Source organism: Homalodisca vitripennis, chromosome 5, assembly GCF_021130785.1.
Source record: "Homalodisca vitripennis isolate AUS2020 chromosome 5, UT_GWSS_2.1, whole genome shotgun sequence".
Taxonomy (NCBI): Eukaryota; Metazoa; Arthropoda; class Insecta; order Hemiptera; family Cicadellidae; genus Homalodisca; species Homalodisca vitripennis.
In genome coordinates, this window is record NC_060211.1 from 19,105,525 (window position 1) to 19,177,613 (window position 72,089).

Consider the following 72,089-nt stretch of genomic DNA (forward strand, 5'->3'; position numbering starts at 1 on the left):
TAAGCACTCTGTATTTATTTAATATTAATTTATTACAACACACTGTTTTGTAGACTTTTTTGTTGTACTGTTTTATTGTAAATATTATTGACGTTTTAAAGGACATCTTTACGTACGCAGGCCTGAATAAATATAACTGTGCGAATACCAGTGAATGTTCGTTAGCAAAGTTTTCAGAAGTAGAGCCTAATCTTTATGAACGTGAGCAGGTTCATGATATCATTATCTTGCAAGTTTACAAACATGTGAGATGCGGCAGAACTTTGAATCACCAAACAGCTGCTTTAAAAAAATCTTGTAAATGTTAAGCTATATTTATATGATAATAAAAAATTCAAATCATATCATGATGTTTAATCCCTATATAGGGGGTTAATATAATGAAATTTATAAAGCGAAGCAGGTATTCAGCTCATTCACAAACTGTTGTAATATATTATGTACTATATATTAATTTTTATTCACAGTACGTCTTTTTGTTAACAAGAACGGATCTTTTATCATAGAACGGATTTTCTGTCTTTTATTTGTTCACGGTTTAACATAAGTAATTGCTGGTTGAAAACGTTTTAAATAAATTCTGTAGCTTTAAAAGTTAGAATTGTTATATTTTAAATTTGACGTTTTGCTTCAATGAGATTTATTCGTTATATTTAAATTTAAATCGTGATTATCAATTTATAAAAAACATTATACGTCTCTAAGAAAAGGAATCCCTTACCATTAATTTCCTATAATTTCACAATTCATTAAACGTTTCTCTACAACTCTTTCGCGGCCTCAATCCAGTAAGAGCTAAGGTTGTTTCTCGGTTGTATTATTACTAATCTCGGCATATTGTTTGTTTAGTTTCACCCAAAATAATTTATTCACATATTATATGTGACACAAAGCAGAAATGATACGCTGTTTTAGCAATATCCGTATTGTTAGTTTGTACATCATAAGGCAAGAGCTATGTTTTTTGGAGCAGTTTTCGCATATGAAGATACCAGGATAGCCTTTTATCTAAAATAAACTCAAAAGCAGATCTAACATCTGTATCAAACTCTGAAGAAGGCAACTTTGTGTGGGCTGGGTGTATCCGGAAGACATTTTATTATTACATGCGTCTCAAATTAGTGCAATGCTATTCAATAAACTCCCTGAAGATATCAGACGTGTCAATGATACCAAACAGTTTAGATCTTGACTAAAAATACCTCTTGTTGTCAAGGATATTTTTTATGTTGACGTGATCGACATGTTCTGGCATGACATTCAGTTAGAAAGTAAAAAAAAACTCTACTCCCCTTCTGTCATGCACATACAAAACAGTTGGAGTACCGATTTGGACGAAAAATATTATTTTGTTATACTTAGGTGTGATGGATTTGTGGGATGTATACATCTAGGATGTATAACTTTGTTATTATTAATTGCCATTATTGAAGTACAATTTTAACATTTTATATGAATAAAAAATATTAATTTGGTTTAATCGTGTTTATTAGTATCTTTTTGTTGAAACTTTAAGTGACGTATTCATGAAAGTAATGCATGAAAAAATGCATTCATGATTTTCTATCTCTCAGCTGAGCCTGCAATTATAAAATAATCGCTTACCAAAAGCTGTATGATATCTTTGGAAGATTGTACTCCACTGAGCTTAACTTTGTGGTCATATCTGTATTGATTAAAATAATTTTTGTGTTTATATGGGAGAAATATATTTAATAAATAACCGTCAGGGATCAAATAAAATATCTTTCTGAAAACAACCCGTCACAAGTATAGAAAAACTTTGTTAACACAGCGATAACTCTCGCTTAACCTGGATTAAGTGTTTTATTCCACAGTACGAGTTCCTCTGTTTCTCAAAGTAATTGTTTCTTTTTCCAAAAATCTCTGAATGGAACATGGGAAGTGCCAAATAATCCAAGTGTATTTTTTGTTTTATTACTGAAATATCAGTTATAACATTTTCATTAATTAAAAAAAATAATTACTGGCATGTTTTAAGTAAATAAAAATATTTTCTAAATCACGTTGCCACTAAAGTAATCAACGAGGGTAATAACTATTGTTTACGTTTATCAATCTATAAATATAGAATGTATCTCTGTTATGTTTATAAGCAACCTTCCCTTTCAATCTAGAAGGATCAGGTAAACGTATGTATAATGTATAAATATGCGTGGTTAGCCTTATGAGAAAATAGAATAGATTAAGTAATATATTAAATCTTTAATAAATTTACTGATTATCAAGGATCTGCACCACAAGAAGGTTCAATTATATCTGATTCAATTATATCCCTTTTGTTCGACCTATACAGGGTCCAGCAAAAAAAAACATGCCATTTCCATCTGGGCAATCCCATTCATATCCAGGAGCAGTAAATAACTAACCGTACACGTCGATATATCGGTGTAAAAGGGTCGGTCTACATGTCTAGACCAATGTGAAGGATGCCTGATGGAGAGGGTGGAGCTCCTTTAGTGTTAAAGACAGTTGGTAGCCTAAACATGAAGGAGTAGCTTCCCCTACCCGCCTTTTACTTGAAGAAGCTGGGACAGAACTATTGAAGGTGACATAGCTGATTTACTGTATTCTCTATCTCCTCTCATGGGGAACTCGGTAAGAGGCGATTCCTACTACGAGCCTTACACATCCTGAATATCCTATCATTCCAGAAATAAACACAAAATCATTTTTGGACTAATGAGGGTTTAACTCAGCTTCTAGTGCTAAGTGAACACAAAGTCAGGATCTACAGGCACTGTTTATTTCAGACACCGAATATGTGAGGGTAGGCTACAACGGATGAGTTAATAAAATATGCTAAACTTACCTAATTCAGGCTTACGGGATTAGAGTACGACTATTACCATTCTTATTTAGCACTAATCAGTTTTAATAAGTGCAATGTAACTAACTCCACACTGATGATTAGTGTGAGCACTGGAATGTATTGGAACATGCTTTAAAACCGTAACGCTACTCTTGGAACCACATTAGAAACTAACTACATTTTTATTTAACTCGCTAAAGGTGTCTTTAAAATTCTAGTTTTTCTGAAGGTATTACAATTAACCACGTATTTATAGTCTGATCCATTACACAATACATCAAGGCAAAACAGTCATCGGGAAATTGTCCCTGTTAAAAAAGTAACGCAAGAGGGAAGTTCAACTTTCCGTTTTCGGATAAAGATAGTATTTTTGTTCAGTAGAATGTTCAATGCCACTTTACAACCAAAAGTTTACTCTGCCGAGACAGCCCTTTTAAGTTTGTTTCTTGGCCAAAAATGGATGTGTCTTATTTTAGATATAAATGAGTGTTCTCTTATACAATATAACATTCTAAGTTACTAGGTAACAGTATTTATTTTATTTTAATTCAGATTTCATTATTAAATACTAGTTTATTTAAATACTAAATTTATAAGAGCAGTTTTAGAAACATTAAAGTAGTAAATACAGTAATATCGTACAGTTTAAAGTGATAGGTGGTACACTAGGTAAGATAGGACAATATATACTTTATATGACAATGCTTACATATTGTTAACTGGCAAATGAAATAGTGCAGTTTATTAAAATTTTTTGACACACTTGGTACAATTATCACTAAAAGACTTGCAATGTGAAAATAATAATCATAACAGAAATATCATCACTCTAAACATAAATGACAACTCGTCAGCTCATTATAGTTTTTTCAGAAACAAAATAAAACAAAAACAAAAATCATAACAGTTTATTAATGAAGAATAACGATCACGATTATTATTTATCGTAAGGAATATTTAGTAACAGTCAGGTCTTTCCTAGCTATACAATTGAAAGATTTCTTTTACATCGGCGTAGTTCTATGTCTTCTCACATTAAAACTGAGTCGTTATACAGAAGACTAATTTCTTAGCTCTATGAAAGTAAATTCAAATAATGGGATAAATTTTAATACTTTTAATTAAAATTTCATTCTAACCTCGTCTGTTAATAACTTTTAGTGTCATATAATACAATTACCTATTTTAAAGTGGCCAAAAGAGATATAGCCAAGTTAAACAAAAACGAACCGGAATGTGTTTTTTAATTCATGTGAGGATATGTTTGAGTGTTGTTCTTTCATACACACAAAATACATAAATGTCGTTAGAAGTAATTGATTACATTAGAAATGAAAACATCAAACTTCTCACTCATTAATATTCCATAAAAATTAGGTTCAGTTACCAAATAAAATAAAAAGTTCTATTCCAAATTATCTTCCAAGTTGATAAGACATCGCCTATACTGAAATAGACAAATAGGTAGACATAATTGAAATTTGGCAGCCCCTCAAGTGATAGACTTTACTTAACACTGGGCCAACCCTTATAAACAGTTATAACCTACTGCTAATATCAGCAATACGAATTAACTAATTAAGTGCTATAGTAGAAATGTTAATTTTCCATCGTTCTTGTTAACTGGAAAATTATGGTAGCGAAGTTGACACAAAGTAAGCGAAGGTTACAACAAGAAGTTTTGAAGGTGAATTGATGACGTCATTATCCCTGCCCTCATGTCACAACTTGCTGAACACTGATTAGGACCAAACGTGGGCCATAGCTGTTCAGAATGTTCATCTAACTTCAATTAGGTTTAATTAAATCCAGTAACGCTGACTTGGAGTCGGCGATAGAAAGTGGAAACGTCGCTAGTAGACCTTTGCGCCCTTTGCGGACAGGGCTCTGATTGGTCGAGAGGGGGGTCACGTGATCCAAGATGGCGGCTAAGCTCCGCCCCCCTGTGGGAGAAATTCCCACATGTGCGGGAGAAATTCCCTCATGCGCGGGAGAAATTCCCTCCTCACACTCTTATCCTAGTGTTTTGGGGTGATTTTTGGGTGTCAAAATTATTGATTTTTTTCGGTAAAATCGGTGATTTTGGGTGTCAAAATCGTGTGTTTTTCGGTAAAATCGGTGATTTGTTGGGTCCGGTGAGGGAGAAACGAGGGACGGAGGGAATTCCAACATGGCTGCGCCCATGTATCACGTGATCAAAAAAAAAAACCATTATGGCCGCGCCCACGTAAAACATAACCTCACTTTTCTCGGCGGGGATTTCAAATAAAACGACTCAGTAAAGATAAGCTATTTATTGCTACATAATCAGTGGTCACCGTGGTCAGCCTCCGGGTCCCTTGCGGTTACCTGTAAAAAAAAAACAGACATGTAACGACTGCAACCGCAAACTTCCTATTGGTCGGAATAAACGCGTCTCTGATTGGTCTAAAAATAGCCGCCAAGCACTCTGATTGGTCGGTGTTCTACACAGTCGGCAGAGATTTCCCTGTCTCGCCAGTCTGGAGGTGAACGTCAAAGAGGTAAGACCTATGTCGCTCTGTTCCTTGATATTGCACAACATTGTGTAAAATTATCAAGACAAGTAAACCTCGCTAATTACTAATATAAAATAAATAAGACAGTGCTTACCTACCTAGTTACCCAGATATTATTTTTTAATATATTACTGTTGCAATGGAATCTCAACCTATTGAAGTGGGTCCAGAGTCTCGTATGGAACTGGATCCTGTAAAAGTACTAGGAAAATACGAGACGTATGTAAAAAGATACAGAGTTTACGGTACCAAGACCACCCTTCAAATTTAATACAGTACCAGATAACGTAAGTGAAATAGACTGGATAAAAACCGGATTTTCCAAATTAGTCGATGAAATGAAATCAAACAGTTCAGATTCAGACTATCTGGGATTTACACTTCACAGTTTAAATTTGAAAAACCAAAGAGCCAGGTTATGTAGCGTTTCGGCCGGCTCATCAAGTCAAAAGTGATGTTTTATTCGAAATTTTTGGTGGGATAATTCAAAGTAATGCCGATTCCGTAAAGTCAGCTTGATACGTTTAGAGTAGAGTGTACTAGAATTAATCTTCCTGTAGGTAGTGCTAGAGTAAAGACCAGGTTTTTATAATAACTTTAAAGAAGAATGTAAAGCACGTAGAGGTATCGTAGTCATTAAGAATAGCGATAGTCTGTGTCTGCCCCGAGCTATAGTGGTAGCAAAGGCCAATGCTAAAAAAGATCCCGAGTATGAATCGATAAAAAAAGACAGATGTCAGAGACAAACAACAAAGGCGAAAAAATTGATGGCGAAAGCCCGAGTTCAAATACCGAAAAGAGGGGGGAGCGGGGGTCCCCGAACTTAATAAATTCCAAGACCACCTCAAAAAAATATAATATTACAGTTTATAACTACAACCGTAAAGGCCGAGAAGTGTATTTTAATGGTAATAATGAAAGTGCTTTGTACAAAATTAACTTGTTGTATCACGAAAACCATTATAATGTAATAAACTAGCCTAACTTGCAGCTTTTGCGTGCCGTTTCTATTGTGAAGCATGCCATGTCCCTTACGACCACAAAGGTGTACATAGGTGTTCAAATATCTGTCCTGCATTGTCAAATCCGTTTCTCCGCCTTGTAAAGAGGAGCATGGGGGAATTTTGTGCCCTGACTGTAACATGACCATGAAAAATCAGATTTTGTTTCGCGGCCCACAAGAGTGAACGTTGTAAGTCGGTAAAAAAATGCTTACAGTGCCAAAGACTTGTGTTTTTGAACAATCGTAAGTCAAAACATGTGTGCGGTGAAGTGTTTTGTAAAATCTGTAACGAGTTCATGGCCCCAAACCACCAGTGCTACATGCGGGTCGACACAGGAAAACCCAAAACCAAAGACTTTCTTTTCATTTTCTTTGATTTAGAGACCCGTCAAGATGAAATTTTAACGGAAGAATCTAGAGTTCATAAAGTTAACCTTTGTGTTTCTCAACAATTTTGTTGGAAATGCATTGGTGGGGAAAAATTGCCAAAATTGTACCTCCCGCACTCGTGTGTTTAGACAAAGACCCTGTAGTAAGATTCATGGATTACGTAATGGAGGAGAGAAAAAAATTCAAAAACGTATGTGTAATGGCTCATAACGGTCAGGGTTTCGACTTTCAATTTCTGTTAAAGTACGTTCTCGAACAATCAAAATTCACTCCAGAGCTAATTATGCGTGGCACTAAAGTCATTCTTATGGAATTAGATAACGTCAGATTTATCGATTCGCTAAATTATTTCCCCATGGCCCTCTCTGCACTACCCAAAGCCTTTGATCTCCCCCCGGAGAAGAAGAAGGGTTACTTCCCTCATCTTTTCAACACTTTGGCAAACCAAAATTATGTAGGCCCTATACCACCCAAGGAGTTACTATTGCCCTGAATCAATGTTTGAGAAGTCTTACAAAGATTTTGAAAATTGGCACAACGATCAACTTAAACAAAATGTAGTTTTTGACTTTCAAAAAGAGTTGGTCGAGTACTGTATCTCCGATGTGGAGATACTGGCGCAAGCGTGTATTAAGTTTAGAAACATGTTTTTGAAAGAATGTAACGTAGACCCGTTCATGGAAGCCGTCACCATAGCCAGCGCCTGTAATTTGGTTTTTAGACGGAATTTTCTCAAAGCCAACACTATTGGTCTAGTCCCAAAGAACGGATACCGTATGGTTGATAACCAATCGCCTATTTACTTTACAATGGCTTACTTGGGAGGGAAGACCAACGCGGTATTAGGATCCAACACGCAGGACGGGAAAGAGAAGTAAAAAATTGACGGTATGAAAGTAGACGGTTTTGACGGGGAGCGCGTATACGAATTTCAGGGCTGTTATTTCCATGGGTGCCCAAAATGTTTCAGATACGATAGGGAAGCATCCTTGCCCGATGATCCCTCAGACTCCCTGCACTTAAGGTTCGAGAGAACCAAATCCAAAATAGATAAACTCCAAAATTCCGGATACGAAGTTATTGAAATGTGTGGGAGTGTGAATTCAATAAAATAAAGAAAGAACAAAAATTGGATTATCTAAATTCTCTCCCCATTCTAAACACACTCCCACTCAATCCCAGAGATGCCTTCTTCGGGGGAAGGAACAGGTAATGCTAAAACCTTCCACAAGTGCGAGGACGGGGAAACAATTCAGTATGTAGACGTTTGCTCCTTGTACCCGTTTGTCAATAAGTTTTTGCCTTATGTTTTATCCCATCCAAAAATCTTTGTAGGTGACAAGGAGTGTAGAGAAAGAGGCATGGAGGCCGAAGGACTCCTAAAATGTAAAGTATCGCCTCCGCTAAATTTGTACCACCCACCCCCGTCCTCCCTACACGTATGAATGGTAAATTAATGTTTGTCTTATGCCGTACATGTGGTCTAGAAAATGCTAAACACAGAGACTGTAATCATAGCACCGGAGAAAGAGCATTGACAGGGACATGGACGATGCAGGAAATGAGAAAGGCTGTAGAGAAGGGGTATACCATCTTAGAAATGTACGAGCTTTGGGATTATAAAATCATTACTTACGAAGACGGTGGCCTTTTTACCGATTTTGTAAATAAGTTTCTAAAAATTAAACAGGAGGCATCGGGCTACCCCTCCTGGTGGCCTCACAGAAGAGGATAAAGCCGTGTATATTCAAAATTATTATAAACACGAAGGTGTCAGACTTGACCCTTCCAAAATTGAAAAAAACGGGGGTCTTCGCTCTCTCGCAAAATTGATGCTAAATTCTTTCTGGGGAAAATTTCGGACAGAGGGAGAAACCAAACTAAAACTTCCATCATTAGAGAACCCGACGAGTTTTTTAAATTACTAACAAGTCCCGGACACAAGTAAAACGCCATTCAAGAAATTAACGAAGAGGTCCTCCTTGTTAACTGGCAGAACATAGACGAAGTCGGTGAATCCCTGCGAACCGTAAACGTTGTGCTCGCGGCCTTCACCACCGCACACGCTAGACTTAAGCTGTACAGTTACTTAGATCGAATAGGCAAAACAAGTACTTTACTATGATACCGATAGTGTATTGTACATACGTAAGGAAGGTTCGTACAGTGTCCCCACAGGGGACTACTTGGGCGAAATGACCGACGAGTTGGCCGACTATGGTCCAGGGTCATACATAGTAGAATTTGTTTCCGGAGGCCCCAAGACTTATGCCTATCTTGTTTGGTCCACTAATAAAAAACGCACTAGTTGAAGTTTGTAAAATAAAAGGCCTTACTCTAAATTTAAAAACTAGTGAAAAAAACTAAATTTTTCAAAATTAAAAGAAATGGTACTTTCTGAAAGCAAGCAATCATTAGAGATCACTGAGAACCGCATTAGGCGTTACTAAAGACAGAAACATAATTTACCGTAGAAGAGACTAAAATGTTTAAAGTGACTGGACCAAAACGCAAACACGAAGGTAAGTATGAAACTCTACCATTCGGTTACAGTAAAAGGCTAAAAACTTACAAGTAACTACACTCTGATCCCATTAGTCGATTCGCTCGCATCTCCTCTGCTATTCTAAGTACACTCCTCCGATCCTCCGTAAGTTCACAGACCCGCCTTCCGCATATCAGTGAAACTTTTTCAAAGTCAAGGTAATAACTCTTTGTTCATCTGACATGTTGACACTAACTAACTAACTGACTGACTTATAAAGACGCACGAGCCTCATACTCCCCACTATCACCGTCACCAATCGCAAGCGTGAGTCCGTCCTGTTCCATATATTGATTTTTTAAAGACTTGCACATGACAAGGCTATGCCCCGGACAGCTTCAGGGGTTCTGGAAGCGCGAGTGAATGAGACCTCTAAGGCCGGCGTAAAACCTGTAAGCCCTGGGGTCACGAATGAAGGTCACTGGCGCGGGCCTAAACAGCCCGTAAACCTGAATGTTGTGTGTGAATGAGACCTCTAAGGCCGGCGTAAAAACCCGTAAGCCCTGGGGTCACGAATGAAGGTCTCTAAGGCAAGCCTAAACTCTGTAAGCCCTGGGACCTGAATGTTGTGCGTACGACAGAACCCCTGGAGGTACCCCACTGGCACGGCCTGACCTAGAGAGAGACTATCTTAAGGACTTACCTACAGCCTCCAAGTATTTCAAGAACATTGCATTGTCCTCCTCTTCGTCGGAGTACCACCCGACGTCGTAGTCTTCTATAGGTCCCTCGAAAGGGACACGAGACCCTGATGCTGAAAAAAAATCCGATACTCTGAGTATCTATCTGATTGAAAATCATTAGTAAACTTTTGAAACAAGTATTACGTACCTTTAGCGGTCGGCGATGGAGGCGGTGGCGGAGGAGGCGGTGGCGGTGGAGGCGGTGGCGGTGGAGGCGGTGGCGGAGGAGGCGGTGGCGGTGGAGGCGGTAGCTCCTTGGCGAGGTACTGCCACAATACCACCAGCACAGTTGCCAACATTGTAACTGACTGACTGCGTTACAGAACGCGAGAGCTTTATGGAAAGGGAGAGGTCACATGACCTCAAGTCAATGTCACCGGGGAGGTGCGAGTGTTTCATTCTAAACTCAAACCATGGCCGAGTCTAGAGCATTCCAGCCACACTCCCTGTTTGACCTCGCTAAAAAAAACCGTGGTCAAACAGTTCTCTAACAATGGGAGTGCCCTTATGAGTTTTAGAAGTACCGCTGACGGTCAGGGACGCTCTCATCGAAGAGCACATTGAAACCGACTGTTTTCAAGTGATGTGTACACTCTACGTACCACTCGGTTCACAAAACAATCTACTGTGGCATCCCGTGTTTGAGAAGTGATATGGATATAGAGCCCGAAGTTGAAATATATATTACATATGAAACCCCCCACTGTACCATCTTGTTTTTGAAAAGAGAGCCTGGAATAGAACCCGATATCTGGTACTGTGTGGAACGTGTTGTTTACCATGAGTTATCAAGAGAGAGGATTTCCTATATGTAAAAAGAACATTTCGTTGTATAGTCTGCGATAGGACCCTTGCCGGTGCTGGGTGGAGGGGCTTTTGTGGATGCTTCCGCTGTCCAGTGTGTCATAAGCAAATCTTAGACCTCCCGACACAGTTCTACAGGAGGTCTACAGAGGGTTTATTGTGAGTGCCTTCGTTAGGCCATCTAAGTACAAAGAGACGGGGCATTATTGGGGTCGTGGAGTGGACAACCAGTTCAGACTGGACAGACTCCTATACCCCAATAATGCTTAACCTGGGTACTGTGTTTCACACACAGTACGAGTGTTCCGCAACCACACTCAGCTTAGACGGCTATAAATACCGGTGATATACAGATTAAAAATGTTATAAAACTTGTATATAGTGTTGATATCACTGTAAAATTGTAAATACTCTTGTAAACACTTATATTTGTGCAAAGTGTGAGGTCTCAGTGGGGGAGTCGGTGGTGGTGGGAGAGTAATCGTGGAGGCAGTGGTGGTGGTAGTGGGAGAGCACTTCATTCTCAATCATGGCGTGGAACCCAAAGAGCCTCTATGATCTTTGTCTACGGCAAATTGCCCTACACCGTATTGACTTCTTACGACATATCCAGATCCCCGAATCCATCCGTCGGGAAATTAAATCTAAACATCGCGAATACTGCTTTGAATTGGTAGTCAGATACAAAGAAATTTACGACGGACGCAGACTACGCAGACTTTGTCATATGTGTGCTCGTGACCTTTCACCTGTTCTTTTGGCAAGAAGGATTGACGTCCACGTATTACTTCACGGAAGATACATTTTACACAATGCGTAGTTTATGGGAGTGCGCATTGTGTAAAACTCACCTCTTTTACTATACGACCAGGCGTTGCATGTGCGATCATTCCATTGTCTAAGCAACAAGGGATGGGACAGTATTTGATCACCGGGCGACAACCAGTTACTTCTGGACTGGTCCTCAAAATCAAATACTGTTTAACCTGGGCATCGAGCATGCTAGTGTTCGATGTGGGTGTTCCAAACCACACCACTTAGACGAATATAAATACCGGTATACAGATTATTTTTTCTTCATTTACAAAATGGACGCGATAGCGAAAGAACTGCACAAACCGGCTAGGCGTAACTACCCCAGACGCAGGGTTACGCTGAAAGGAATTAATGACCTGTATCAAGCCGACCTTGTAGAGATGATACCTTACTCGAGAGTAAAACAGAGGTTACAAGTATATACTGACGATGCTAAACTGTTTCTCAAAATTTGCGTTTGCCGTTCCTATAAAGAACAAGACCGGCGCTGAAGTCGCGCATGCACTAGAATCTATACTGTCTAAACACAAGATGAAAAACTTTCAAACGGACCACGGTAAAGAATGGTACAACAGTCACGTTAAAAAACTTTTAAACAAACACAGCATTAACCATTACTCTACCCAATCACATTTGAAAAGTTCTATTGTGGAACGTCTAAACAGAACCCTGAAAGAAAAAATGTACGAGAGATTTACGGCACACGGTAGCTACGAGTGGTTAAGTATTTTTACCAGACATAGTCAAAGGAGTACAACAGTAGTGTGCACAGGACAATCGGTATGAAACCAAAAGATGTTAGACGAAAAACACGTAAAACAGATTCTCGCCCGCATAAATAAACATAATAAAGTGGTTAAAACAAAAAATCCCAAATTCCGTGTAAACGATCAGGTTAGAATTAGCAAATACAAAGGTGTATTTAAAAAAAGGATATCTACCCAACTGGTCAAATGAAATATTTACAATATTTGCGATAAAACCTACAAAACCTGTAACGTATATATTACAAGACATAAGAGGTGATATTTTGCAAGGCGGTTTTTCTATGAACAGGAACTGATAAGAACCGCAAATAGGAAATGCCTATCTCGTTGATAAAGTACTCCGGCGGAAAGGCTCCAAGGTCTTGGTGCGGTGGCGCGGTTTTGACGATACTCACAATAGCTGGGTAAACTCCAAAGATATTATTAAACCTAAAAAAAGAAAGTAAATTATAAAACATGATGCAATACCGTGGAACCGTCATTACCAAAATGAAGCTCGTAAAGCAAGCCACGACGTTTTAACGTCCACAACATGGACGAGTATATAGGTAGCGGTTTAAAGTCGCAAAAACAAAAACGGTCCGCTTTTACCAGACTCGATAAGAGGTTTAATTGTAGGTCCTTCAAACTGTGGTAAAACAAACGTGTTATTCAATCTGATCACCGATCCGAACGGATTACGATTCGAGAATGTGTACGTATTTTCAAAGTCATTGTACCAACCAAAGTATCAATTACTGGCTAAAATGATACCGAAGGAAGTAGGGTATTTCGCGTACGACGATAGCTCCCTGGTCATTAAAACCGACGAGGCTAAGGAAAACTCTTTGATGATTTTTGACGATATAGCTTGCGAAAAGCACGGCAATATCCGCAGTTACTTTGCTATGGGGAGGCACAAAGAACGTAGATACATTCTATCTCGGTCCAAACCTACAGTCACGTACCGAAACAGCTGGTCAGAGACAATGCAAATTTCATAATACTCTTCAAACAGGATGATATGAATCTACACCACGCTTACAGTGATCACGTCAATACCGATATGAGATTTGAAAAATTCAAACAGTTGTGCAGTATGGCGTGGAAGGACAAACACGGTTTTTATCGTCATTAGCAAGGACGATGACATTGATAAAGGGAGGTACCGAGTAGGTATAGACAGTTTTGTTCAAGAATCTATAATGGTGAGGATCTACACTTATAACGACATCAGAGGGTTCTCGGACCAGAGACTTCACAAAGTCAACTCAAATCTGTGTACGTGGTACTACCCGGACAAGAAAAAATTTTGCGGTAATTACTGTAGCAGGACGACCACCACAACGGTTTCCTTTTCAATAGAAGGTGTTGGAGACACAAACGCCAAGGACAGTACAGTGCAACCATTCCTCCTGTAATTCTGTTAATGATTTCGTCCAGCGAACGGTTTTTATAACCGCGATATCTGGATAGAATTTTTGAAAAAGAGCCAAGAGAAAGGTGTACCGTTTGAACTCGTTGTATACCACGAAGACATGTTAAAGTGTACTGTTCGGGAATCGCAGAACCTCTTGTCCCGATTCAGGACCGTTTCCAGACCAATTCGGTAAGCTTGTACCGTTGAGAAACGCACACGCGGTATATACTTTGCCCAAGTCTGTATAAAGATGTTGGAGTACGCTTGTAAAGTCCCACACACCTCACGTTGCATCATTCTCACGGAGCGAACTATACCTATTAGGAAACCCGTTACAATCTACAGACAAGTATTGGCCCTCGAAATGCTACAGCGACATCAGCTATAACGTGGCGTACGGGGCCGGTCCCACGTGGACTACCGAGAGGCGAGAGAAACAAAGAGTTTGCGGCTGTAAATAATCTGTGCCAGAGCCTCTTTACTTCAGAATTTCTAAAGGTGGCCTTATCAACTGTCCCTATGTACTGTGAAATGTTCGGAATAAGTCTGATGGACGGAGTGTATAGTATTACAAACCGTGATCAGTTTGAGGCGTGGAGGAGATTTACAGGAGCCAATCCTTGTGAGTTCTGGCTACTCAACTCATACCTGATCCATATACACGGTAGGGTGAGGAACCCTATCGCTCGGTTAAAAGAGTACATGGATAAGACGGTAGAGAATGACAAGTACACGGTGGCCGAGATCCCGCAGTGGAGAGACGGATGGAAGAGAACGTTTGTATTTAGATCACGAGCGCAAGTGCAAATACCGAGATCAGTCTACTTCAGGAAACTGGGTACGGTAGCGTCACTTGGTGACATTATACACTACCTTAGAAAACACAAGAAACGCGCAATGTTTTTTCAGACAAGTCGAACTACCGTAGTTAAAAGTGCCAACTCAACACGGACACGGTCAGTGTGCAATATGGAGCCAAACAAGAAGAAGGTAAGATTTGACGACAGAGTGAAGGTTAATTTCGTTCCAAGATACGATGAGTGCAGAGGTATTGATGTATCACATGTTTTTGAGCAAATGAGGAAAGCGTATATAAATGTTAAACGGGACAGATGGTGACATCATTGATAAAAATGGAGCGGAACGAGAAACAGCTTACAGCCGAGATATCAAAGTTGAGAACGGCCATCAGGCGAAAGTATAAGGAGTTTAAACAAGGGACTCTGTCTACCGAGATACGTCTGGAAAACCAGTACAAAACCACTCCTGTCTGAACTGCGAAAGAAAACCAAGAATTCCGAAAATATAAAAATCGAAACCTGAGGAAGAGCAGCAGGAGATAAGAGAGGAACTCTTCTCTCCCGCTGTAACATCATCTCCGAGAGTACCCGCTTACTTACAGGACGACGAAGTGCTGGAGACTAGTGATCCACCTTTACCCGAAGCAAGCGATATCCTTTCCACCGCTAAAGGACAACTAGAGGCTTCACAATGGGTGGAAAACACATTCCAAAATGCACTTACAGTCAAGTACATGAAGTCACTGATGAAGGACATTCCCAGTCAAAGAAAGATTGATTCCATATACGGACCACGCTATGATAACGGCACACTAATGATTGGAAACAAAGTGTTAAATTTCGATAGTAAACGGCAGTATAGTCATAGATGATGTGTACTACAAACCTACGAAAGGTCTGTACGAATTGGTCTTTAAACGCGCACCGTTACATTACGATGAAACTGATTTGGTCACTTACAAGGATATATTGAACAGGACACACGCTCACAAAAGAGGTTACAATTATAAAAGTACCATAAACCGTAACAAATCGACAAAATACGAACTTGTCATTTCAAAACTATTTCCCAAAGCTTACTCGGGCAAAGGCTTCAAGGACATGTCAAACCCTGATCCCGTGTATTACGACGATCCGAATGAATTGTGTGAGAGATTAAAGGTTTTAATAGGTTCAGCTGAGGCGGGTAATACGGGTCATAAAAAACGAAATTATAAACATCGTGGAAGAGTTGAGGGAGTTGAAACTCATCCGTGGTAGAGGAAATTCCAGGTATAGAGCATTGGTATAAAAAGTAAAGGATGTTCTCTTAGATTACAGTTTCAAAATGAGCGTGGACAAGTTTGGTCGCACCGGTGGCGAGACCGGTAAAAGAGGCCCTCCTGGGGTCGGGTTTCGCATAACGGTAGACGGTGATTACGATATCAAGGGCAAGCGGTTATGTAACGTGGGCCGACGCCCAGCAGAGTCTAGACGCTATAAACCTGCAGACCTTGGACAAGAAATTAAATGGCACTAAAACAGATGTGACCCTGTATATATGCTCAAGACACTCAAACTCGATGCCAGAAATAACAGAATACCTAACGTAGCTAACCCTACGAACGAAGCGGATGCCGTCAACTTGCGAACGCTAAATAAAATAACATTAACGTTCGATACTGAGATAATAGACGCTAAAAAGAGAAGAATAATCAACCTGAGCGATGGTGAAGGATTAAACGGACGCTGTCACTCTGTCACAACTACATACTCTTACACCTAATCAAGAGTATCAGAGATTCTACCGTTACTTTCAATAATTTCAGACTCTGCAGCGTTGGATGGCCAGTCGAGCCTAAGGACGCTACGACCTAAACGGTATGTAGATAGTCGTATACCCCAAATGGGCAAAGACGGGCATTGGAGTTTTGGACATAAGCGTCTGAGCGAGATTGAAGAGCCTCTATACGAGGGTGAAGCTGTTAATCTCAAATACTTTCCAAAAACACGCCATGACCAGAGCGGTGCAAGATTGGAACGCGCAAACCGGTAAAATCACTAATCTGAGAGATCCCTATAGACCGACATGAGTGACGCGGTGACCGTGAATTACCTAGTGAGAGTACTGAGCGAAGTCTATTACGGTATGTACAAACTACTGGCTCCGACGCTGGGACGCTATACACTTAACCGATAAAGACGAGTGGATCAGGTTCAACATTGTCAACCCATACTTTAGGGACCCGGTGAGCAGGGTGGTGAGATCGAGATATAAGTAGGTTGTTGACATTTTTACCGTCGAACTTTAATAATGTCTCAGCCGTGTACCAGAGACCGGACGGAGACGTAGTCATGATTGTGGACAGGACTTTATACGTTATAGATTACCCGTCACTTAGACAGTCCAATCAAAGACCCATTAGCAGAATCGTACATAACAGAATTAAGAAAGTCAATGCAGCGTTAAACAGTAATATGGGTAAGACCTACTTCTTTGTCGATGACAAGTTTGTCGTAGAGTTGAACGAATGCACCCTCACACAGGCACCATGTTAGGGATGACCTCAAGCGTACTCCCAGGTGTTCCAGGATCTATAAAGGGTGGATTCAGGTATATAAACGGTCGTATTTACTTTATAACAGACAGTTACGTGCTGGAGTTTGACGAGTTTACCGGTACTGTCACGAAATCCGAGGCGGACATCTTCGACGTACTGCAGATTACTTGTGTGCGTGAATCGCTACTCAAACAGTTGTATAAAGTGATACGGTATATAAATGGCGAATCACAAGCGTAAATCAAACAGAGTGAAACGAGCTGTCAAGCGGGGCAGAGGTATAGTGACCAGCGCGCTGAGAAACGCACTGCCCGCTGTAGGCACCATAATAAATCGTGCTGTTGACGCTTTACCAGTTGAGTTACACCTCCCCGGGGGTTTTCGGTACTGTGGGCCAGGCACCAGGTTGTCTGAGAGACTTTGCACGTGGCGATAAGGGTATTAATAAGTTGGACGAATTCTGTAGAATCCACGATATAGCGTACTCGAAATATACGGATTTGGAACACCGGCGAGAGGCCGACAAAGAATTGGCCAGAAGAGCTTGGCAAAGGGTGAAATCAGGAGACGCTAGTGTAGGAGAAAAGGCTGCGGCCTTAGCAGTGACTGCGGCCATGAAAGCTAAAACAGCGTTTGGGGGCGGGAGAAAGAAAAAAACAAAGACAAAGCGAGGGAGGGGTAAGTCAAAAGGGCGAGGTCTCTACCTGAAACCTTACCCAAAGAGGGGAGGTGGTGGTGGGGTGAGGAAAAGGAAGAGGTGTTGTAAAAAAAAAAACAACAATCTCGATACCGATAAAACCTCTAACAAACCACGAATTGATCCGTTACGCGAGGTTACTCGATATTCCGAACTTTCGAGGTGTATACATGAGGGATACACTGCCCAAGACCCCGCGGCTGAACGAGTCGGCCATAGTAAATCTGGACAGTTCACGAGGTGAAGGAACGCACTGGGTCTGTTATAAGAAACTAGGAAATAGAGTGTACTACTTTGACAGTTTTTGGTAATCTGAGACCGCCGGTAGAACTCGTATCTTACTTTGGGTCCGGTGTCAGTGTACAGTATAACTATGAGCGTAAACAGTCTGATGACTCAGTAGTCTGCGGACACTTGTGTTTGAAGTTTCTAGCAAATAATGTTTTCACTTAGCGGTGTGGCCCCGCACGTATCTTGTGAGGTCTTTCCACCAATGGATTTGAGCGATGGGGAGTACGAAATCGGCCTAATTGACCTGTCCACGTACTATACAATTCCGAACATTGAAAAGGGTGTAAATGACAAGTTTCATCACTACGGAAACGGTAAAGAGATAGTAATAGATGAAGGGTCGTACGAAATTGAAAACATCGAAGAATATATCAAGTCGCACATTGACGGAGGCGTGACGTTCAGTCTTAAGGCAAACAATAACACTCTAAGGTCCGAAGTATCGTGCAGTGAAGCGATACATTTCGAAATATCGGGATCCCTAGCTCCTGTACTAGGTTTCACCGCGAAAATGCTCGAGCCTAATAGAGTCCCACATGTCCCGACCTCCCCGTCAGTATTATGACGGTAAACACGATACGTGTTGAGTGTAATATCGCCCGAGGATCCTTTCAAAAAACGGTGTAGAAGGACACGTGCTGCATGAGTTTTACCCTGAAGTCGCACCAGGGTATAAAATAGTCGAGAAACCGAGCACAGTCATCTATTTACCTGTGAACGTCCGTAGGGTGAACAATATAGCTGTCTCTCTCAAAGACCAGACCGGTGAATTGATAAACTTTAGAAACGAACCGTTATCGTTACGTATACACATAAGGAAACAGCAATGGGGCCTAGTATTTAGAGAAGTGCCGTACACCGTTCCCCTCATTCGATCACAAAAGACCGCGGTGTTAACACCTAAGAACATCAAGTTTATTAGATCGCTGGGTTTTAAGTATGGCTCTGCTATCGATAGAATCGGCCGTCGAGTACGATGAGGCGATAACCGGTTGGGAGTTTCACTCTCACAAACCGTACGCCTCGTCAACTCTAAAGAATAACGACGAAATCAGGATTCCAATCAGTCAACAGGATATAATTACAGCACCGTTCGAAAGCAGTTTACACATCAGCGGAAAAGTGCGTGCCAAGAAGGCGGATGGGGCCGCGGCCAGTGTTACATTAATAAACAACGCTATTGCATTTTTATTCGACGATATAAGGTACGAGATCGGCGGTATAGAGGTTGAACAGGGTGAAAAATGTAGGTATTACAAGTACAATAAAAGGACTGATTTCCATCAGGATAAGAGGAGGAGGCTGGTCTCTTGAATGCATGTTGGCTAGGTCCGGGGTGAAACCGGTCAGGCCAGTGAATTTACATATTCAGTGCCTCTAAAACTGTTGCTGGGGTTTTGCCGAGGATTATAAAAAGATCGTGGTCAATGTCAGACAGGAACTGATTATCTTGAGGTCGGCTACCGACATTAACGCGGTCAAAAGCACGGATGCGGTTAACCTCGACTTTGAAATAACCTCGCTCTACTGGCGTGTTCCACACATTACTGTATCCGACAGTTACAAATTGAAATTATTTCGTGTTATTGAGAAAGATACTCTGATTCACCTGCCGTTTCGGTCCTGGGAAATTCACGAATAACCCCTCTCTTTACCACAAAACGACTCGTCAGAGTTGGACGATAAAAAACGAGTTCTCAAATTGAGAAACCCCGCTACGTTGTTTTGGCATTTCAGACAGGAAGAAAAAATGATCTGAAAAAGGAATGCGTCTTCTTTTGACCGTTGCGACCTGACAAATGTAAGACTGTATTTGAATTCGCAATATTATCCTTACGACAATGTCCACGGTGACTTGTGCATTTTTTACGAGATGTTTACAAGATTCCAAAGCTCGTACTATCAGAAACCGGGAGCGCCTACCGTTGATTTTGAAAAATTCAAGTCCCACGCACCACTCTATGTGATTGATTGTTCTAAACAGAACGATTCGATCAAGTCGGGACCAGTAGACGTGAGATTGGAATTTGAGGCGAAAAATAATTTTCCGGCAAACACGACGGCATACTGTCTCCTCTTGCATGACTCCCACATGGCGTACACCCTGCTTACCGGTAACGTAAAACGTATGATGTAATAGTGGGTGGTGGTGGTGGTGGTGTTGGTGGTGGGGATCGTTAGGTATAAATTGAGCGACTCCTACGCCGATGTACATTACCTACCCAGTGTTGAACACTCTCGCAACGATGGGGCTATACATTCGCGGGTCATAAGGAAGGAGTAGAGATGAGATCATTGGGATACTTCAACTGCATTCAGTTTACATCCAATGCCAGCTTTTTACGATGTTAAGGATTTTAACAAAATTGAGATTCGTTTTGAGGTAGACGATGACCCCGAGGCCTACGGTGGGGAGGGGGAGAATAATCCTATTAAACAGGCTCTAAATAGGTATAGAGAGGGTATAAAAGCTGGAGTGTACACTTCCTTGTGGAAGGACGGAAAGATGAAAACATGTAAATACCTCGACTGTGCTAATTTCACACCTAATAGCGCGTTTTAATGATGTGACGGGTTTTGACAGAATTAGGGTTAGATTTTGCAGAGAGGATGATGTGAAGCTGAATGGGTATAAAAAGGGTATCAAAGCGTATGTACAACGCTTGCTTGTACAAGGACGGGATATTTAAAGGGTGTAAAAACATCGACTGTGATAATTTAACATCCCATGGCGACGCCTGGGATGTGAGGGGCTGTGACAAAATTACTGTCTCTTTTTTGATAGATCCTCTCACATACGAACGGGAGGAGGTGGAGGGGGAAGAACCACCTGCTAAAAAATCTCATTGGTCAAAATAAGCGCGTCTCTGATTGGTCTAAATTCGGAGGATTAAAGTATATAAGGGGTACTGTGGAAGGTACGGTCATACAAGACCGAGACCGAGACCATGGAGGACCCATCAACGGCTATGGACCTGGAGCCTACGAGGATCCCAAGACGCAAAGAGCCTATAAACTCGTTAACGGGAATTTTTCTTAAGTCTGTTTATTTTATTGATTGTGATCTTTCAAAGTGTGTGATTGTGGGTTTTGTTAAAAACCGGGGTGACTCTCTCGGAATACTGTTTAAGGGTAAGAAGGGTTGCGTTTATTGGTCATTCGATGTGTTTAACGATTTTCACAACACTTCAATTCCGTAACCCTGGCTCTGGAGAATAAAAACCAAATTTTATATTAAATCAGACACGGAGGAGGAGGATATCAAGGTCACAAATGTTTTCGGCCGTATGCACGTGTTTCTCTTTGACGGGGAGCATACTTTAACTCTTAACAAGCACGAGTGGGATCAGTTCACTGCCAACATCCCACTGATGCACATCGTATTGAGAGATCTGTTCTTGATTGAGGAGCCTGTTAAAACCGCAATTGAAAACAGTGACAGTGACCTCCTCCCTAGTCACATAGCTCACAGGCTGTCTCTCGAAATTGAACTTTTTCAAACGGTGGCCAAATGGAGGCGATAGTTGAGTTTCACGCTTTTAAAGATAATGACAATCGATTTATTGTAAAAGAGTTTGTAATAATCAGTCATCTCTTTCGTGCACACATCGTATTCAAGCCTCCATACGATAAGGGGGAGTTAAATTCTAAAATGGCCAGAACCGCTCGGTGGCTGGAGCGCCACTTTCACAACATCAAGTGGGAGGAGGGTGGTATAGAGTACGACGAGGGGATTATACGAGCTCTGTGTAAACCCTTTGTCACTGTATATACTAAGGGGTTAGAAAAAGTTGAATTTTTATCTATTTTTCATAATAACGTAGTTGATAGAAATATTGTAGATAGTAAGGTGACTATCGTTTCCGATACTCACTGTATTCTGCCTCAACATAATAGTGTGGCTTCACTTATGCTTGTGCTTTGAAAAAAGCTCTAGAGCGGGGCGGGGTGAGTGAGTGGTAAGCTCCTAAGGCAGGCCTAAACTCTGTAAGTCCTGGGGCTTTCAACTGCTCTTACGGCAGGCCTAAACTCCGTAAGACCGGGAGCAGTTGTGTGTGTGTGTGTGTATGTGTGTGACAGATACCTCTATGGCAGGCCTAAACTCCGTAAGTCCAGGGGTATGTACCTCGCTCTAGATGCTGTAAAATAAATAAAAATAAAAAATAAAAAAAGTCTTTGCGAGTGTTTTACGAGTTACATTGAAAGGCTTCTCCGAGTAAAGTTACTTGTTACACTCGCGAGGATAAAAAAAAAATAAAAAATAAAGTATAAAATAAAACGTATCTCACCGAGAGACAGGGTTTTCGGCATTGAGTTGAGAAGTCCTGTCATTGGTGAGGTACAAAAAAAATATGTTGGGAGGTAGCAAATTTGTCATGGAATGGCTACCACCTGTGATGAGCGATGGTTGGGGCTCATCACCCGAGAGGTTAGGCCTACTGGGGATGCTCTCGGTTAACAAAAAGAACGCGCCTAAGACCTGACCTCATGGGTGGTGTGGAACGAAGGTCACCTTGTACCAGCACATGTGACAGGATGCGGTCCGGCTGCATATAAGCAGAGGACGCGTGTGTATCCTGCACTTTCCTATCATGTCCGACTGTGAACGTTTAGACATAGTCTGCTTTCCTCATGGCCACCACCATGTTCGTGGTCATGCTGGGAGTACTGTGTTGTGCCCCTAGAGCCAGGATCGGGAACACTACAGTATTGCTGTTGATTCTCGCACTCCTGAGTGTGGTATCAGCCGGCAGTGAAGACGTAAATCATGCAAAAATTTCATGTAAATGTTATACTGTTTTACTGATGTATTTAGTAATGTTCGATTAATGTTTAGGAACAACCCTCGACGGCGTCTACAAACGGTTGGACAGGGAACGATGATGGAGCCATAGACTTGGTACGTTTATATCCAACACCGTTATGCCTACACTTTAATGAAATCTATTACTGATACAGAATTATTTGCAGGCTCGACCATCGACATCGCGTGGAGGTTGGTCGGTGAGCGGGTGGTCTCGCAGAGGTCAGGAAGTGAGTGTTTGTTTCGTGTTTGTTTTCTGTTGTTGTTGTTGTTGTTGTTGTCTAGCACATGTATCGCATAACTTATAAATATTGTTTTAGGACCCCGCCAGACCCCGCAGTGAGCCGGTACCCATTCCCACTACGGTACGTAAAATAGTACTAATGTTGTTTTTTTTCGTCATATGACAGGTTTTTTCAATTTTTATATCCTCTGTATTATTTGCAGACGGCGCGACCCTATCTGCGTGATAGAGGATGTCTTTTCGTTGGCTCCTCACCGTTTCAGGCCTATTGTGAGTTTTACTGTGATAATTTTACGTGTTACACTTTACGTATGTACTACCTTAAGGAATTTATGACTAACGGGTTTGTTTTCTTTTGTAAGAGACGTGTGGAGGACTACATGGAGTTCTGTGACGAGGATCTTGGGCAGGTAATAACCATTCTCTCATCTATGTACCGATATTTGAACGGTTAGCGGCGTACACTGATGATTCTCCTCGTGTTTTACAGATGTTTTGCAGAGTCCGACCTTGTCGAGGCTCTTGACCGGGCGGAGAGTCAAGAGCACGATAGGGAGATCACGGAACTGCTGGATCGCCTGAACGAGCCGCAGGAGGTCTGGGATGAAACTAGTCTGGATCAAAGGGTTAGTTCCATCAATTGAAAGTACAATTTACGGATGTGTGATAAATAGCATATCTGAGGGTGTATGTATATGTACAGATCAGCTCACTGCAGCCTGCATTGCTGTCTCAATCACAGTCTGCAGCTGTTCAGAGGACAGGCGTTTTGGGGATGGTCACTGCCTGCGGGCAGTGACGATAACAGCTATGACACCTCTCAGAGGCACCGTTCTGTAGACACCTCTGTCGCACCGTCACCCACTCCTCCGACTCCGACTCGCCCGCCCTCCCCGGTACCACTCCGTGATGACCTCTCACCGGCCGGCGGATCGTCAACGGAGTCTGCCTCTACGTTCCTATCGTCGCCAGAGTACGCCCCCTCAATACCCCCGTCACCGGAGCTCCCACAAATTCGGCCTACGGTACGCGATATTGAATTACTCGAATTGTACATTATGACTTGTTTACAAGTGATGTAATCTTTCTTCTTCTTCTGTTTTAGCCCAGGGTCGTGGAAGTGGCGAATCCCTCTGTCGCACCGTCAACCAATCCTCCGACTCGCCCGCCCTCCCCGGTACCATTCCATGATGGCCTCTCAGGCCTCTCACCGGCCGGCGGATCGTCAACGGAGTCTGGCTCTACGCTCCTATCGTCGTCAGAGTACGCCCCCTCAATACCTCCGTCACCGGAGCTCCCACAAATTCAGCCTACGGTACGCGGTATTGAATTACTCGAATTGTACATTATGACTTGTTTACAAGTGATGTAATCTTTCTTCTTCTTCTTCTGTTTTTAGCCCAGGGTCAGTGATTGGGAGGCGCGGGAATGTATTGCGGCCCTCCACAGTATCCGAGTACTGATGCGGGAGCTGCAATGGACGGCCAGTCGCATCCTTCTAGATACCGACCATAGGCGACAGATCAGACTCGCCCCGCAAACTTGGCGGGAGCTTCGTGAGGACTTGGAGAATTTCCTACGATCCGTTGGGGAAAGAATGGAGGATGCCAGGCGTAATAACACCACTCCTCCACCCCCGGACGCCGAGGAGACACCTCTGTCACAGCCGCGTAAAGTTGAGTGTCCTGTGTGTATGGTGAATCTTCCCACGGTTGCTCTTCGGCTGTGCGGTCATACTCTCTGTCGGACCTGTGCCGACAGAGTACACACATGTCCCACGTGCCGAGCGTTAATCGTGGGGAGGTTCAACATATACCTTCCCGAGGTAACTCCAGCTCTAACTTCAATTGGTTTCAAAATTCACTTTCCATTTTAAATTCTTCAATTGGTTTCAAAAATTCACTTTCCAAGGGACGGGGCATTATCGGGTCGTGGAGTGACAACCAGTTTCAGACTGGACAGACTCCTATACCTCGGTAATGCTTAACCTGGGTACTGTGTTCCATACACAGTACGAGTGTTCCGCAACCACACTCAGATAACGTCTTACTTAATTTTTATCTATATTATTATTATATATAAATAATTATTTTGTAGTGTGAGGGGAACCCTAGGGAATTTTTTCCCGCCAGCGCGCGCCACGGGCACCGCCATCTAAGAAAGTGAGGTTATGTTTACGTGGGCGCGGCCATAATGGTTTTTTTTTTTGATCACGTGATACATGGGCGCAGCCATGTTGGAATTCCCTCCGTCCCTCGTTTCTCCCTCACCGGACCCAACAAATCACCGATTTTACCGAAAAACAAACACCGATTTTGACACCCAAAATCACCGATTTTACCGAAAAACAACAATTTTGACACCCAAAATCACCCCAAAACACTAGGATAAGAGTGTGAGGAGGGAATTTCTCCCGCGCATGAGGGAATTTCTCCCGCACATGTGGGAATTTCTCCCGCAGGGGGGCGGAGCTTAGCCGCCATCTTGGATCACGTGACCCCCTCTCGACCAATCAGAGCCCTGTCCGCAAAGGGCGCAAGGTCTACTGTCGCTACATTTATATTCCACCCGGCACAATTACACAATACATTACGAACTCGTGAACCTGTAAATACAAATATCGTAATCTTGATTTTGAGTATTACAAAAAATCTTAAACTAATTTTCCAAGCAATAAAAAATTCCTTTATCCATTATAACCTTAATGGAATTATATAAGTGGCGCACTCCATTATTTTGTTTAAATGACTGTGAAATAAAACAAATAGTAAAAAATAACGAATTTACACATTGTGTACACTATTAACATATAAAAATTAAGAGTAACTAAGAATTACGCGTTAATGTTTCCTTACGTAACCAAAAATTATAACTCACTTTTAGTTTTTCCAGTTTTTAGTTTTGGCAGCTATAATACGTCCACAATCTTGGATTTAAGTTTTATGTCTCAAACACGAACAAAAACTTTAAATTAGAGTTTTAATTGGTAACTTTAAACAAAGTTGAATTATCAATCAATATATAACCGCTTAAATATATTTTATCAAATTTAAAACTTGTTTTATTAGAAATATTCTCCATACTTTTAAGCAACATTTTCCTCCTCTCCTTTGGCTAGCGGTGGCGCCCAATACTTACAGTTATAAAGTGAAACATATGAAATATGTCTAGATTATGAACTGGTTTTTCAGTATTCTCTTTACGGAATAATTTGAAGTATTGCATTAAAATTAAAAATATACATTATATACAGGTTTGTTCATTCTGGAACACCGCCATCAATAAAAAAATGAATAAACTATGAATATAAGTTTTGGAATATTCCAGAAAATATATTACTAGTATTGCAACAAATCCATTCTAAATCAAATTTGACAGTTTAGAACACAGTTCAAATTACATACAAGAACTTTCATCACCATTTGATTTATAAGAAACCATTCTGATGGCAATAAGTACATAATTTATTCTGAGTTTAGATTGGCAACCAGTACAAACTTTTTTACATAGACCTTTATTAAATCAGACAAATATATAGACCATAATTATGAAACAAATTTTTTGGCAGAAAGTAACACGAACAACAAACTACTATGTTGAAAAGCGTACATGAAACTTTTATTAGTATATTAACTTAGAATTATCAAATATCAGACATATATATATATATATATATATATATATATATATATATATATATATATATATATATATATATAAAATTTGTATAAGTGGCAATAGCCTAATTTAATTTAATTTCAATAAACATTGAATCACAAAAAGTACTTGCTTCACCGGGACTCGAACCCGGATCTCTTACTTGCCGGGTGAATGTGCTACCATTACACCACAGAGCCCTTACTTTTTTACGATTTAATTAAAATTACCAAACTAACATATGATCAGAAGACCAAATACCTGTAAAATGACTTTTTATTTATATTCATTAAATTTGTATAAGTCGCAATAGCCTAATTCAATTTAATTTCCATAAACATTGAATCACAAAAAAGTACTTACTCCCGCCCAGACTCGAACCCGGATCTCTCACTTGCCCGGTGAATGTGCTACCATTACCCCACAGTGCCCTTAATTTTTACAATTTAATTATTTTGTATTTGTGGTATACCTTTTTCTGCGATTCAATGTTTATTGAAATTAAATTAAAATTCAAATATGTGTATCATTATTAAGATATTTATTCCTAAACCAATAAATAAACCTAACCTAATATATAAATGTGTACATTTATTTCGTTTTAAAATTTAACTAGCAGTCAGATAAAAAAATTCCAGATCATAACCTGGAAAATGTTTCTAAAAATATGAATGTTATCAAACTGTACACTATCAATGTTATGTAGGAAATACAACTACATCGAATTTAATAAAACCAGCATTAACTAATATAAATAATTTGTGTCAGAGGCCGTTCATTACACTACCATCATTACAAGAGATTACTTCTACCCTACCTCGCAGCCCCTGCTGAACCTAGAGCTTCGCAATCTCTGAGAAAATTGGCTGACAATTTCATTTAAGTTGATGATGCGCGACCTGTTCATGCAGGTGGCAATATCCCGTAATAGAGTCAAAGCTATTTTGGCTATAAGGGTGTCAAACTATTTATACAGTTTTATTATTACTTGCATAGTCTCATATCGGAAATATAGAAGTATAATAACAGGATAGTTTAATTTCATAATGGAATCTTACTTTTAGTTTCCTAAGCAACTTCGAAGTTAATTGCTAATTTATTTTACGTTTATCTTGAGTTTTATTATTGAGGTTATTATTAATATTATATTTAAGCCATCTCCTAAGATATAATACTGTCTTTCATTGGCACCACGTATACTATGCAACCCTCGCTATCTCTGACTGCAAGGTACCCTTCGTTAAACGCTTCGTAGAGACTTATTGCAAAATTTCAAACCTGTAAGTCATTGTATTCTCGAGATATCCTGCAAACAAAAAGACACACATACAATACACAGAAGAATACATTTTAAGTTCCTCGGTAGACAAGAGCAGTGATCTGACGAAATGCCTGAAAATGGTTTCATATCAGTGTTTAATTAATAAAAGCTCCGGTGAGCTAAAGAGGATACTACAACGCAAGAGTACGCTGACATTGACTTTCCCGTCTGTATGTTTTCCTTTTAACTGTATGAATAAGGTGCATATGGTAGTATATTACATGTTAATAATCTCATACGATTGCCTACAAATTTATATACGCTGGTGTTTTCTCGTTGTCATATTTTCCCATAAGTCCAATAGAAGAATGTTTACTAAAGCTTAGCAAACCCCATGGAGTGAAAATTGCAGTTTCATGCAAAAGTTGAAGGCCAACAAAGTCATGTGTTTTCGAAATAACGCGCGGACAGTCAGAGAGACTAGTAGACAGAAATGGCACCAGTCCCGCAAGGCATAAGCTTCGCTAACGTTCAGCCAAAAATTATTTTATACAGGTGAAATAGACATGGAAGTCATCGTGAATCTTATGGTCTAACATAACTAAAATAATTATTCTATTGGTTAAGTCTTAAAATAATCCTTAAATAATCCAGGCTTGAATTATCTGCTTTAGTCTAAAAAACATTTTTAAGAATATAAATATTTTATGGTAGGTACAGTAGATGCCAAATTTCTGTATTATTTTTCATATTAAATTTTTATTTGGAGTAATTCACACCCGAAGTTTACCTTACTAGTAATGACAGCTTTACTGTGTAAAGGGTCAGCCTATAAAGCGTTAATGACCGATAAACTTGTGGTCATCTATCAATCTGTAGTTGTGAGACTCAGATAACATTTACGTCTCGCTGTTCTTTGCCCGATCGTACTGATCGCACGTACGCGCATGCGCACGTTGTGTTGGAGCTAACATTCAGGACGTAGGACGAGACAAGTTTATAAGGCCACAATTTCTTATGGCCTCTAAGGGAATTGTATTTATCAGTTAATAAGAAGCTCTCTTTTGATGAAAACTAAATTCTAGATACAATATTCACGATGTGCAATGATGCGTCCTTGTTGCATTAAGTAAGGAGTATGTAAGACAGGTACTTCCTAGTAACAGATTTGGAAATCTGTGTTTATAAATCACTAGTTTCCAGTGGCTTCAATAAAAATAGTTGTTGTCACGTATTCAGGGATACCTGTCATTATATATTTAAATTATCAAGAATTAATAACAATTTCATTTATATATATATATATATATATATATATATATATATATATATATATATTATATATATATATATATATATACATCTATAATAAATTACCTCCAAATCTAAAGAAGGAGAATTCCATAAATGCAATTAAAACTTCCCTAAAATGCTACCTCATTAAACGGGCATACTATTCAGTTGATGTATATTTAAATGAATAACAGTTGTTTTTCCTATTATTGAATTTTTAGTCTAAGCTTACTAAGCTTTGCAGATATATCACTATTTCTTGATTAGTTTAGTTTAGTTTATTAGTTTATTTTTAACATTGACAATTCATATTTTTATATTTAGCTATTCTGAAAATTATAAACTTATGTGAAGCTTATAATAAACAGAAACAATAAATAAATATAATTAGGTGAGTGTATACCAGACACCATGTCAAGTAACAAGTTTCGCTTATACTACATGCAAAATTTCAAATGTGTGGCTCAAATCATACTTGTGTTACCCAATAGACAGAAAAACATTTAGATTATTAGGGTTTAATGAAAACTCAGCTATTCCACTTGAGGAACATGCAACGTCCCATACGTAACATTGGTTCTAGTAAATGAGTCCTCTGTAAAATATAAAACTGATACCAAAAAACGCCCTAAAAGCTTTGTAATAATTTGAAAAGTGAAATATACTAAACCTTAAATGAACTTTATTTTGAGGTGTTATAAACCTTCAGTAAAATATGTATAAGTTCGAACAAAGCAGTGGCATTAAACCCACAGCAGCCACATATTAGAAAGCTGTTACCTAGAAAACTCATATTGGAACTGACGGTAAAAAGTTTGGCACTCCGGTTGATTTATGCCGGTCCCCAACTTCAAGTTTTTTACCTCTATCAATTTTGATTAATCTAATCAGAAGTTAAAGGAACTGTATAGGAGAGCTTAATCAAACTGTTGGTAAGGTAAGTTCAAATAGTTCTGAGCAAAATCTTGATTAATGCACAGTTTGATGATGTAAATATGGAAGTATGATAAATGTTGTCATACATTACATTTGCATTACAAATATTCAATCATCTTGTAATAATTAATTTTTTTACAGATTTGAGATTCCAAAATTTGCACAGTGTTCACACAGTTGTTAAACATTTTAATTACAAGGTACAACAGTTACTTAATTATCACTTTAGTATGAAATTTAACAGCATGTAACGACATGACGAATTTGAGACAAGATCAAGGAGGTTTTAGTAATATTAATAGTAATGTCCTGGGTGTTGCCGACAACTGCTGCACTCTAGGCCTGAAGTTATGCTTTACCCAACTGCAAGCATACTATGACTGAAAAATTACAATAGATTTAATAATAAAAATCACAACAGAGTAAAAAGTTAAATGTAAAAATATGAATTTTTTACAAAAGAGTTTTTTAAATCAAAACGTGATTCAGTAAACATTACTTACTTTAAAACATATCTTCTCAACTACTAATTTACTAACACAACTATTTGATTTAATTGTCTGGACGTTATAGAAGCCTAAACTCGAAGGGCTGGACAAATTTAATTTCGGTCTGTCCATCTCTTCCCACGATATTTCGAAAATGAACTGCCCAATGATTTGGAATTTTGCGCGAAGGTACATTTGTATAAAGGCAACACTGAGTGTTGGGATTCGGCTGGACGCTGACGAACATTGATCTTTGGGTAAATTCTGTGATCACGTAAATTTAAGAATAAATATAATGATAAATAAATTGAGTACAGTAAAATAGGATTTTAACATGTAACTTATTAAGACGTAAGGCTAAACTACCCTAACACATTCAACATCGTCTATTGGTGACTCGGTATGTAGACTTTTTATTTTAACAGTGATATAATGCAAACTTCATAATCAAAAATGTAAATCTCTCATCTTGCTTAACAATTTAAGAAATATTTTCTCTACCAATTTTGATTAATCTAATCAGAACTTAAAGGAACTGGATCGGGGAGCTTAATCAAACTGTTGGTTAGGTAAACTCAAATAGTTCTATGCAAAATATTGACTAATGCACCGTTGTTATAAATATGGAAGCATGGTGAATGTTGTCATACATTACATTTTTAATAACAAATATTCAACCGTCTACCATTTTGAAACGAAATAATATTAATTGTTTTACTGATTTCAAATTCCAAAAATTGCACAGTGTTCATACAGTTGTTAAGCATTTGAATTACAAGGTACAAACAATTAATTAATTACCATTATAGTATGAAATTTAACAACATTACAAATTCTAGGCAAAATCAGGGAGGTTTTCGTTTTCTTGAATATTAATAGTAATGTTCTTGGTGGTCCCAGCGGTGCTGACATCTGCTACACTCTAGACCTGAAGTTATGCTTTACCCTACTGCAAGCATACTAAGGCTGAGAAAGTAAAATATGTTTAATAATAAAAATCACCAAAGAGTAAACTGTTTAATGTAAAATATGACTTTTTTGTTTATGGATGAGCTTTGAAAAATCATCTCTAAATTGAAATGTGATTCAGTAAAAACACTCATGAATCTAACTTACTTCGAAACAAATCTTCTCAATTATGAATTTCTTACCACAACTAATTTCAAATTCTACATGCAACCTCAGCAAAGCCTGTTATGGTGCAGGTGGTTTGGCATACTCCTATCTTGATATTTAAGAACAGCGCACTCAGAAATCTCAGTTATTTTCTCATGAAATAGATATTTTTTTCAGATTGATAAATCCATTATATTTTAAAACTTCTCAGCTCTTTTCTTGTCTGACAATGATGCTTCAGTACTTGTTTGAGGAGGATCTGAGAGAAATGACTCGAGCTCAAACCATAAAAATCAGTGCTACTTAAGTTTGTGCCCCTTCCCTTAACCAAAATAAATAAAACTAAGGGATAAAGTACCACTTATATAAAAACCAATTTAATAACAAAAATATGTGAATGTACCTTGCATCGAGATTTATGTAAAGAAACATTCCATATGTAGGCTTCAAATGTTGTGAGAAGATTCTTTTATACAAATATACAAAAATATGATGCGTAATTTTTCTAACAATTTATTTGTTATGATTGTCTCCCCCTGTCTATTTATCCGTAGGATACCTCGAAAATGAAATGAGCTATATATTTGTAATTTAGGTGCAATTTCATCGAAGTCCTTTGCGAAACGTGGGTTGGCGTACTCGTACTTTGTTTATAAATCCCTTGATAGACTATTGAAGAATAAATAGCCCTTGTATGCTGTTTTTGTCATACAAAAGCAAGCTGACGTGCTTGGGAGATTAAAGAGGTCAGTACTGTGTGTATAAGTGTTCAAGTTGTAATACGTTCCACCACAGTCAAATAGACAACAACCCTTACAGATAAATAACTATAATTTACAAAATTTTCAAGTTTATAACTAAGTTATTTTGGATACATGAGATTGATACAGGATTTGATTAAGCGTTAGCAAGAGACGAAACCCATGGAATTAGTTCATAGTTATTAAAGAACGTGACAGAATATAAGAAAAACATTTAAACAATCCACCTAGTATCACATATTACATTTTTATATGATTATAATTATTCTGTATAAATATGTAATAATATTCATTTCAGCTTAATTCCTTGGAGTGACCTGTACCAAGTTTGACCTACTTGAATATTCTCCATACAAAAATAAATCTTCGTGAAGCATTTCAACTTTATAGATCCGTTTTGATCTCCAGGTACCATTAGGACATACCCACAGAACTGACATTTTTCCACCCCCTTCGAGTTATAGGCTTCGTTAATTAGCCAAAAAGTTATAAATATCTACAAATTCGGCATAACACTGAGTTAAAACAAGTAAATCAGCGAGTAACAGGTATTGTCTATAACAGTTAATTATTGGATTGGTCACGATGTTATGGGAAGCGTGACTTGGACCTCCCCAGTCAGCAAAGATCTCAATTATCAGACCCCGTGTTGTTCCTGGCCAAGTGCTAGAGCGTGTAACAATGACCCCTCATTTGATTAAATTTCGAGCCGGATTTTTCAATTAGGTCAACATAATTCCTTTTGTGGTTTCTATCAGGAAAAGGGCAATCTCTTTTAATTAACTATCCTAATTAGTATTGAACACTACTTTCAATCGTTTTACGGCAATTCACATATTTAGGTAGTCGTAATAAGCATGAGTCCTTATAAACATCGATACCTTACTATTATATAATTATACATGTAAATGTTTTTTAAACAATTCAGCATAAATGTAAAACGAAAATTAGTTAGTAATCAATAAAAGCGCGACCAATTAATTGTCCTGTAAATTTGAGATTTTAATTAACTCGTGGTAACTCCATTGCTCGTCTGCCTTATGGATGCACAAAACCGACGAAACAAACTTAATTCAAACCATTCAAGTGTAAATTAGCGAATCACATAAAATAGAGATCTATTTAATTAAGCAATTTCTTTTTACATTTATTTGCTTGCTAAAACAGAGTTATATATTGTAAAATAAGTTTAGCCCTAAATGAGCAGAAGCGAGGTTGACAAAATCGAATTAAGGCGAACTTTAAAGTATCGTGCTTCATTTTACTTGTATTTGTACTTACAGAACTATGTGAGAAGTTGCAGCTTGCTAACTGGTCACCAATCTCTAGGTTTCATTCTTTATGAACATAAAGTTACTTTATTAGTGCATGTATTGGTAATTATAGATTTTGCACTTCTCAGTAATAACACATGTATTGCCTGCATTATATAGAATAGTAGTGTTGTCTTCGAACTAATATTTGTTATTCTTGAATTTAATTCTTTATTATGTAATTACATATACTGAGTACTTTACTACCAACAAACGTTATAATTCTTGTATGTAAGAGGACTCTTTTTGACTGATATGGCGTATTTATAAAAATTATTAGAAGTCTAAGATCTGTACTGAGGAGAACCTTACCCACTCCAGAACACAAGTACAGGGGTGGAGAGGGATGAAATGGCTTATGTGGTTCAGCAAGACCAATGCAAGACTCAACCGGGCTGATTAGGAGGGTTCGACAATCTCAGCAAGACACATTCTCATCTCATCGCGTGTTCAGCAAAGTGCTGCTGATTCAGTTCTCCGAGACCTTACATTGAGCTTACAAGCTAAATTTTTGATATCTGACATTTAAAAAATATCAATCAAATATGAGAGTCCAAGAGCCGAAAGCCTATTTGCTTTGTTTAAACGTACGAACTATTTTCAATAAATCGACAAATGACATATCTCTAAGAAAGATATTGATTATCAAAAGCGCTAGTTTTGGTTGAAATGGAAATGGGAGAGTATTAAAGCGATTACAGTTATAGAACGATAATTTTTATTCACATATTCTTAAAACGAACAAACGTCAGATTCGTAAATAATTGTTAAATTATCGTCAGATAACCATATTCAGACTCTTATTTTTACGAATATCATTTTCTTTATCTAGTTTCGTAACTGTGACGTAACAATTAAAAATATGTGTAATGGTCAGTTTTTAGTGAGTCGGACTAGGAAATGTATAATCCGAGAAAAAATCGTTTTATAATTTCAGCCCTTTTCATATTCTCCATTTCTAACTAAAAGTAGCGTGGATGACGAACGATTGCCCAGGAAAAAAATCCTCTATCGATCAAACAATAGAAGTTGTGTGCTTACTAGCTTTAGGGTAAGTAAAAACTAGAAGTTAGAAAAAGAAATGAAAATACCAAGTGATAGACTATAAAGCGATAAATTTTTCACAGGTCATATTTTTTAAACATGTCTCGTAAAATCAAACATAGCCAAATAAGGAAAGAAACTAAAAAAAAACTCTGATAGCTACTATCATTAGTCTATTTATATCATATTGGCTGGAGCTGACTTAACCTTTATTAACTTGTCTGATGGTAAGCTAAAGTGTGTGTACTTGTGTATGTTACAAAACATTACCTGTCGTTAACTGTAGATAATAAATAGGGTCGTTGCCAACAAAGCTCTACAAAAACTACATTGTTGAAATATTGCAGGATTACAAAATAGTGCTTTTTCTTATTTTGGATTCACATAACAGTGTAATTTTTCTATAGTTCTAATTCCAATTACATGTTACATGTTGCTAAGAAGGATACAACAATTTTTTACCAGGCTGAAGTGATCTTAAATGTTACGTCAGTTATTTACATAAATCTTAATATACTTACCCATCCCTCTTAATCTTTGTCAAGGAGGCATTATAAATAGTGTTATATAATCAGTTGGATGAATAACACAACACTCGTTGCAATTAATGCTTTCTTGTGGTTGCATAAAAATGTTTAAGTCTATCGGTACATGTTTTACTATGTCACATGTAAAACTATACATGATTCCACTCAATATGTTGATGATACAATCACAATTTTGTATTATTAAGTCGGGTTTATATTAGTGTTTAACTAAAAAGCTTACACCAAGTTACTAAATTATGATCTATATTTTAATAATATGTTACATGCTAAAATCGTATATGCTTGTTTCCTAACGCTTAATGATTCTATTAGCTCACATACAGTATCACCGAACTTGATATTGTCTTTAGAATTGAAGCTTCATGCAATATTAAAAGTCTATAGGCCATTCATAAAAGTATGTGGAAGATGTCTTGCAAATAGACTGAATAAACTTTTTGTAGCCCCTCGGTTGATCGGTTTCTTGGGATTTAAAGGTATTTTAACATAATTTGTTATATGAAATAAGTAATTAAATCATGTTTTATTGTCGGTGTTAGATTTACTAATGCATGTAGTATTACTCCCACGTCAATACATATATCAGAAACTTAATATAATCGGTCAACAGATAGGAACTCAAGATTAACATCATCAAGAAATAGGCAACAAAAGACAATCGCAGTATATTTTACGAAAGAAAATTAAAAGTTGATTGTATTGTAAATTAAAAATTTGTATTAGGAATCTATAGTAAATATAGTGATTTTTATTACAAAATAAATGAAATCTAAAAAAAACTAGATGGACAGCACGAACAACAATAACTTCATTTTGTTCTAGACTTTGTTCAGAGAGTTGTGATATGAGGAAGGGATAATGACGTCATCAATTTACCTCCAAACTTCTTGTTACGACCACCGTCTACTTAGGGTGGACTTGCAAACTGAGAGTCATACTCAGTGTTCGTTACGTACTAGTCAATCTAGAGGAAATTCATAAGTGTAGAGTAGGGAACATAAACTTTCCATATTCCATTTGTTAGTCTCTACGTTTGTGCCACTTTTATTTCTATAATATAAGATATCTTAAAACTTTTAATGAAATTAGGCTAGCACTCATGGTATAATTCATAACCCTATTACTTAGACGCCGGTATTTAGATTATTTGAGGTGACGACGTGTTTCGATAACTGATTCTGCCGCCGGAATATGTTCGCGGGAATATGTTCGCGGGAAGGCAAGTTATTCGCAGGTTTTGTACACTATGGATTTAGACGTGAACAAAGAAGAGATTAACTTAAAAGGTTGGTTTTATCTACCAATCAATAGAATCTTACTAATACCTAATAATTAATACAGAACTTACATTAAACTATTTGTCCCTTAGTTTAATGGTCACTAAGCATAAAGTCCAAGGACCATTCGATCAACGCAGAAAAAACTAAAAATGGGCCAAGGGATCTGAGCGCGGCCGAAGCTCTACTAGCCATCCACAAAACATTATCGTCACCTATCATTCTGTGATTGTTTTAAAATAACTAAACTGTCACAACACCTTTTATTTAAATATATCCACGATACTACTAAATAAATCAGTAAATTAAATATTTCAGTTCTTGTCTCCTGGGGTCACGAGAATACTGAAGGACGGGCTCTAAGGGAAAGTCTATGTTCATGAAAAAGACGCCCTTTCAATTGCCACGCACATCAGGCGGCTGGCTGTCTGCGCGCGCAGATCCCTTGGCCCATCTGTACAAAGATCATCCTCACTCAGTCTGCATATCACACATTGGCATAAGGCTTCTACAATAGTAATAGTCAGTGAAAGTGAACTATCTTTGTTCTATAAACAAGCACCAAATTTCTACTTTTCTACCTCATTTCTACCGCTTACTGTGGATAAGATCACAACAAATAAGACATTGATGAGATCCGCGAAACAGCTGAAATCAAGATATAATTAGCATGTTAACAAGTGTCTAGGCTTATATTGGAAATTTGACTGCTCTGCCTCTGTATACATTTTATATCATTCCATTTAGAGTACATCTCTTTGGCCAAATCTCAATTTTATGAATGCTGATATGAGGAACCATTACTATGAATGCTTAAATACTTTTAATGCCATTTGGAATACATTACTTGTATGCAGAAAAAGCTACTCTTTTGTGTTAAATTTAGCTTAAAGTAATTATAAATGAACGTATTTAAAACACGTCAGGAATTAGGGTATATAACATATAACCAGATAGAAACTTATGCTGTCGAAACGAATAACTTGATCTATAGACTGTCGCATTCAATAATGGACTCAACACTGTGCGGGTGCTGTAATTTCTTTTTCAGCCATTCATCACTTAAATGTATTATTTCGTCGTATATCAAGTTTACTGCAGACTACAGTTGCAATTCCGTGTATTTGCATACTATAAGTATGACCAGTATGTGCAGTTGTCTGATTGCTTCTAATATTGAATGAGTTTTTTTGTTTGTTCAGCCTTTGTCATTATCCTGGAAAATAGGAAAATGTTTTGACTTGGGAGTTCCTTACAGACTTGTAAGAGAAAATGTGTTTCACATTATAAGCTTAATAGCATGTTATATTATATTTACTTATTATAACCCAAGTAAGTTTACTTAAATACTCTCCTGAATAAAACTAACACATCACATTGTGTTTCCTTTTGTAAGGTTGTCCTCTAAACATGCGATGCTTATCTTATATGACAATGATAAGAAAACATTTTTCAACCTTTAAAGGCCTGAAATAACCCAATTGAGGCGCAATCCGGAAAAAGGGCACATAGGCCTATGTGCCCTTTTTCCAACCATCGGTTTTTCTAATCCGCCATATTGTTGTTAATACTCTGTAAAAATTTCAGTTCAGTATCTCAACACTAGAGGTCAGAAATGCAGTTTTTGTAACACATGATCCACAACTACAAGCCTGTTGAGCCACAACATAACTTAGTGACGCATTGTTCTTATAGTTTGTGGTTTTAATGTTTATTTCTAATAAACAATAGAAATGGATAACACTGAGCCAGTTGAGAAGAAGAGACGGTTAATGCATAAATACGTAAATAAGAAACGTGAAAGTGCTAAACTTAGTAGAGTTCGGGGTGAAGCGTATGTTACTGCTAAAGGTACAGTTTGATTTTACTTTGGTTAGTGAATGTTGCAAAAATAAGTGCCATGAACAGTTTTCACTTCAAGACCAAAGTGACATGTATGATTCGTTCTACAATGGACAAAACAAAGCACTTCAAGATGCCTACTTATCTGCCTGTATGACCCTGTCTGCTAACACCAACATAAGTAAGAACCAGAAGATACCTCGCCTTAAAACTTGGTCTTAGTGCATCAAGCACGGTGGCAATCAAGTTAAGGTATGCCAAAAGTTTTATTCTAACTATTTTTCAGATTTCAATCAAAAGGCTTCGTACTGTTCAGTCTAATTCCGTAAGTAGAGCAGATGTTCAGGAAAGGCGGGGAACACATGATAACCGCCCACATAAGTTACAATCTGATGTTATAGATGTAATGAAAGCTCATTTACAACTATTACCAAGTGATTTTATCCACTATTGTACTCATAAAACAAATCTGAAATACTTTGAAAACCCACAACTGAATATAAAGAGCCTTTTTGATTTATTTAAGATTTACTATTGTGAAACAACCAACAGCCCTCTAAAACTTGCATACGAACATTATCGTAAGCTATTCAAAATTCATTTTAAGTATTAAGGTTAGCGAAATAAAGAATAACTTTATACATGGGCTCAGAAAACACCAATGTATGTGATACAACTATAAAAGTATGTGAAACCAAAAATATATTATGCTTAGTTTATCACATGATATACATCAATTTACATACAGGGCAGTATGGTCTAACATCGAGTATTTGCAGCGCATATAGAGAAATTTAAATAGCCATAAAATGGATATTTTGTAAAGATGCAAGATTAATGATCTGAAATACATGTATATTCAGACACTATAATATCATAAAGTCTCTGTAAAATTCTCCTAGTTTTATATAACATATGCCTAGAAAGAATATTTATATAGTAATTTTGTTAGAAGTGGTAATACAACGAATAAATATTTATTTTATGTACCTGGACTTTTACAAAATTTCATGCATATCAGAATTTATAGTAATTTTTGTTTTTGTAAACAATGCAATTATTAAAAAGGCGATCTTGTTGGATTTGTATTAATTTTTTAAACCACTACAATTATCTAAGATTCTGATGAAATATAAATAAATGTAAAAGCCCTTATGATAGAATTAACAAGCTACAGTGATTAAAGTAATCTTTCCATAGAAAAAATATTTTAGTTGAGCGTTCCCGAAGTATCTGGTTCTGGTGGTCGAAAAAATAAAGGAAATTGTTCTGTTTAATGACATGTAGGCCCATTTTACGGGCAGAATATGTCTAAAAAGACGATCTGCCTCTCCTTAAAAACTCTATTCTCTATATTTCCTATACTTGTATCCTTGAATGTCGTAGGAGAAAAACTAGGGTATTCTAATTAGGTACCCAGACATTCTTTGGAATGCGAAAAGCGATTTGGGTGATGTATGATCTTATACATATTAGATAAATTACACATTAATGATTTTACAATTTATTATAAGTATGTAAAATTTGTGTAAGTGTGTATGTTGATCTGTACGGCATGAATGTGCGCAGAATGTAAACAATTCAAGCTTACCAAGCTACAGTGGTGACACCTGTCGGATTTCCGCGTAATTAACTGTCAGCTCTAGGCTATCCACAGTGTATTATGCCCGGATGTCGTGGTGTAGCACGTTTCTGCCTAACCGCATATTGATTTTACAAACAGCTTCATTCTACAAAGATAACAATTATATACTAAATATAAATCTAAACAGGAATATCTCAGTAAAAGACTGTGCTTCCCATAATATAAAATACTATATTTATATATTACCATTACCAGTAATTATAGAAAGCATATGACCATATGGTCACGCCCCAAGTGATGGTTGCACACATATAAAGCTATATTTATAATTTACTCGTATTGTTATTAATCGTATTGCAACATCAAATGAATTATCCCGAACATTCTACTACGGACGGACAGTCATGAACGTACTTTATAAAAAACGATAATTTGTGAAAAAAACCTTGAAAAATTAATTTTCTTGTTAATATAAACATTAACTACAAAGTAAATAACTTTTAAAATTATTTGAAACTTTTAGCAAAAAACACTTGTTCTTATCGACAGCAAATAAAAGACATCTGGTATTTATTTTCTATCCAAGTAATCCACAAAAAGAAATCGGTTTAATCACTACCAAAGAAAGCAGCTCCGTTTTTTTTAAGCCCGTTTGGTAAGTCTATCGATAAACTTTGGGGATCTTGAGACTAAGTCTGCCTTTACTCGTGCTCGATATTGTTACTGGATTAGTTGTTGGCAGCTCACTCTTTGTCAGCATTTACTTTACTTTACTCATCAAGTCAGTACTAACTTTGATAATCTAACCATTATCAAGCACAAGAATAGCAGATATTGTTTAGCACGAAATGTATTAATAGGTTTAGGAAATTTTGTTTGATGCAAACAGAGATGTAGTGTTTTAATATTGCTAAACCAAGTGCTACTGGAACATATACTTGAGACAGTTCTATTTTACGCCATACAACTTGGATACACAAACCATATACGTTTCTTTCTTCTCTTTCAGCCATCCATGAAGGACGGACCCTTATCATTGCCCGTTGAAGTATATGAAATATTTAATTATCCAATGGTATAGATAGGCTAAATATGTAATACTTTAAGAATCAGATAATGTTGTTTCATAAATCCATTAGTATCAAAATTGGATAATTTTATGTCCATGGTTTATGAAGCAGTGCAATGGGATGGATTTTGCAATTGTTTTCACAATTTTGGAATAAATTACGTTACATTGTTCAATGAATTTTAATTGGCTGAGAGTTAGCAAAGCCTATCACTCTAGGTTCTGTAAAAATTTAAGTTCTGTCTGTCTGCTTGCATGATATATCTCATACTGAGCTTGAATTGAAATTTTGCATGAAGCTTCTCTATAAGATTTGGTTGTGAGTTAGCAAAATTGTTACATTGGTCTTATGGATAACCGTGATGGCAACGAGAACATTTTCAGGATAAATAAATTTTTAAATTAACTGAGTATAATCATATAAAATGTTTAACATGTAACATGACTCTTAATACGTAAATGTGGTGAATAATTCACTAGTATGCTGGCTGTTTAAATATATGTAACTAATTAAGAAAAAAAAAACTAACTATCCACTACTCATTTTTCCATCGTGATAACAAGATTACTCGATTATTACTTTTTTTGTCCAACATAAAAGTTTACATAAGTATCTAAAACTAGTATTAACCTTACAAAAATGGTTGTATAGGTACATTTTCTGTTTAGTCTCTTGTAAGAATATATTTTTAATTTATGGTTAATAGCTCGCAAAAGGGTATTTGTAAATCAGTTTAATGGATTAACATAAAAAATTAGTATTTTATAAAGCAAAAACCGACTGTAATATTAGCGCTTAGCTACTTAATGAACCTCTACTGTTTACCCCTGTGTAACCATATTAAGGTTCAGCATGTATATTTGAAAAATTCTCCAGTTCATTCATAATTTAACTTTTACACTTTCTTTTAGACAGAGACACTCGTTCTCTGAAATTCAAGAAGACTTACTGATCTCCGTATGTTAATTAAAATGTGACGAAGATGGTGTTTCACGGGTTCTCATATGTAAATTTACTGAGAATTTCGTAATTTGTTTACGGTGTGGTTGTTAATGATAACGTCCGTTTTCGATCCCATTCAACAAATTGGGTTGTTTTAATGAGTATTCGTCCACGTGTGGAAATAATTAGGCGTGTGTTTGTCGAACACAACCTAATATATGGTTTAATATATTGAATAATGAAATATTTTCTTTCAAGGATTTGGTGGATTCCCTGACGCCTATGTTTGTATTTTAAATATCTTTAATATTATAAACCCAAAACCCATGCTATTAGCCAAAAGGCTAAGTTTTTAGTAAACGATAAACTATAATATTGAGTTAAAGGGGTATATTGAATGAAACAGTCAGTATACGCTTAAATGTTAGAAATATTCTTACAACGTTTTCTGTATAACCGAATTTAAAATTAAACTTTATAGAAATATTATTATAAAAATTTTGAAATATAAAGTTTTTATTAGATGTGAAAGAAATTAACAGCAATAATATATACTGTTCTAGATGTATGCTTCATATTTTACTGACATTGAGTTATAAGACTTGACCTTATTAAACTGATTTCATAGTATTGAATTATTATAATACATATTAGGGCCGTAGTATCTGTTATGTGTACATAATTGTCACAATATTCTTCATAAAAATTCAAATTAATTAAAAATAATATCGGACTTGTATTTTCTAACTAAAAAAAAGGATTTAATGTTTACTTTTAAAATGCTGCATTTCTTATGTTTCAATTACTAAAATTTACAAATATATAAAACGCTATAGTGCTGTCTGTCTTACTGGCTAAGTTAAATATTTAAATGGTCATTGTAATATATCTAGACGGTTGTTGGAATTGGTTTTTTTTGTCTGTTTTTAAAACGAAACTGGATAAAAAAAAACACAAAAGTAGTTAACTTTGTGGGAGGCTCTCAAAGGAATAACCCACCAATTAAACCGTTTTGTTGAGAAAACGTTCAAAAATGTAAATGTTGGTGGTTCTGAACACCCCATGATACCAGTAAATGTCAGTTGTAAGGAGGTAAAGGAAGATTGGCCGACCTGTATTAGTTTGCAGCACCATTGTTGCCCGTCAGCCAGTACAACCCTAATCACAATTCTCATATCCAATCTGACTGTTAATAAAGGAGGTCCTGAACAATTACTTCACTAATTCATTACTTGTTACCACCATAATAAATAATACAGCGAATAAGATCAGCAATGTTGATTAAAATAATGTAGATAAAAGTATTAACAAATAGCAAATCTTTACCGTGACAACCAAACCGGTAATTAAAGTAATGTTCTATATTGTGTAAAGGTAAATGTTTGCTTGTTTGTAGTTATAAATTATTGCAGTTTTTGTACCAACAATAAGTCTTATAACGTAGTAAGTCTCTTGGTCTTCTGTTGTAAAATCAACGTCATCCACTCTTCTGAGAGAGTTCCAATATCATACGTTCCACCGAAACCCCTGTTGAATTTTACTGCCTTCCTCTGGTTTTTAGTTTGGCTGCTATGTCTCCAGAAACCTCTCCAAGGTCTTTTCCGCAATTGAAGTTTATTCCATCCAGATTACTTCTTGGGTGTGAATGCGTACAACCTTCTTCTCTCCTTCATTTATTTTAAATGTAGCATTCAGTAGACATTTAGAAAATATATTTTTCTTCACTTTTAGTTTTAAGTCAACTGAACTGGAACTAAGGCCATTTCCCAGAGATGGTCCACGATATACCCAAATATCCCATCCCTCTCCCTGTAAACGATTACCACTACATAACACAGGGTGACTAGGAAGGCCAAGTGGTGCAATAAAATATATGTTTAAGGATTCTTTCAAACTAAAAATGCCTAAAAAATTTGAATATGAAAATTTAAACCAGCATTCGTATAAAAATCTCCATGGCTGCACTGCCGTTCAATAAAGGCTTATAAAAGTCTCAAAGTTATTGACTGAGAGTAATGTTCCATTTTAATAGCGTTAACGCTCGATGAAGTTTAAGTCTTAACAGCATCGTTAAATTTACGTGAGGAGACAACGTACGGTGTAAACGCATTAGTTTTTTACTCTACTTTATTACGACCATACTTCATACGACGCCTTGTATCTTGTATTATGTTATGTCCCATATTATATTTTATCCATAAAAGAGTTAGGAAATATCTTCAGTATCTGTTTTGATGTAAACAATGTGGTTAAATCACATTTAAGATGTTTTACACAATTGTAAAGTGTTAAGTAAAACCTGTGCCTGGACTACTTTAGTTATCCAGATTAACTCAGTCTTCGTACTATATGGATTATTCCTTCCAATGGGCGGATAGAAACATTGACTTAAAAAGATCTTTAGACCCCTAATGAAATTCACAAACAATACTTTACTGCAGTTGTAGTTTCGATTGTATTTTAAAACGTAAACTAGTATGTACTTGTGCCTTCAAAACCTTGCACTATAAATAAGGAATGAGGATGAGTGTAACGAAAATATATGTTAACTCATATTTGCTAATTGTCATGAAAATGCATTTTGCCTCAAATTAAAGAGCACCTCAAGGAAGAAAACTCAAAAATGGAAAAATGGTAAGATTTGAAAGTTTAGCTGGATGGAATGTTTCTCTGAGAATTTCTGTTTTATTTCAATAGTAAACTTTTGGTGCCGGGATTCAAGAGACAGCAGGAACAAGAAACGGATACTCAGAGCGTCAGAAAATAAAAGAATCTCTTGTTCATGGATATAACCTACTACACGTTTAAAGAAGAAGATTCTTTAAGACAAACACGTTTGAGTCAAAGCAATATAGACTGCCTTAATTTGTAGGAGCCACCCTCACTTAAAGTTGGCAATGATATATTTAAATATTCTTTAGAGTTGAAATAATATACAGTCAGCGATAAGGTTCCAAAAATGTTCTGTCTACAGACAAAAATTATGACCTGGACTGAGTCATTTCTTATTATTTTTACCCGAAGTCTCAGTCACAAAGCTTCCCTAATTAGTTAGTCAGTCTCTTTTGTATCATATAATCTATCACGATGATGGAGGATTCATGGAGCTTAAAACAATTTTATTAAACAATAATGTAACCGATTTACTCTACTTCAAGGAAGTCGATTATATCTGGATCAATAGATTTGGTAGAATACTCCTAATAAGTTACTTATAAGCTGCAAAATTTTACTAACACTGATTATAAAGTGTGGAGTAAAACCTATTTAGTCATAGAATCAGTTTAAAGAATCGTAATCATTGTAGCTCATTCAAAAATGAATGCACGAACACACACACACACACACAAACGTGTAAAAAATATAATTAAGAAGTAAACTAGTGGATAAAAAAAGAACTAGAATAGACTGTAACTGTGTGTGTGTGTAACTGTTTGTAAATAACAAACAACTGTCTTAAAATTTAGGAAACCAGAACCTAAAACAGTTTAAAAATGATAATGTGGCACAACATGAAGCAGCAATACAACATGTTGTAAGAAGGATAGTCAGCACACTAATGTACTCCGTATCTAAAATTAACAGGGATCATCATCAGAGAGAGGATACAGAGTTTCTAATGAGTTCAGGTAGGACGAGTTGCCGCAGTCGGATCTGATATGGCTGAGGGTGGCGTTATTGGCGGGGAAGGCAATCAGCTGTGGGATTGATGATAAAACCTGATTACTGATGGAGATATAGGCACTGGTACTTGGTGTCTGATAGAGCTACTCCCACTCACCGTTTGTACTAATATGCATGCCACTAATATTCTCCGTAATTTTCAAGGAAGTGAATCTACGAATATTGCACCTCGGTTAATAATTAAGCATATATTTTTATACTGATAAAATACTCTAATATTGTTATAAAGTACAGATTTCTCTCTATAAGACATTCAGTTTCTGCACATAAAAAGTGAGTGATTGTTACGCGTGTAAAGAAATAATAAAATACTTAAAATAATGAATAAGAGAGTAAGAAACAAAATTATATTTATTGTTAAGTGTTGAACTTCACAATAAGTTAAAAATATGAAACTTAAAAATATATTATGCACGAATATAATATTGTAGTTAAGTAGCAATTATTGTTACTAAGCGTGAGAGTTTGTAACTCTGGTAACTGGACTCTGTAACTAGGTGTAAAAACAAATCCTTAAAGGGATGATTTAGGATATTTTATCGTTACATGTTACAAAATGTATAGCACCACGTTTTGAAACATACCCTCCTTTAGGTGTAAAAAAACGTAATACACAAAAATAAAACCTAAAAATCAACAGCAATGGACAGCTACTCAAAAATACGTAACTTAATTGACTGATAAACTAACAGTTTACGAATGTACTTGGTTGATTTTTAATTGTTAAAACTGTTTAGGTTTTTATCAGTATTTATAACTGTTTTAAATACTGATGGTCAAAAGTTTATATAGTTATGGTCTGCTAATTTTATGTATGAAACCTCAATAAGTTTATCGTTCGAAATAAAATCTTCTCGTGTTGAATTATGTTGGGTTTATCCCATTTCATATTTTGATTTTCAGAGCAACAGTGTTAAAAATGTTCATACTTATCCACCACCCATTGTGCATACTTTATTATTTTCTATAACTTTCCTATGTTCCATTTTTGTTTGATTTTTACAGGTCTGTGACTAAATAATGGACAGGTTTTCTCTTTAGTTACTTTTTTGATAATTTAGTTATACTTCAGGAAGAGGGTGGATTTCAATCTTTAAAACGTAATGTTGTACATTTTATAACATATAAGGATGGCAAATATACGGAATTTTTTTTATCTCTTCAAACCACCCATTGTCAATAAAGTAACTTTAAACAAAGCACCAAGAACTAGTTCCTCCCTGATGTTAGGATTAAAGAAGTTGGATTACGTCTTACAATCAATAGACACCCTTATCTGACCTCTCTGAAATCCTAGTTGTTTCAAGAGTTCTCTTTACATTATATAAGAGTGCAATATCGTAGTTATGTGGTATTACCAAGCGGGAGAGTCTGTAAAATTGATAACTGAACTCTATTTAACTCGGTATTAACTCCAATCCTAATGTTACCGGTAAGTTTGATGTCGTGTCGTGACCAACCGACATTCTTATCTGGTCTGCCCTGAAAGCATTATATTTTTCGTAGTGTTCCATTAACAATACGACAGAGTATAATACTTCAGCTTTTGTCAACGCATACTAAAAACATCTCTTTTCCAATATTTTAGTGTTTTTTGTCAGTACGGTTAGATATTTTCTTGTATTATTTTACGTTAAAATATAATACAAATAAATGCTTTGAGTTAACTTTTTATTAAAACCCAATCATACTATTTATTACTTTAATACAAACATTATTGTTTTAGTTACTGAACTGTACTGATTAGGAAAAATAACCAAATCAGTCACAAATAGCATATAATTTATACAATTTAAATATTCAGTACCACATATTTTTTTTAAACCACGTATTATGTATTCAAGACTAAAATGTACGTACATGTTAATCAGAGTTTTAAGTAATAAATACCGATCATAACAAAAAATATTGTTTGTATTTGCTTTAAAAAATGTATCATTTGAAATAAAAATGACCATTGAAAACTGAAACAGAATAAATAACTGTTTGTTAATAATAAGCGTAATCAGTTCGACCAAATCCTATTCCGAGTTCTGCTAGTGCTTATCAGTAAATGGGCAGCCTTATCTTATCTCTCGCCCCTCCCCCAACTACCAAGTTTTGGTGCAACCACCGCATAACGCGCAAAGATTTGATTATCAGGATAATCTGACCACCACTCACTCCACAGGCTGCACGGCATTAGAACAAAAATATATTGTTTACTTGCATGTGTGCCTCTGTAGTATTCAATTTTGAATTTTAATTCGCAGAAATAAAACAGCTAAACATGAAGCATTTAAAGATCATATGAACTCCCGGGTTTTCATTATATACACGATTATATAGGAACATAATATAGTAGATATTATCTTTGTGATGCTTACTTGTAATAAGGATTTTAAGTACCCACTCCCAATAGCTATGAAAATGTTAGTACTTTCGCAGAGTTAAGGTTTTTTCAATGGAACTCTGTGGTCTGTTTTTAAGATTTTCAAGATTATTTTTATGATGCATTATAGATTATGTGTAATGTAACATTTTTGCAAATTCTTTTGCTTTTGCAAGTCTTATGTTTTAAAAGCTATAGTAAACACTAACTGAGATTACAGGTACATATTTTGTGCTAATATTGAATCTTTAGAGATTTCAGAGCCCAAAGCTCACATTTACTATAAATTTAGTCTCCTTCCTATGAGAACTACGCAGTCATTTTAAAAGGTCTATAGTACAAAATAATTTAAACTAATAGATCTGCTCAGATGTTATTCCTGGAGAGATTCGTGGAAAATGTGCAATAAATTCGCAGGTTAAGTTAAAATATTTCAAAACTTTGTAAATACCGCAAATAATGTCTAGTTCAATAACGTAAACAAGAGTACAAGGATATTCATACATATGTACATTACTGAAAGAATATACAGTATTTTTAGTATAAATCAACCCAAATATGTATTTTCAAGTGAAGTACTTTCAGGGACTTTTTTTAAAGGTTGGAGACCGTTTATTGTACGTAGCTCTAAAAGGACATATTGACTTGATTCCGGATTGATGTTATTTGGGATATTTATATTTGGGTGTGGGGACCGCCTTCTGTAGAGATCCTACAAGGATGAATTGTGGCCACTACATCACATTAATGTCTCTTCGGAAGTAGGAAAAACCAACTCTGATCTATCCTTTCCAGTCAAAGCAGGTAGGGGACGTCATTCCCTCATGTAGAGGCTAGCAACTCCACCCACTCTAACAGTCGTCCGCCGCAGTAGGCTAGACATACCGGTCTGTCATTCCATAGCAATATCTCTAGATATTCTGTTTGTGATTTTACGCTCCTGAATATCCATAGCATTGCCCAGATTCAAAAGGATAATCCTTTGTGCTGCACCCGTTTTAAGTTAAACTGGAAGGTATACAATCCTGAGAGTATCAAACCTTTCTTCTGGGGCTTCAGGAAATCTTACTACAAAAAGATGTCTAAGATTTGTAATTAATTCGTTTCCGACAAGTTTACATAATTCCATAAATTAAATTACACACAAAGCGCCTAAAATTAATATTTTTTTAGTAATAGCCTTAATTATAAATAATACCTACCTTAGAACAGTATTTCGAAAAACACCAGACAAATTTTCCGGTAAAAGGTACGTGGTTTCATTTCCTAATAAATTACAATTTTCTTCGAGTTGATTTTATTAGGACAATTTTATTGCTTTTGAAAATATTTGAATAACTTAACTTAGTTCAATATATAAACAAACAAGAAATATATCTTTTAAGGTATACCTGAAGAATAAATGAAGTATTAGAATTTCAACCTCAATTAAGGAGGAAAATCAATTATATGAACAAAGTCTTACTTAATTTAGTTGCTATTCACGAAAGAAGCTGGAGTCTTACATCACTCTCTGAATTCAAATTTGGTTTCAAAGTTTGAAACATACACCTTGTATCTATATCTTCTTTTTCAGATGAACTCTGTACCAGTTATTAATTTAGTTGGTAAACTCCAAGTTAGCTTTAATTATCAAGTTGAAATGACTGAGACCAAATTCAGGCTTTCAATAATCTACTAAAACTCCAGAGACCTTTGAAGTGGTAAGCTATGTGTTGTGAAAGATGAATAAAATAATGTTATTATACAGTCATATTGTACTGCAGTTAAAAAGGGTATTTTACAACTTGTGTTTACTAATGCACTTTATATAAGTAAATAGTATTATTTAAGTTTCAACTTTTGTATCGTTTTTTGAATGAAATAAATAAATGTATTTTTAAATCTAGTGTGTTAAACTTTTAAAATAAAGTTTTTATTTTATATGGCCTTTTGGTACATTTGTATACGGTATATGTATTAAATTTCGAGGAGATCTAAATAAAAGTTTGATGTTACATGTCTAGTTATTTTTATTTTTACATTATTAGGGAACAGTTATGACTAAGAATAATCATTGTAAATGTAAATGATAATTAATTATATGTTAATTATTTTAGTAGCATGTGGTTGTTTATATTGAGCCAACACAAATGAATAATAGCCTCACACATATTGTAAACATCTGTTTGAGGCACTATAATTCTCGCACGCTAAAAAAAGACTCAATTGGATATTACCATCAATAGCGAAAATTTTTAAATAATCGTGTATCTTCGTTTTTATACTTCACTATGATATACACTCATTAACCCACAGTAAATTGTATTATTTTATTTTGATATACGTTATTCTTTAATTTTACAAGGTAAAACGTAAATTTGAGGAAATTCAACAAATCCGTCAATGTAATAAATTGTTGAATAAATAATGCAATGTTATAAATATATTTACATTATTTAAAAATAAAAGTGTTTACAATTTCATAATTTTGAAGTTTGAAGTTAAAAACAAATTTAATAAAAAACATTTTATTAAAACATAACACGTTAAAATGACTATACACTTTTTGAATAAATCTGTAGAAGGAAAGGTACAAGAGTCGAGTTTCATATAAATGTTCAAAAACAAAAACAAATCTGCAGAGTTGCTACTCCATAAATTACGCAACGAAAACTTTGCATCAGGATTTATGGTGTCAGTTTTTCGATCTAAACGTGCTGTTTAATAACGTGAGAGCATATATTTGAGCATATAAGGTAAGTAAAGGAAATGCACAAAGACTAGTTTTAGTATTTTATAAACTTGGTAATAATACGTAAAAGATCAAAAAGAGTAATGGACCAATTACGTAAGAGAAAAGTATTTTGAAACAACTTTATATAAAAATCCTATTGCACATTTTATTAAATAGCAAAACTAAATATTGAGACTGTCATGTTTAAATATAAAAACAGCTATGTATTTTTATACTTAATTGTTACTGAAACAATAACAAAGTTTTTTAAGGTTAGCGTACTGGAAAAAGCTTATATTTTGTACCAGCTGATATATATTGATCAGATCTCTATTATAAGGTAACAAAAAAAACTTACTTTAAGGAACTATTAAGGTATAAATCAACTTTTATTTGTGCAGTATGATAGTAAATTTGTTTGCAGCATTTGTTAAAATTTTGTAATAATGTAAAAATGAAGGTTAAATAACTTTTAATTTAAAAGAAGGGTCATTGCTTAGTTATATTTCTCAAATATTTTGTATGTCAGTTTCTTGAAATCTTAAGAGACTTTAAAACACATGTAAGAACAAGCACTTTATCAATTGAACAGCGATTTCTAAGATCTTATCTCTTCATGATGTCTAATAACTGAGATATAATTATTTCTTAATATTCAAACTTCAAGATATAAACAGATGTGTAGGTGTAAAATTCCTTTATTTTATACTCTTAATATTAAAAATTTGCAAATTTGTGGGGAATTATGTTCGCATGATTACATGCTTCGTATGTTTGTATGCTTGATACTTAATTACTAAAATTCAAATAGACAGGTTGAGACGACATTTGGCATTGGTAATAGAATAATACATAGCAATATTACATTTATATCGAAATGCTACTCCATCCCAGAATTTTTTATGTGCATGAGAAAAGTACAGTCTGTTCTGCGGAAAATATTTATGATGGTAGTTTTTTAATAATAATAATAATCTTATTATTAAAACAGTGGCAGTACTGACGAATTAAAACTTTTAAGTTTATTTCGGTTACCGAAATTAGTGTTATTTGAAATTCTGGGACGGCATATGTACAGTAGCAGAAGAAACCAAAATAATTCCCTTTGTGACTAAACATTGTGGAAAAAGTGACCATTGCTAATACAATAATAAGCAATGCACTAAAAAAAGTGCAATTTTTTGGGTGCCAAACTATAGAGAGAGAAGTGTTACAATAAAGAGATAAACAATACTGATTGAGTGCGTACAATGTGTTCAGAAATGTGCTACAAACTTCTATGCCTGATAAATCGCACCACTTCAAAGAAAACATGTCCCATAACCATAGGAAATGCCTTGTTTAGAAGCTATCCGCTATTATATATTTTTATACAAAAATTATAATCTCTGGAACTATTATTGATACAGATACTAAATTTTGCACGTAGGTTGTAATAAATAAAAAAAATTGTGTTATTTTATTTAATGCCAAAAAATGTCGCCTGATAAATTGTTAAAGTAATTTAAAAAACCGGTTTTGTCCAAACCAATTACCAAGATATTAATATTTTGCAATTTTTATTAAAATTCAAACTTTTCCAAACGAATTTCGTCAACACAAAAGCAAGCACAACTACTGTTTGTGTATTCTTGGATAGTCCGGGAGCTTAAAACCCTTTACCAATGTAGTTATCCGATTTATTTCCAATGTGATTATAAATTGTAGAGGGAATTCATAATATTTAATACAATTTGTAAACTGTAAATTATTACACTGTTATTGAAAAGATACTTTAGACTTGGGTATTTATGGTTATATTAATGTTGAAATAAGTCAACTATTTACTGTTCAATTTCAAGATTTAAGTTTCTTTTGATTTCCTAACAAGTTTTCAACTAAAAAGGTACTTTGCTAATTGTGTTTTACAATTATAATGGACATCGAATTACACAATTTTTACGAAACTTTTTAAATTGGTATATTCAAGCAACGTAGGTTTATAAAGTTTTGTAAAAGATGGTTGATTATTTGTGATATGATACATTAAATAAAGATAAGATTGTATTAAAATATGAACTAAAAGTATGGTATACAGATATACTACACACTTATAGAAATAGACCATTGCTAACATCGAGTTTTCGGCTAGTCTTGAAATTAAATTCAATTGGTTAGGTTAGGACTATTAAGTCATCTCTTACACCTAACCATACATCTATGGAAACAAATACCTTGAACTATGGAACAAATACCTTAAGTTTTAGTAAGAGTACTGAAACATCCTGCGTAGGCCTGAAGGTTTCCAATTTCTGTAAAGTTTTGAAAGGGTATAAAATATATTAGAGACACTATTCCCTTTTACTTAAATTAAAACTGCATAAATTAAAATTTACCAATCAACTTTACATTGTTTTATTTTAGGGATTATTTAAAATTAAGGAACCTTCAGTAAAAATAAATCTTAGCATAAATATTCACAAATGACCCTTAGAGAGAGTAAAATGGTGTTATATACAGAGTGACGTAATGAAGCTGTAAGGCGGTTGCCCGGCCAAGTAGCCTAATCTTAGTTAAGCCGAAGTAACTCCAACAAAGCTCCCTGGCTCCCATTTACAGCTTACATCCGATAAGTAATGTTTTTCGCTTTATCTTGGGTCGGTTTATAGGATTCCCTCAGAGTGTATCAGTGTGAGAGTGTTTTGTAACTAACATTTACTGATTTTGTTTGTGGAACACAATAGTTACAAATGTAAAAGATAACGCTGAAAATTGTAACTGGAGATGTATTATGACAGTTTTAGTTCTGATGAGATCATGCAAAATATTTTATAAACTATATAACCATATTACTACGTTGAGTTTTATATAGAAAAATATTGTAACAATAATTTTTGACGCTAAAATATTTATACACTTATCATATTATCTAGTAATATTACTTTAGCAGATTACATTTTTTTAATGCATTTTTAATCACAAAATTCATTTTCTAACATTTACTTATCTTACATAATATATTTAAATTTTTTTAATAGTGATTGCATAAAGATTGTCCATTAACAATAAACTAAAATTCTTAAATGTACTTAATACTGGTTATTCTAACATAAAATTTTTTTATCATTTGCCACTACTGGGATAATATTAACATACAAACGATCTTTGGCAAAATACTGGCGTGTTATATAACAGTTTATATAAATCACTATTTGTTAAAAAAGTGAACCTAATTGTAAAATTGTGGGGCCCTATTGACATTAAGTAAAAGTTTGAAAAATAGGTTTACATTTACTTATTTAAAAAACAGTAGCGCTTCTCTCCTACCTAAATGCATCTAAATTAACAGAAAAGAGACGGTCGCTACACAATACACATACAAATATATACACGTAACTGCAAGAAAACAAAAGTAGGCCACCTTATGGCAATGAAGGGGAGAAAACTTTCGATTAAGAAATCGATGGGACTTATCTTATGATATTAACTCCTCCTCAATATCTTCCATATTTTATCCGTCGTTCCATGAATGTAGGACGAGTTTGGACGTTTTAAATGTTTACTTTGATCTATAAGTGGACATTCTGACACTTAACTGGCTTTTTTAGTAACTTTAGTGAAAATTATAGGAAATATTATAGGAAGATTAATAGTGCACTTTCAGTCATTTATTTTAAGTGCTGGTTAGAATAAATATCGGGCAGTAATTACACCTTAAAGAATAATAGCTCACTAATCTAGTTTTAATGTTCCGTATTAGCAGCAACTGAGCACAGAAATGAGCGTAAAGTAGTAAGAAATATGAAATTCTTTTACTATACTGGTAGTTGTGCAGTGAAGCTAGCTGTATGAGTATGGGTAAAGTTTAAAACGTGATAATTCAGACGTATTATGTTTCAGAACAAAATAAATTGGTTCCCGGAATGCATCTAGTACAGCGAACGTTGTGTATATTCGTCAAAGCATGCTAAAAGCAATTTAACTTATATATTAATCCATTTCTATTAAAGTTGGAACGACAATTTTAATAAGTGTAGAGAAATCCAGACTCGCTTTGTCAGTTACGTCCTTTTTAACATACAGACTTTCCTTAAGGTGGTCTATGATTTCAGATTTGTATAATTAAGTCAAATGTGTCTTAACAGCAATATATGTCAATTTATATTAATCAATTAAAATGAACTATGAATTATATAAACAAGATATGAGTACGCCACACCACGTTTAGCGTGACCTTTCACTGAGTGAAATATTGTTCAATGCAATATTACAAGTTTATAGCTAATTTAATTATATACATATGAACAAGTCATACAGTAACACGGAAAATAAATGTTTACATCCTCCGGCAAACTGAAGAGAAATTAAGTCAGCGTACTGAGTGACAGGCATCAAAGACGCTGGGGCAAGGACATGCACCATCATAGGATTCAGGTCTGTGTACAAATGGGTTCATACAATTCAGTTCCTTATCAGTGTTTAAATAATATGTCTACACATCAAAGTCACAATAAAAGTATTTTTTGTCTGATGAAAGAATTGAGGCTACATGTGTTGTTATCTTACATGTTAAAATCACACATAAGACTACAGAGTTTGCTTAAAAATTTATATATTCTGCAATTTGCCCGTTGCCATTATGGTTACCTATAAGACCAATATACAAAATAATAGCTAACACCCAACCAACTATATACTCTCTCTTATTTTGTAATTTAGTACTTCTTTTATATTTAAACTTTTATTTATAAAAGGCATATAAACAATAAAATATACAATTACTATCAATTAGGACAAGACACCGTAAAGGCTAAAGGCAAAATCAACACACAGAAAAACGACGTGAATCTGATATCAAAAACCAATCATAAGGCAATGCCACCTCTTTCAACTCCCTGTGTAGGAAAAACTGTATTATTGGCAATTTTAATTGAACTTCTGTTGGGTAAAGATAACCCTCCACAGTCAGGCCGAAATTTTTCATAATGTTATTATTGTGTGAGGAATTTTTCACCACGGTGTACATTGCAAAACTTAGCTGTTAGAAGGGTTTCAAAAGCCTTCAAAGTTTTAGGTATTTTCACCGCCAAAAAATATCTCATCTTACAAAACAGAGTTTAATTGATATGATATTAAGCCTACTTGCTACTTTGAATATTTAGCATTCTCCTAATACCCTTAAAGTTTGGGACTTTAGAGATATAGAGCACAGTAACAATATTCGTGTAATATTGGTATAACATTGGTAATAATCACTTATATTGGATTGGTAATGATCTGTGTCTGCATAGATCACAATGGTTATATAATCAGTAGACGAGTAAAATTGGGATGTTTGAAACGTATAATTGCCCTTATTTCTGTCTTAGATTTAGCCTATGTATTACTATAGTTATTATAAAGTGAAAGTTTACTAGTGCACAATGCGAATGAAATAATAAATTAGTAGCAACAAGGAAGAACACACTTAATCCTGATCAGTTGTGTTATCACTTAGCAGAGAGAATTCTAAGAAATGAAGTGTTTTGCAGCAGGATCATTGCAACATTTAAATGATAGTCTGCCCTCATAACACACCATATTCATCAATTCGTCCAGAAATACTAAATTAGCTTAAATGTATGATATATTAAAAAAGGATACTTTTGGTCTTACAAGAGTGATAAAAAGCAACAAAATGGTCAAAGGTATAATAATTAAATTTGTACTAGAAAAAAACAGGAGTATGGAACACGAGATGTACGCAGGGGTATGCCCTATTCATCAAGAACTGATTGAGAAAAAGAAATGTGTACTCATTCACAGAATTCGTGTCAAATAAAGAGAAGATGATAAATTAAGGTGACAGTATCGCCCATTTAGAGGGTAATCATCTGCTTTAAACAGGTCGTTAATTTGCAATGCCAAATGCAATCGCCATCTTGGCCTTCCACACTACTTCTGAACAAGAAATGTTGTTTCTTCACTGTTGTCATTTGTTCATGATTTTTTATAAATATTCTGCTAGAATTGTTCGCTTATAGTTGATATATGTAGTCAGTACATTGACGTAACTAAATACGATTTTATTGTAAAGTTAACTTAATTTATTGAATAGTTTATCCATAATCAAAGTGAAAGACTTCACTTTGGTGATCTTTGTAGACATCAGATAATTTTAAAATAATGAGTTAGTCAGCTTGATATCTAAGTTTTTCATATATTTTTATATAGCACATTAATTTTTAAATTAAAAATAATGAATGCAAGAATGGATGGGTTCTGGGGATTAGCACTCTTTTCAACTAAGACGAAATGGGGTGTCACTTTAGCATCCGACCAGCCAGAGATCAGAGCATGAGTAGCAATTTATATTAATTACGTTAAGCTTGTCTTAGTACTTTATTAAATATTAAATAATATAGTGACTCATAAAAGTAGGATAGAATTTATAGTACTTTTGAGCTATAGGATAAAAACTAATAACTGCATTTGGGGTATTGTTAAAAATGTATAGTATGTATTTGAAAGTAAAATCAGTTAAAATCACTTATTGAAAGATAATGGTCACTTATAATGGAAATTTATTGAGTACGCTGTGTGGTACAATCAACTTGATAAACTACTGTCCTATACCTCTGTAGATACAAAACGTGTAATATCATCTCCATTGATATAATACAAGAGAATATAAATAATAATAGAAATAGGACTGGGCCCTACGTGCTGCACTTATCACAGTCAAAGTGTTACTATCTGTTACTCTGTTATACAACATGTCTGTAGCTGTTATAGGTTAGTTTACACTTTACTAGGAATGCGCAGAGGAAAACATCGCCAATTACGGAAATAGGATGGTTACGCACTGCGGCTCGTAAGACAATCAACGGGATAGTCCATTGCACAATACCTCTGTAACTGTAATACATTTGTAATATACTACCCTTACTGTTGGCCTTTACCGCATGATAATGTTACCAAGTAATGTTTTTGTGGTTTACTCTTGGAATTGTTTGAAGGGATTAATTCACTTTAATCTTTACCCAGCTTTTTAATTTTTTATAATCAAGACCAAATTTTTATTCCAGTAATAAGAATCTTCAGTATTCAGTATATTTTTGCAATCAGAAATTGAGGAGGTTTTTATTTCATTTAATCATTCCAAGCTTCTATAAAAAATATCACTGTAAATGAATATAGATGCCACCAATCAATCAAAAACTTGGTTTTATTAAGTTTTCTTTACATTGGGAATTTATTTATATATTTGATGTTCTATTAAACCTACACAATATGTTCTTTATCCTGCACAGTATACGAAGCTTGTTTGTTTTTCCATCTCCTACCTGTATGTTCAGGAGTGTCAGTAGTATGAGGGATGCAGCGTTTCTCACAGAGTTTGCATTAAATGCTTTTGTATTGGTATGTGAAACGCACAATAAATTGCTCCATCTTAACAAAACAATAACCTTGCTCTCTCACCTGCGTGCTGTACTTACTGTAGATAGGTTGTGCTCACAATAACAATGGTCTCTTCAGGTCCAGGGGTCGAAGGTATCAAGTACTCGCCAGTTTCACTCCCTGCCCCCTACCATCCTCCCACACAAAAAGGTTGTTTGCCCCCAAGACTTCTCCTACCACTCAACAGTAATGCATTAGACTCCGGGGGTTGGTTTTTTTTACTATTGCATTTTAAGACTCACAGCATTGTTTGCTTGCATTTTAAGTAGTAAAATAAAGAAAAACTTCATCAATGTTTAATTATGAAATATTTATATTACCACATTGTTATATGATGCATTAAACTATTAATTCTGGATTAAAATAAATAATTGATATTGGTGGACAAAATAATTCATAACAATATCATATATGTCTGAATTATGAAATGCAGACATAAGGTACTTTATTGTCTGATATTATGAAAGCGTTTACACTTTCAAATTTTGGTTTTGACTCAAGGAAAGGTTTTTTTAAGATAATTATCGTTTTAAATAGAAAAAACCTTGAGTTTACTATGAAAAATTAATACGAGAATATCTGCTTTCTTAACAAAGGTTAAATAATACACACACACAACACACACACACACACACGCACGCACGCACGCACGCACGCACGCACGCACGCACGCACGCACGCACGCACGCACGCACACACACACACACACACACACACACACACACACACACATATACCATTTGTACATACACAGATGTTTAGTCAAAATTTAATAAGATAGTTTTTGTGATTACAAAATTATTTGGCTTACAAAATACTTTTAAATTATGTTGCATTCATTAATGTATGCACAATACATTACAAGATTATGCATTTTTACAAGGGGAAGAATTGAAAATCCAGGCCAACGGTTTTTTACACATTTAGAATAAAAGTTTATAATATTATTTTAAAATTTTTTCTGAATGGTTGGTGCTGTGGTGCTATTCTACGATAAACTGTTCCACTTAGGGAAGAGTATTAGATTTCAGCTCTTTTGATAAAATACAAACGTATTTCTGTTTTAACATTCAATATATATGTTCGTTTGTTGCAATGTATCGAAAACAACATTAGCAATATGATGAGGTTAGAAGGGAATGATGATCTCATCACTTAAACTCAGTTAACTATGCGGTTACCTGCAGTACTAGTGGGAAATTACAATTACATTACTCGTATATTACCAAAAGCATTAGATTGGTCAGAGATACGGTTGCAACATTACATTAAGCCCACTTACCTAATGTATGATTATTGATTTACAAATGAATCAATGAATATAACTCACACCATTGAGGTCATAAAACTTCTTAATCGAGCTCATTACATTTTTAAATTTTTGTAATAGGATTTTACATAATTTCGCAAAATATTTTATGGGACATTTTCATTAAGTTTAGTGTTATTAACCGCCTTTGGAATTAAACAGGGAGAATTCAAAGCTGAATTTTTATTTCATTCTAAAGTTCTTTTTCGATAATTTGCATCGAAGTTTTAGTAAAATTTGCAAGCATATTCTCATAAATGAATATTTAAATGTATTGTAAAGAACCAAAAACTCATTAGGCTAGAACTACTTCCTACGAACTCAATGGAACATAGTTTTTCAGACCTTCAGGCTCGAGTGATGGAATAACCCAAAAGTATAAGCCTTACACAGACTGTAAGCTTTTTAAGTGTGAAAAGGTTCTAATGACCAGATTTTAAAAACTACAGGAGAAATCTATCTTAATGTTGTCAAAGCTTAACACCAGTATTTTTTGTTAGGCCTTTTTTTTAAAGGCTGTCTTTATCAAACACAAAAGTAATTGTTAGAGAAAAAGTAAAAAATGTTTACTTTATAGTGTCTGAAAAACACTACATTTCTACGGAAAGTGTCGACAAAATAAAAAGATTTAAATATTGCTTGTTGTGAAATTTTTAAATACGTGTACTATTGTGAGTAAACAAAAAGTTTCTTTTAATTTACATACAGAATGTTTACAAAAGGGCGTCAAGACACTTCTGTGGCCGATTGTACTCATCGTTAAAAAACAAAGGAGTTCTATAAATATAGGTAAAAAACCTGTATATGTCATTAAACGGTTAGTCACTTATTGTTCTTTTTTGAAAACTATTATTATCTTATTAACTAGTAAAGCTAGAGATACCAAATTTTGTATTATGATGAAATTGAAGGAAAACAACCAAATAGTATTTGTGTAATTTGCTTTAATATAAAAACATCGGCGCCCTTTGGAAATTTTTAAAGTCAAATGACAGATGCGAGCACAATCACTTCACGCTGATGATCACATGGATTACCTCTCCGACAGAAATACGTGAACACAATTTGATTGAAACTTACGCGTTATTTCAAATCAACCAATTGGAAGCTTCCGAATCTAAATAATAAAAAAGTTTCTCTGAAGAAATAAAAAGAGATTTTAACCTAGTCCAATACTGAAAGCACAACAACATGGACAGTCTGTAACATATGAGTACCATGATAATGAATTTGATTCCATTCAGGATGAGTGTCTACTCAAAGGCAGGAAAGAAACGTTGATCCCAACTCTCTTGTTAAACATGTGGGTCTGCATGACCTGCATGAATTAACACGTATTTATGAAACAAAGATACGCTTTAGCGTGGAGTTAGTGTTCTTGGAAACAATGGAGAAGGATATTGTGGATATGGTAACTTCTTGGAGACAATGTGTGGCCAAAACTTTTAAATCCGTGGGAACAGCCCTCAAGCCCTTGGTAAAGAATACATGTTAACTATGCAGATCCTTCTCATTGGCAACAATGCCTGATAGTTGTGGATGCCTTTACTAGACAGATTGAAGTAGTGGCAAACCATACACCAACAACTACGCGAATGGTGAATGAAGGAAGGAAACTATTTACTACATTCGGTTTTCACCATGTCATATTTTTAGACAAAGGCATATAATTTTCCTTTTCGGGAATTTAAGGATTTTATAAATACTTGTGGAATTATTCACAAGAAAACAGCACTGTACCATCGCAAACTCGAATGAAAAAGTGGTAAGATATGTCAAGAAATTGAAGAAGAGCATTACTGGCTATCGCAGGAGAGAAGGGAACTTTACAATTTGAAATAAGTCAATTTATCATGCAACTTCGACAATCTCCAAACGTGACTGGCAACCTTCATACCACCTAATGTTTGGAAGATAAGTGAGAACAAATCTTTCTTTACTCAATCCAGAGTTAAACACAACTCTTTATTACGAAGATAGTACATTTGGAATTTCGAGAGTTATAATGGTTGGAGATATAGTTAAAGTCAGAGAAACTATAGGAATGTAAAGGAAAAGTGGAACTTCGGACATATAGAATCTAGGGAAAGGCGTGTCACCTACAGGGTCAGAGATGAAGGTGGAGAGTTGTGAAGAAGATATATTGATCAAATAAGCAAGTGCAAGGTACCACAATAACAATTAGAAAGGGAGTTATTACCATATGTATTAAACTTTTATTGCGATTTTAATCACTTGTTTTTTTATATTTTTAACATGTTCGGAATAAAATTATAGATAATATGTTATATTCACATTATAAGTATTCTATTATTACATTGAGTATATAAAATCATCATTCACGACATGAGATCTCGTTGGGAAATTATATTGTTATTGATATGCGTAGCCGTACACTCCCTTACGTTATTCTTAATGAATCTATACACCAGAAGCAATAGTCCTTAGTCATGGTTTTCCTACCCAAGAGGGATTAATCCTTCGAACCGCCTTTTTACTAATATAAGAGTATATGGAATTCATTCTTATGCCAAGCATGGTAATTACAGTAGCCTTTACGTTCATTATTGAGCTATTTAAATGTTTTGGCCATCTTAATAATACAATGCAATAAGCACAAACAGTTCCGTACGAAGGTGTGGAAAATTTACGGATTGTCTTAAAAAAAGCACTTACTTGTAGTTACATAACTTAAGTTAAAGCGGTAGTGTGTAAGAAATAACGTAATGCGATACCTAAAATTTTATATAAAAATCAACTAATGGGTATTTTTAATGGGGTCTACCCTGTTACAGCACTTATAATATTTTACTTATCCTTATTATAATAATGAATTTCAGACCATACATTTGTAAAAATATGTTTTCTTAAATATGCAATGCGATTGAAATCGCACACGGGAGCCAGTTATATTGCTCTTGAATTTATTAACAAATTTTATATACCCATAGTATTAGGTTATTACTTTTTAAATAAACAAAACTGGCAGCTATAAAGAATACCGAATGTTCTTAGGAACGTTAAGTACATATATATACTTATCAACGGAAATCCTTTAGTACTCTGATGTCTTAATTGATTAATCCATGATGCATCAAATATTAATTCTATCACCATAACAACAGATCACTAAGCGTTGTGCAGATATCAAGGAGTAAACAAACCCCCAGTGGTTGCCTAGCAAATTAACAAGGGGTAAGATTAATTGGCTTGAGCAAGCTTATAACATCTCAACAACGTGACTGTGGGTTTATAAATGACTGATTGTCTATTGCTACAGGGAGAATTTAGCTTGTACTTCCATAGTTGGATAAGGTTCTCTAAAAACCTCCAAGTGAACAAAATTTGAGTTTATTGAAGGTATCTAAAGTAATATATATTTAATATTGTAATCATGTATTATTTTGCAACAATGAATAATATGTTTTTAAGATAATAAATGACATCATAAATAAATAACCGCATATCTATGATATACAGGGATTGCTAACGATTCTAAGTTTTATAATTTAATAAATAATTTACAAACATTATTTATGTCTGTCTTTAAAAACAACTTGATCAATATCGAAAATAAGTTTGCAATAAGAATTAATGCAACAATATTTTGCATTTTATGAGGACAGTAAAAATAATAATCTAAACGTATTTATAACAAAAAGATTTCATTACACTGACAAAATTATTAGGCGCGCGCGCGTGTAGTGTGTGTGTGTGATTTACACAAACATAAATTAGGGTATTTCCAAATTTTAAAAATTTAATTTAAATTACAATGGATTATTTGTCATGTATGTTATATAAATCTTACACTGAGTAGTTTACATGTGTGACAGAAACCAAATCAATCAAAAACACAATATTGTTTTACAACGTGAGTGCTTTGGTGTATTGTTTATCGTTCTTGCCCGTCAAGTGAGAGGTAGTTTTGTGTGAATGTTTATATATGTTTATGATTAATATAAATAGTTAAGGTATGTAATGATCATGGTGATAATTAACTTTAAATTTCTGTTAGTATTATTGTTTTATATAGTTGTAAATTTATAATATGTTTAAATTCACAAACTTACTTTCCTTCCTTCTCTCTCTAATTTTACATTTCTCAGAGTATGATATTTTCTTACAGGTGGGCTGCTAGCATGTTACAAATGGTTTCTTATCAAACTCAGTTTTTATGTAAACAATATCGTTCAAGTCCACATTTAAAATTTATTACTGCACATTGTATTTATTTTCAATTAATTTTTGTTAAATATGTTTAAATAGGCAATGATCAAGGAAATATAACTTTAAACATTTAATTTATTATTTTATTTACGTTGTTTTGTATCAATTTATATATTTCCTTTTTTATGCAAATTTTTACGAATTAAATGTTTTGTAAACATTTTAAGAGTAAATGGTTTTTAATTAATTAGGATAATTTATGGAGAATTTTGTTTTCAATGATATGTTACTATAACTTAAAATAATTACTTTCTTAAAATACGTTTTATGTTGGATTATTAAAACAAAAAAAAACTTATTTCATATTTTAATTACTCTTAACTACATATGAAGTCATAATATAAGTAAACACTCAATTATATATGCCTTACATTTTGCTATAACCCAGACAATGAGAGATATTTAATTGGATTTTTAAACTAAGAAACACTAAGTGCTCTTCCCTCTCTGGAGTAATAAACGAATTCCCAGGTGACGTCATGTAAAGGCAGGCGGCATTCAATTCCACGAAACACAGGGCAATATTCTGTATTCAGATTTAAAATTTGTGATATGAACATTGTAGCGGCTAATGTTAGAAAATGTGTTTGAAGATTTTCCCCTCATCAAGAACGTATTATCACACGTACGTACATAACTTAAACAAGTCTAATATATATGTTAGAGTATTTTTTATAAATTATCTCTGTTGTTATGGACCCACACTCAATGGGCCAGAGAGCAAACATGTAATATAACAGGCATCTGACGTTCCTGCTGTGTTACAAAAAATCTCACTTATATTGCAAATTTAAACTTATCTCCTTAACTCTTATTAGTAGAATTATCTTCAGATTAGCAAGAATTGGTTGTATTAAAACTGGTACTTGCAAGTATAAATACAATTTTAGTAACAATAAAATAGTTCCTTATTTTGCTATGTTAATGATGAAATAGTTAAGAAGAGTTAATAGTGCATTAAAATTATGAAAATAGAGCTGCAGAAAATAACAATTTATGTTTCATTTGAATACTGAAAAACCTTGCTAGATGATTTATAATAGTTTAAAGTGCACAGTTTGTACAGAGATAAAGGGTTAGGGACAATAGTGGTGAAACTCACCGAAACTCATTATTTTCCTGCCAAGTCTAGACATTAGCACAATGAGTTTTTTTCACGGTTTCTTCGTCTGGGACTACGCCTCACCAGGTAAAAATTTATTTCAGGAAAGAGCAAGAAATAGATATTAAATCACTCAGAAAATAGGCACAGAAAGAGGTGAGGAGCGACATGTAAAAAAATAAATAAATGCTCCCAATGTCACTTACGACCCAAGTCTTTTTATATTCTGCATAACAGACGTACTTAAATAGTATGATACGATTTGTTCACTTGAGGAAGATATCAGATTGCAAAAATGGAAACTTTAGGTTACATTTGTTACACTTAAAGGATGGCAAAATATTATAAGGAGTCTTATAACTTTCAAACCTTTCAGTATTGTTAAAACAGCTTTTAAATAAAAAGTGATCCTAGAGGTAAAAGAAATATATAATTATAGTACACATTCAATCGAGTAATTGCAATGACAAGTTAGGTAGCGCTGTTAGAAAGTTGCCAAACACGCACTAAACAAGCAGTTTTACCAACATTTAGAATAAGACAGAAAAATATTCAGGTATGTCCGACCTTAGGACGCTGCAAAATCTTTATGTTTATATGTACATTTAAATATTTAAACTATTCTAAAATCTATACATATTCACTTCAGAAACTTAAATTTGTATTGTCTAAATAGTAAAAAGTACAATTAAAGAGTTTACGCATACATTGGTTCTCCTCAAATAACAATTGAATATGTAATATATGTCATCTCCCAGGTTTGGTAAAAGGCACACAACCCTTGTGTAGGTGGTTGTAATGGTTTTTGGATGCCGGCCAACGATAAAATATCCCCTCATAATTATAGGTGACTTCAGACTTGGGTTTGTATTAATTAAATCATTTAAAAATGAGACAAATCCAATAATTATATGAGAAATTGGTCGTAAAACTGTTTGAGATTAAAACAATGCTCTTATGGAGCTAAAATCAAGATGGCTACCTCTACAGACGAATATACAAAACTTTAGTTCAGAATGTTCAAAAAGTGGATTTTCCCCCCCCCCCCCCACCCCCCCCCCCCCCCACCCCCCCCCCCCCCCACCCCCCCCCCCCCCCACCCCCCCCCCCCCCCACCCCCCCCCCCCCCCACCCCCATACTCCAACATAGAGGTATAAGATAAACTCTCACTGTAGCAATAGACCATCAGTCCTTTATAAACCCACAGTCACGTCTGAGATATATAAGCTTGCTCAAGCCAACTAATCTTACCCTTGTTTATTTTGCTAGGCAACCACTGGGGGTTTGCTTTACTCGTTAATATCTGCACAACGCTTAGTGATCTGTTTGTTGTGGTAATAGAATTAAGACCTTGATCCCTTATGGATTAATCATCTTGAACAAAATCGTATTAAAGAAATTCCCTTGACAAGTATAATATCACATACCGGTACTTACATTGTTCCTAGCCACATAATTATATTCAGTATTCCGTATAGGTGACGATTTAAGCATTTCAGAAGAAATTGACCCAACACAAAGAAGCAATTTGAATTTGCTGGGAAATTTAAGCATAAGTTTGAAATTTAATGAAATTGCATATCTATGAGAACATTTTTATAAAAGTATGATTGTCTTAAATTCCTTATAATAATGAGGATAAGTAAAGCACTGTATCATAAGTGTTGTAGCATCAAGGATTAAAAATACCCATTACTTTATTAGGCTCCAAAATTAAATGCATCGCAAAACATTCCTTCACACATTACCTCTTTAACTTGAGTTATTCAACTATGTAACTGTCTTAAGACAATCTATAAACTGCCATACCTTTGATATGGTTATGCGTATTGAATGTATTATTCAGATGGCCGAAAAGTTTAAAACGGCTCAATAATCAATGAAAAAGACCACCACAAACTACCAGGCTCAATAACAATCTAATTTCTTAACGAACGCTGATATCTGTATACTCAGATGTGTTATCGCCATTCGGTATAAGCTATTACTCCTCACCCATCTAACTAAACTTCTGGGCAGACTGGCCTTTTCGACCTTCCTCTACCAAGGGTAGTTTCTAATTCCGACAGTCAGACTATAGGTCAAGACTTGCTAAATACGCTGATATCTGTACCTCTAGGATGGTTGGTGATAACTGCGATGAACCTGTTCATGGAAGTTTATCCATTAATGGAAACAAAGTTGGCTGACTTCAAAGGCAGAGACTACGTGGCTCGTATAGTAGTGGGTTGGCATGGCATATGCATGCTTATATATACATTTTGTCAATAATCGGTGAAGTTATGAAACAAGAACATAATTTTTGTGCTATTAATATGGGAGTAGAGAATTAAACTTCTTGTATAGAAAAGGTGAAAGGGCATTCATGGAACAACAAATCTTAACTTTTCAGCCGATTTTTGCTTGTTTTCGTCGTGGTTTGTCTCTTCCTTAGGACCCAGAGATATTTGAGAAGGTCCTCATTGTTAAGATCTGACATTCGTTTACATCTGGGCTTGATTACGTTTACTCCTAGACAGTGCAAAGGAATCGCAACATATCCTATGATCTTTGAAACAATTTTGTTCTTGAAATTTATTGCTTAGTCTTTTTTTATTTCAAAACTCCAATTCTATCCAGCCAGCCAATTCTTTTCGTTCAGGATCTTTTTATTGGTAGTTAGTAATTCCAATAAGATCATAACATCAGGCGATGGCTTAGTTGCCAATATCATACCTAAAGTGTTATCTTATCAAAAGTGCTGCATTAATGTTTCAGTTTTATGTTTTGATTATTAAATGGAACAAAATACTAAGTCAAATACATAGGTTAAGAAATCCAATCATTGTTTATATGTATCTTACTGTAATATAGGAGTTTTAATTTTGGCTATGATCCAATCAAGAGAAACAGATATACATTTATAACTATTTCATTGTAATAAGTAATTTTGAACCATTTGTTGTCTTGCTATGATTCTTGTAAGGTTCAATATTCTATTCACTGTAATATTTACAAACTGAGCAAGATTATACTTATGTTGTTTATTTATAGATGTCCAAAAGCGTGGGGAAATCTTTAAGAGAAATTATATTTTTATTATATATAATTAAATAATCCCGTTTATTTGATTACATTACAAAAGCAAATACCTACTACGTAGACAAAACAGGTAAATCAAATTAAGAAGCAATATAAACTTTACAGCTCCTTATTATTCGTACCTATGAGAGAGGTGGCGTTCCGTAAAGTAAGGAAAACTTTGCAATCTGATTGCAGTTATCGGTTTATAAATCTAAAGGATTGCGCAATTGGTGTATCCTTTAATTTGCGTTGAATGTTTTATTCGTGATATTCTCATTATTTGTGATTGTGGTTATTTGGACATCTATAGTCTAAAGGCGTCACTCGTTAGTTGAAAAACGGAAAAATTGTATATATGCAAACAGTCAGTTAACTTCAAAATATTGTCAAATATATTTAAAAACCTGTAACACTATGGTATCAGGGGTGTGGCTTTTTAAATTGGTTCTCATCGTACTAGAATATCACAATTTGTTTTGTAGAGCTCTCCAAATATATAACGGTAAGTCGTTTAACTTAATCTATACTGGTTTTCCCCAGAGATCCATCTTAGAACCGTTAATGTTCTTATTATTCAGTAACGCCTCCTATTCAGTAAAAAACTCCATTTGCAAATACTTCTGCCCTTATATTACGATCTAAAAATCATTTTTTTTCGCTGATTACACTACTCGTCTCTTTGAATGTCTTAATTAAAATGTCCCATGCAAGCACAATTTGATACAATATTCTTCTATTTTTACTAACTGATTTTTAAATTAAATAAATATATTTTTAAAACAGTATACCTCTGTAACCATCATTTTTCTCGTCTAACCATCCTCTTGACCTTCCATTAGATATTAGATTGAATAATGTTTAGACTCGGTGCTCCTTGTGTAGTAAAATTCTTCGGAATTAGGTTCACATTAATATGAACTGGGATTTTCATGTAGATTATCTGTGTAAAAACATTAATAATCCATTCACGCCTCAAGATAGCTATTTACAGTTGGTTACCAAGAAGCTCTATAGCTTGCATACTGTGGAGTTGTCCAGTCCCTCCTGAGCTACTGAATACTGTTATATGGGCATTTTAACTCTCAAAATAATTTTCGAGCAGTGAAAATTGTAGGGTAAAATTTTTCGGGAAAAGATTGTATTTTAACGTTACCTTAACTTCCTTAGAATGTTGTATATTATTTTAATAGAAACCCAAAACGTATTTAAAAGTTTTAAAATAATTTTCTATACTAGTCATGTAGGTAGTCAAGTTTATCAATTGAAATTTTATATAACTTAAACCTTATATAGGAAAGGAACTAACTAACCGCCTTTAGGAACGAAAGAAGGAGATATTAAATCTCAATTTTGATATCATTTTAAAAGCTGTTGTTTGTTGCAGGGACAGAGATTACATACTTTTCTTGTTGTAATCGCTCGTATTTAAAGGAATTACAACAACACATTAAATTTTTTTAAATTTTGTATTTCCTTTAGAAACCAAGGATGTCTCTCTCACAAATGACAAAAGCAATGATTGAATACATCAGAGATTTAACTGTTTTTAGTTTTTTGTAGTGTCAGAAAATAAGATCTTGCTATCGATAGGATAAAAAAATAAAAAGATTTAAAATATTACTTTTTTTAAGTAGTTGTAAACCTTCATATTACTTTCAATGAGCAAAAAACAATAGCATATTATATATATATATATATATATATATATATATATATTATATATATATATATATATATATATATATATATATATATGAACAGATAGTGTTAGAATACATACAGAATGTACAAAGAATCTCAACTCGATTGGAAAAGACGAGGAGTTTAATTTAGATCTAAATTTTTCTGAAAAAAAATTCTTTATGTTTTCTTAAGGTGTTTGCTACTTTGCGTTCAAATGAATCAGTCGGGGTCTTTATTTAAAACTGTATATTTGCCAGTATTTAAAGTTTCCGCAATCTTTTCTTTATACGCTACTGAGTCAAGTACGACTTAGTCAAAATCTTACCTGCCGACAAAGGCAACGCTACTGTGGTACTCCTCACCACTCCAAAATCCCCCATATGTATGGCCTTCCCAAAATCCACAAACCTACCATCCCTCTCCGGCCCATCATTAGTTCTCGTGATATCGCCTTGCAGAGAATTGTCTAAGGTCCTCTTGGACATCTTAAACGCCATTGGTAGGAAAAAACTGACTCTTTCATCAAAAATTCCAGGGATTTCGTAGAGAAGTCAAAATCCCTTAAAGTTGACTGGAACTGACAAGCTGGTAAGTTTTGATGTCGAAAGTCTATTTACAAATGTACCAGTTCCAGAAACTCTCGGAATTATTAAATCACGTCTCAAAGAAGACCAAACATTAAAGGATAGAACTAAACTTCCCGTGCCAGTAATTATGGAACTGTTAGAACTATGCACTCAATGCAATTATTTTGAGTTATAGGGTAAAATTTACCGTCAAGATGAGGGGATGGCAATGGGTTCTCCACTGTCTCCTATTTTCGCCAATATCTTTATGGAAGGAATTCGAGCGAAAAGCTTTGGCTTGAGCTCAGTTCAAACCGAAGATTTGGTGGAGGTATGTGGATGATACCTTTGTTATTTTTTCTCATGGAGACATTGAATTAAATAATTTTTTGAATCACATTAATAGTATTTCTCCTTCCATCCGCCTCACAATGGAAGTGGAAGTCCAAAACAAGCTTCCCTTTTTGGATGTGTGTGTATTAAGAGATAGGGATGTCCTTAAGGCAACTGGTTTTTCGAAAGATAAAACACATAGGAAAATATTTAAATTATCATTTCCAACCATCAAAAATCTGTCAAAGAAGGAGTAGCCTACTCGTTGTTTGATAGAGCAAAGAGCTTGTGCTCAGATAAAAGATGGAATAAAAGAAGAATTTAAGAAAATTGAATCGGATCTCAGAAGCAATGGGATACCCTCAATTAGTAATTAATAAGTGCAAACGAACCAGAAGAATCATTCCTGAGTCAGAAAAAACAGAATTTTGATCAATTTGCGTTTTATGTCAATCCCTTATGTGCCGGGATTATCGGAGAAAATTAGAAGAGTAGGTAGAAAGTACAACATTAGAACCGCGTTTTAAAACACACAACACTCTTAGAACAAAGTCTCGTAAAAACAAAACCAAAAAATGGCACACAGGATTCCAAAAAACTGTTTTTACAGTATAAAAGTAGCTGCAATAGGAAATACATAGACGAGACAAAAAAGACCACTAAACGTAAGGATAAAAGAACACAAAGAAAACACGAGAAAGGGTTTCACAGAAAAGTCAAAAATTGCACACCATTGTTGGTCCGAAGACCATCATATGAATTGGGATGAAGCCCACATAATACATCGGGAACCACATTTCTTCAAAAGGAAATTAATTGAGGCAACATACATTAAATTGGCAGACCAACCAATCAGTCAACCATCAGTCGAGATTAGGCCGCTTTGGTTGCCCAATTCCTAAAAAATGAACTAAAGAGAAAACCAAAAGTATCAAACGGATCGGATATTTGTAATAAACCAATGCGGAGTCACAATATGGTTTTAAGAAGTTCATCTACGCATGAACCAATAATAACGAAAGGGCCCATTCCTGTCCCCCTTCCCTTGTATTTCCGCCATCTTGTTTTAGCCAGCTGTCACGATTACCATTGGCTAGTCCCTCTGGTCAGTCCGTAGGTGGTTAGTAGGACGAGTGAAGACGTATTGTGTGACCTGTATTCCGTAATTTAGTTTTAATGATTAGTGTTTGGTATAGTTTTGTATTAAGTGCATGTCTTTAGAGTTAGTGAAGTTGACAAACAACATGTAGGTTGTGATTCCTGACTTAGGCGTGCCCCACAACGCTTTAGTAAGATTTGTTTATTTTAACCTAGTTTGTAATTATG